Source organism: Vigna angularis, chromosome 2, assembly GCF_016808095.1.
Source record: "Vigna angularis cultivar LongXiaoDou No.4 chromosome 2, ASM1680809v1, whole genome shotgun sequence".
In the NCBI taxonomy this organism is placed as follows: Eukaryota; Viridiplantae; Streptophyta; class Magnoliopsida; order Fabales; family Fabaceae; genus Vigna; species Vigna angularis.
In genome coordinates this window covers 33,625,044-33,697,132 of record NC_068971.1, presented here as the reverse complement: position 1 = coordinate 33,697,132, position 72,089 = coordinate 33,625,044, and the positions used below count along the sequence as shown (strand labels likewise).

The 72,089-nt window shown below is 32.3% G+C and overlaps 5 protein-coding genes across 10 annotated transcripts; all 5 read right to left on the bottom strand.

The window, feature by feature from the left end:
* Positions 1 to 3,747: 3,747 nt before the first annotated feature.
* LOC108329047 (pentatricopeptide repeat-containing protein At5g15010, mitochondrial) lies at positions 3,748 to 10,602 on the bottom strand. Of its 6 annotated transcripts, none has more exons than XM_052872378.1 (3): positions 8,438 to 10,602; positions 7,759 to 8,029; positions 3,748 to 3,887 (listed from the first exon to the last, which is right to left on the bottom strand). In XM_052872378.1, exon 1 carries the CDS (start codon positions 10,429 to 10,431, stop codon positions 8,596 to 8,598), a length of 1,836 nt encoding a protein of 611 aa, XP_052728338.1. In that variant the 5' UTR covers positions 10,432 to 10,602; the 3' UTR covers positions 3,748 to 3,887; positions 7,759 to 8,029; positions 8,438 to 8,595. The 6 variants fall into 6 exon arrangements, with proteins under 6 accessions (XP_052728338.1, XP_052728339.1, XP_017418521.1 ...); XM_052872379.1 differs by lacking the exon at positions 3,748 to 3,887 and having other exon boundaries at positions 5,437 to 8,029; positions 8,438 to 8,668; positions 8,749 to 10,602; XM_017563032.2 differs by lacking the exon at positions 3,748 to 3,887 and having other exon boundaries at positions 5,439 to 8,042.
* A 5,151-nt stretch (positions 10,603 to 15,753) lies between these two features.
* Positions 15,754 to 23,722, bottom strand: LOC108329048 (apyrase 2). The gene is made up of 9 exons (XM_017563034.2): positions 22,872 to 23,722; positions 22,491 to 22,619; positions 22,191 to 22,247; positions 22,000 to 22,092; positions 17,209 to 17,414; positions 16,985 to 17,076; positions 16,610 to 16,827; positions 16,319 to 16,508; positions 15,754 to 16,231 (listed from the first exon to the last, which is right to left on the bottom strand). The coding sequence occupies exons 1-9, from the start codon at positions 23,181 to 23,183 to the stop codon at positions 16,119 to 16,121; spliced, it is 1,410 nt and encodes a 469-aa protein (XP_017418523.1). The 5' UTR covers positions 23,184 to 23,722; the 3' UTR covers positions 15,754 to 16,118.
* A 5,094-nt stretch (positions 23,723 to 28,816) lies between these two features.
* LOC108327024 (probable U3 small nucleolar RNA-associated protein 11) lies at positions 28,817 to 33,229 on the bottom strand. The gene is made up of 9 exons (XM_017560688.2): positions 32,921 to 33,229; positions 32,122 to 32,328; positions 31,946 to 32,036; positions 31,778 to 31,869; positions 31,588 to 31,681; positions 31,404 to 31,483; positions 30,200 to 30,283; positions 29,312 to 29,411; positions 28,817 to 29,224 (listed from the first exon to the last, which is right to left on the bottom strand). The coding sequence occupies exons 2-9, from the start codon at positions 32,175 to 32,177 to the stop codon at positions 29,132 to 29,134; spliced, it is 690 nt and encodes a 229-aa protein (XP_017416177.1). The 5' UTR covers positions 32,178 to 32,328; positions 32,921 to 33,229; the 3' UTR covers positions 28,817 to 29,131.
* A 13,678-nt stretch (positions 33,230 to 46,907) lies between these two features.
* On the bottom strand, positions 46,908 to 49,166 carry LOC108328631 (probable helicase MAGATAMA 3). The gene is made up of 5 exons (XM_052872603.1): positions 49,160 to 49,166; positions 48,858 to 49,034; positions 48,351 to 48,484; positions 48,048 to 48,260; positions 46,908 to 47,227 (listed from the first exon to the last, which is right to left on the bottom strand). The coding sequence occupies exons 1-5, from the start codon at positions 49,164 to 49,166 to the stop codon at positions 46,979 to 46,981; spliced, it is 780 nt and encodes a 259-aa protein (XP_052728563.1). The 3' UTR covers positions 46,908 to 46,978.
* Positions 49,167 to 53,287: 4,121 nt separating this feature from the next.
* On the bottom strand, positions 53,288 to 56,828 carry LOC108326780 (aquaporin SIP1-2). Its single transcript, XM_017560338.2, has 3 exons — positions 56,157 to 56,828; positions 54,855 to 55,127; positions 53,288 to 53,740 (listed from the first exon to the last, which is right to left on the bottom strand). Exons 1-3 carry the CDS (start codon positions 56,469 to 56,471, stop codon positions 53,582 to 53,584), a joined length of 747 nt encoding a protein of 248 aa, XP_017415827.1. The 5' UTR covers positions 56,472 to 56,828; the 3' UTR covers positions 53,288 to 53,581.
* Positions 56,829 to 72,089: the final 15,261 nt, after the last annotated feature.

Below are 72,089 nucleotides of genomic sequence, written 5' to 3'. Positions count from 1 at the left end.
TTATATGACCATCCTTGTCGCATTCATAGCATATGATAGTGTTATTCTTTGAACTCTTCTTTCCTCTTTTTGAATAACCTATATTATCAGTTGCAGTATTTCTCTTCTTCATAAAAATTTTCAACTTTCTTACCATCATGTTCATGATTTCCTTTTCTGGCATTTTTGCATCTGACTCAGCCTTAGATTCAGCTTTCTTGGACGATCTTTTTTTTGTAGCTTTGAGATCAATTGATTGCTTTTGCTCAATTTCTTCTTCCTCTCTCAATCTACCAAGCTCTAGCTCATGCCCCCTAAGCATGCCAAACAAGGTTGTCATATTCATGTTAGTCAAATCTTTAGATTCTGATATAGCAGTTACCTTTGGCTGCCAGCTTTCTTCAGGCTCTTCAAGATTTCGATGTTGATTTCTTCCTTGTCAAACACCTTGCCAAGAGCCATCAAATGGTTTACGATGTGTGTGAATCTTTTCTGCACATCATAGATAGTCTCTCCAGCCTTCATCCTGAATATCTTGTATTCCTGCACTAGAGAATTTTTTTGGCACGTTTTACCTCATTAGTTCCTTCATGTGTTACCTCAAGAACTTCCCACATTTCTTTTGTTGTCTTGCATTGGGAAATCTTGAAAAACTCATCCATTGTTAGAGCATAGGCAATTACATTATGAGTTTTAACGTCATATTGTGCTCTTCGGTTCTCATCTTGAGTCCACTCAGGAAATTTTCTTAAAACAGTTTTTCCATTAACAACATGAGTGGGTTCAAATGGACCATTGAGTGTAGCATCCCATACACCTTTATCCCCTGATTTAAGAAATATTTGCATCCTGATTTTCTAGAAAGCATAATTTTCACCAGCAAATAGAGGTGGTTTATTTGTTAATGCACCTTTACCAAATGTCTGAGAAGCAAAGGCCATTTTCAGGATCAAATTAATTAGACAAAAATAATAATCGATTTGTTTTTCAAATATATTTTGAAAACCAGCTCTGGTGCCAATTGTTAAAAAAGAAGTGCTTTGTTTCTCACACCAAGAGGGGAGTGAATTGGTGATGTGTAAAAATGATTTCTTTTAAAACCTTTTTCGCAAAAACAGGAAGTCTTTAAACTTTTCTTGAATGGCAAGTAAATTTGTATGTAATGAAACAGTAAGCGTATTCGAATACAATGATAGTATAATCGACTTAATGCAGAGAGAAAGGATAAGAAAATTCAAACACTACGGTTTATACTGGTTTGGCCAACCTGCCTACATCTAGTGTCCTTTCACACAACCTGAGATGGAAGCCAATGCACTATATAGATCTGCGTTTTTACACCAAGGGTTGTACAGCAACCTCACGTCAAAATGTAAATCACCTCTCTAACTCACTAGTCTAAGTATAGGCAATACAAAACAGACAAGCAGCAAGAACAATCTTCTTCTGCTGTCAACCCCTTTGAGATACCCCTCAAAGTCAAGAACAACATTCTTCTTCCTGTATACACCATAGGGAAACCAGCAACTCTCAACGTTTGCCAAAGCTTTTCTGATCACGAAGTAAGCACTTCTTGTGCAAAACGATCAGTTTTTTTGTATCATACAATCTTGCTTCACAAGAAATCCTCAAAACTTTACACCATGATAATTCTTGAACTTCGCAAAAGTTAGAGTCTATGAAAATTTTGAAATAGATTTAATGGGATTATTGAAAAAACATTTTAAAAAGTTTTTTTTCAAATCTTCCATAAATTCATAGACAACCTCTTTTAAGCATTCATGAAGGATTTTGATAACTAATAATTATTATAAATATTCTTATTGTCAAGCTAATTTTAACTTACAACAAATATAGAACCATTCATTACTATCCTTTTATCTTTCTATAAAATAAATAATGTATGTGTTCGTTAAGGAATAGACGAATTTAGTGCTATTAAAATGCAAATCTTAGTTTGAAAGTCACTATTCACATTTATCTTTATGAAGCCGCTCGAAGATAAGATGTATATAGCAAAGTCTGGTACACAAGTGTCACATGCATGCAAACATAGTCACATGAAGTGTTATTAAACTAGAAGAGTCTAATAAAAGTGTTAGAAAAAGAACAAGAGCTGGACAAAGAAAAAGTACTAACTGAATAAAAAGTTGTAGAGAATGACAATGGAAATTTAGTAATAAGTCATGTAGATTAGATGTTTTTTTCAAATGCTTAATAAATGAGGTTTCTCTAAGATGTAATGTCGTCCAATAACTACAAAGTTGACAAAGAATACTTCTCGAAGAACATTTTGAAACAAAGTATCATTCATTTGCATGAGTCAGTACGATATTAGCAAAAGTATAAGCACAAAAGAGATAAAGAGTGTGACTTGCATATCTTTTCATACTACAAATGTAGAAGAATCTACATAAAATCATGAACTTTTAAACAAACAAGCTACAACATTCCTTTCTAGACATTCGCTAAAAGGAAGTTTTCCATGCAGAAAAAAGTAAGGATTATATTTACAATAAGTAAACTTTATTTGCACAATCAAAACCTTCAAGTGCTTAATTTATGGCTTGTCTCCTAGATGTAAGAAAGACTGTGCTTGTATTATATCTTTTACTTTTTTGAAGTTAAGTCTTTAAAGCAAGGAGTGTATATTTTATGTCCCCTTTGTTGAGAGTGAACATAGTATTTAAAAAATCTTGTATATCGTCTAAAAGGTTTTATATGTACTCAACTTGCAAATACATTATGTACTTGATGCTTAATCTTAGAAGAAAACTAACATATAATCTAAAGAGACATTTTGTATTCGAATAATCATTAGTGATTTTATATACTCGTTGTAAATAAAAGTGATAGTAATAAATACTTGTAATCTTTGTTGATTAATGAACTTTTTACAATTTACAAATGATATGTGATAATGGGTCATCATTACCATCTTTTATTACATGTTTCATTTTCTTAAGACTATCTCCTTTTGAAATATTTTATAATTCTTATGTAGACCAACATCATATATGTCACAAGATTTAAGAAGAACCTTGTATCCATTAGAGTCTTGGATATGAAGGGATTTAGATAAAGTGTTAAAGAGAGAAGCAATGAAGATGGGTGATGTGTTGATACTTGTCTCTTTAATATGATTGATTACGTTTTCAATTGTATCAAAATGCTTTTAACAACCTTATACTTATAATTCATTATATCTTATAATTTATCATCCATCTACTTATGCTTATCCATGCTTTTGCAATAGAGGAAGCATAATCAAAAATTGTTCCAATTGCATTTCTAGAAAACTTATAACAAAATTATTGGTTAATACTTAATGCAATCGATTAAGTTACGTATAAAATGTTTTCTATAAACTGTTTTATAATTCTTGTAGATAATTATAAATTATTTTCATATCTATTACTTACAAACATATACAAGAAACTCTCCAAAAAGTTGTAATATTTGTTAAAACATCATTCTTGTTATAACATCAAAATCAAGGCTATTTAGTGAAATTTGCTTGCTTAAAATTGATTCTAATCTTTGCGGTCCATCAGAGTCAAGTGATTACTTTCTTAAACTTTGTGATTTCTTAAATACATCATGTTAGCGTAGTGTTTATGTAACACCCTAATAATTTAAAGGGTATTACTAATAGTAAAGACTAAATTAATTTGATATCTTCTATAAACAATCAAACTTTATTTCAATTCTTCTAAAGTACAATACCAAACTTACAAACTTCAAACAAAATAGTCTTCACCACTTAACATAAATTCGAAATTTTACTTATAAGTTTTACACAACATAATTTTCCAATACAAATTTATTCTTTTTACAAAACATCCCTGAAAGTTTTTCCCCGCATCTCTCTCATCTCTAAGCTTTTTCAACCGCATCTGCAACATTATCTATTCACATATAACATGAGTTATATGATCATAGCACAAACAAATAAGGGTAAGCCAACCATATCATATAAATCATTAAACTTGTAATAAAAATATTTCAATCATGTATTTCTGTAATTTATAAAATATCATTATCCCGATGTCATTAATTCATCATTATCAAAATCATCTTCCTCATTTTCATAAACCTTACAAGTGTACCATGCTTACTCACGAAGCCTTATGGTCAGACCGTTCTCTGCCTGCTTCCTTAAGTCTCACCTGTATACTATGTCTTACTTTCTGAAGCCTTACGGTCAGACCTCTCTCTGTCTGCTTCTATAAAACTTATGAACCATATATTCATGTCAAAGCCTTATGGTCAGACCACTTTTTGCCTGCTCTCATAAACCTCAGGTGTTACTTTGCTCATATCAAGCTCTCATGGTATAAACCGAACATACTACTCCTCGTAGTAAACATCATTTCATAAGCAATGATTTCTTATATTCACTCCAACATTTCATCAAATCAACATTTCATACCCTCTTATCCACTCCAATATTTCATCAAATCAACAATTCATAACCTCTTATCCACATAACTCAATCATGTTTATTCTCTAATCATAATTTGACGATAACCTATTTTAGTGTCAATAAATTAAATATATTGTTAGATATCATATTTCATATTATAAACTCATTTTGACCATAACGAGTATAACTCAACATATTTTCACTAATCAAAGATCATAGATCAGCCAAAACACTTCAACATATCTTAGCAACTATATATTAAAGTCTGAGCTCAATGTAACGATAAATGAATTATATATGAAGTTTTTACCATGGTAACTTTATGCATCTACATTCAACTTGTTTTATTTTATTTTCATCCTAGTAGAGATTTTTCTTTACCCCAATTGGTCACCGGAGAGGACCCAGATGTCTGAACGCATCAAACTCACCTTCGACGCCAGCACATATGACTAGTCACAATTGACTGGACCAGGCCAGGGCTGCTCTATGATCAGGGATGTGCCAACTCAGGTTTTTAAGGTTCCTCTATCCTACCAACAAAGGGAGGCCCTCAATAATTAACAATTTATTTATTTAAATTATCTACCTCTTTCTCTTATGCTCTAAATCTAAAATGCCTAATTTTAATATTTTTACTTCCTCTTACAACAACCTCAAATAGTATTTGTACATCTATTTAATACCCATATACAAGCTATTACAGAACCCTTACTCCAGACCTTCCAACAAGATCACTTTCAGCCAAGAAACTCATTCATAATAGAATTCATACAAGATAACTATAAACAATTAACAATAATAAAATATTACTATAAATGGTCATAAAAGAATACAATATTTGACAATCATAAAAATAATCTTAATATAAAAATTCATGGGGAAACAAGAAGTTGAATCTGGCAGAGCCGGTTAGACAACTTCTAATTCATCCAAAAATACAATATAATTAAATAACAAGAACAATACATGTCTGGGGAAATAAGAAGTTGAATCTGGCAGAGCCGGTTAGACAACTTCTAATCCTTCCAAAAATGCAATAAAATAAATAAGTAAAGCAATAAATATTTTGGGGAAACAAGACGTTGAATCTGGCAGAGCCGGTTAGACAACTTCTAATCCTTCCAAAAATGCAATAAAATAAATAAGTAAAGCAATAAAAAGTTTGGGGAAACAAGAAATTGAATCTGGCAGAGCCGGTTAGACAATTTCTAATCCTTCCAAAATACAATAAAAATAAATAAGGAAAACAATAAAATGTTTGGGGAAACAAGAAATTAAATCTGGCAGAGCCGGTTAGACAATTTCTAATCCTTCCAAAATACAAAAATAAACAACTAATAACATACAAATGGCATAACCTAATCAACATCACATTTTACAACTATCACACTTGGATATCAACACAAAAGCATACTCTCATTTAAAATTTAAGATCATACATAAACAAAATACTCCATATTCAAGATTTAAGATCAGACAAAAGCAAAATATAGCATATTCAAGACTCAAGATAATACAAAAGGAAATACTCAAAGTTAGCTCCCCTTACCTCTATTACAGACTTAATCCCCTCGCTCTCTGAAAACTTCCAGAATATCCCCTTTGCAAAATTTGAAATTCTTCCAACTCTCTTCTCTCAAAAATTTTCTAAGTTCTTTGGTGTAAATTTTCAGCCTCCCCCCCTTGGCTATTTATAACAAAAAAATTTACTATTCATTTTTTACTATTCATTTTAACTATTCATTTTTTTATTCATTTTATTATTACAAAAATAATTTTTTATTTGCAATTTGATGAATTCTGATCTCAAAGCTACGTGGAACACTTATCATTTCCAAAAATATTTTTTTTTTACTATTCACAATTTACTATTCACTTTTTTTTTATCTAGTATCTAACTTACAAATATTTTCAAGGATCTTACAGTTTACAAAGTGTTTATACAATTATTAATAATTCTCTTGAGAATTGTTCACAGGATTATAAGTGCATTTTCTTGAGTGTGATTGCATGATATATATGCATGTGCATTATAGTTGTAATCAAGACATACGAAACATTATCAGATTTTGAAAAACTTTTCCTGGCCTTGATCTAAGTTCAAATGGTGGTTCTCTTGTTTTTCTTTGATAGTGCCCCTTAGCTAATCCAAGGTGGAGCTAGAGGTCCTCCTGTCATTTGGCGGTGTTCATTAGCTTTATCCAAGTGGGAGCTAGAGGTTGATCAAAGTTTATCCCAAGCTACATGAACTAGTCGAGTTGGTAAGAACCAATCTTGTCCTGGTTCATTTTCTTTTTCTCTCATTCATTTCTCGTAACCTTTGCAGAACGACATAGTCTCTCTCAACATTCTTCATTTTGATCACCCAAACCTCACCCACAATTAAAGTTACCTATACCACTAAGAACCATTAGACCAGATGCGGCCATAATCCACAATTTAGTAAGAGCCCACGTATCAATCAAAGTTACGGATTCCACACAGTCAGCTCACTCATGCACCTCACTAATACTAACCTTCTTTCGCGAACTCCCTGTTCTACTCTATGGGTGGTGCATTACATGAATAATAGACCATGCATCTAGCAGCGTGGCGTATATTAGATTATAGTACATATGTGGGTCCCACATCCACAAGTCGGTTTTGTGAGATTGAGTTAGACATAAAGTTCATTTCTTAACATAGTATCAGAGTCATTGTTAAAAAATATCCTAACGAGATTTGTTGTTTGTTGAAACCTATGTGGATGTCACATTTACAAGTCGATTTTGTGGGATTGAGTTAGGTTTAAAGTTCACTTCTTAAATAGTATCAGAGTCATTGTTAAAATCTATCCTAACAAGATTTATTGTTTGTGGGATTGAGTTAGGTTTAAAGTTCAATTCTTAACATGGTATTAGAGTCATTATTAAAACATATCCTAACAAGATTTGTTGTTTGTTGAACATATTGTTCCACCTATTATTGGATCGCTATCAAACCATCCATTAATGCCAAGTCTCATGCTCGGGATGTATATATCTCGGCAAGAGGGGTGTGTGTTGGATTATAGTATATATGTGAGTGTAAACCTTACTTTATAAGCCGGTTTTGCAAGATTGAGTTAAGCTTAAAATCTAGTTCTTAACACCCTCCATCGAAAGGTTTAATAGAAAAATGTTAAATCGTGCTATCTGGATGCAAACTGTCATCATGAAAAAACTTCATACAGAGTTGATTAGATAGCACTAGCATTACAAATTTATTCTTATATTACAAGGTCCAAAATAAAAACAATCAGAAAGGGCACCAAAATAACCCTCAACTAAATGGCTTCCACGGTGTATTATGTAATCAACAATCCAGTTTACCTGATTGACAATGACGCTCTTTTGAGACCTGGTTAGGGGTTCAGGTATAGGCTTAAGTTCTAGCAATGAAGCCTCAGTCACTTCAACCCCAGGATCAAATAATCTCCAGTCTCCAGAATAGTTGAATGATGGCTCATGGGAAAATATCATGTTTGAAGGGACTTTAACAACCCGTAAGACAAAAGCGCTAACTACATAAAAACAGAGGCCACAGGAGATCTTAAATCACAGGGCCAAAGGCACGAAATAAAAGATGTTCTGTTACACCCTGCTGCATAACAAAACTAAAGAAAGTTCAAGTCATGATCAATGTTAAAATTTTCGTGCAATTTCATAAAGTAATTAATTACTTTCGTCGATGTGTTAACTTCATTTGTGTTAATTTTACTTCTAAAGTAGATTGTATAATAAACTGACCAATAAGCAACTATCAATTCACATTTTTCTCTGCAATCTAAACAATCACAACAGTAGATTGAGTTTCTAGATGCACTTGCGGAATTAATACCAAACTTATGAAAATACATTCAAGCGCCTTTTGTTCAGCTCTAGTATTAACAACATTCACCAAGGTTAACCGCTAGTAAAGAAGCAATTAAATTTATGACTAAATTTTAACCGAAAAGTCTTAAATCCTATAACAATAAACAAACTTCGGATGTCTTTGCATTGCACTAACCTTGCAGCTCTTGTTTATGATGAGGAAATTGAAGTCTGGCTATACACCCGCATGCCATCCACCTCCTTCGGGTAAATAAAATTGAATTTGAGGTATGCTGACCCATAAGTGTCATCTTCAAAGGTATAGTATTAAAGTGTCATTGGACGGACCTCGTCTTAATCCCACAAAGAAAAACCTCGCTCTCTTGTTACTCTTCTGGTCTCAGCTTGGCGAAGAAAATTTTTTTCCCTATCAAATTTACTGGGTATGTCCTTCACTTTATTTTTAAAACTATCATTTTCAAATCGATTAGGTTCTAAATCTGTCACCTGGCCCTCCGTTGACTGTTTCCCAGAAATCCATGCCTGAAGTATTTCTTCTGTCTTTGGTTCAGGTAGGTAGCCTTTCTCTTGCATCTCTGCATAGTATCTGAATGCATCTTCTAGCTTTCCATTTAGAAACAGCCCATGAATCAGTACTATATATGAACTACGATCATGGCCGATTCCATCTTCCTTCATTGCATCCCATATCTTAAATACATCATCAAGCTGGCGCCAACGGCAAAACTTTCTTATCAACATTATATAAGTCTCATTGGTTGGGTAGCATCCCAGCTCTCTCATTTTGTCCAAGAGCTCAAATACTTCTTCCTTGGTCCTTAACATACGGAAGAAAGCATGGAAAGTTTGAATTGTTGGGGAAAGACTCCGCTTCAACATCTCATCAAAAAGTTGTTTAGCTTCATCAACTTTGCGAGCTTTACAAAGAGGCTTGATCAAGGAGTTGTAAGTAACAACATCCGGAATGATGTTGTTGACCTCCATTTTTCCAATGAGATTGACAGCTTCTTTCACAAGTCTACCCTTTGCTAGAGCATAAATCACAGCATTATAAACCTTCCTATCGGGAGTGATCTTCCTTTTCTTCATCTCGTCAAACATCCTAAGCACCTTGTAAAGTGTAGAAGATTTTGAATAGCAAGATATGATACTTCCATAAGAGACAACATCGTGTTTGAGTCCTCTCTTGCTTATCTCCTTCCATATTCTTTCTGCATGACTAGTGCTAACAATCAAATTACACCATCCATTCAGAATTATGTTAAAGCTTTTAATGTCAAGTGGGAATACATTTTTGTTGCAGAACAGTAAGTTCTCAGCATCCTGCACATTCTTATACCGGCAAAGGGCAGAAAGAAGACTCTGAAATTCCTCTAGCCCGATTTGAAAGCTAAACCGTTTATAAGCATAGAAAGTATTGATAGCCCTTGCAACATCATGTACAGCACAGTATCTCCTGATCATGATCAACAATGTCTGTGGAGTGACAAGAGATGGACCAGTTCTACCTCCTCTCATTTCTTCAATTAAGGTCCAAGCAGTATCAAACTTCCTCATTTTTCCGAGAATGGAGATCATAGAATGATACTCCCGAACCGAATGAGTATACCCAGGCTGCTTGCCAGCCCATAAGAAAAATGTGAAAGCCGCTTCCCAATCATTGCGAGTTTTTGAAAGGACCTCCCCAACCAGCTCTTGTGCTAGCGCGACACTGCAATTCTCAAGCTTTTGCTTAATGTCAGATGGTCCAGAACCCATCTCCTGCATTATATCCAAAATGGTTTTAACATCTGGGGCAAGACCATCATCTCTTAAATGTAACTTATTACAATGGGTATCATTCTTATCTTTATTCTTGCCATGACCATCATCATAATCATCATCCTCATCCCCACCCCCATCATCTTCATCACTCAAGGCCTCGTGTGCGGGGGCATCAGTTGCCTCCCCAGGGCTTCTGGTTGAAGATGAAGTAGAAAAAGACCTGACTGATAAACCAAAATTTGGCAGAGCTAAAAATCTGTCATACTTAAAAGGATTAATGAAATTGAAAGCTTCACTCATAAGGGGCTGTTCTACTACATGACAACGATTAACAATGAGTGAGTTATGGTTGATGCGTAATAGCACAACAGAGAGATGAGATAATCTAGAGCCGATTCTGTTCATGGCTGACGAATAAGCAATGCACACTTCAATCTTTCGAAATTGGACAGAGCGCCAGAATATTATGACCCAAATTTCTTCGGTTAACGTTGAGCGAAAGATGTTTGTGAAAATGACTAAAAGAAACTAAAAGCAAAGGTGAACTACGAATCTAAAGCCGTGTACCGTGGTGTTCACAGGAATCGCGGGTTCTATTTTATAGAATATTTGAGAAAGAAATTTCCTACTCCGTTGAAAAGCTCTTGGGTTAGTGACTTATTGAACCTCTCGTTTTACTCTTCACAACCTTAGTTTCTTTTACTTCTTACAATTCCTAAACCTTCGGTTCAAAGACTCTACCCTGCCTAAAGTACTCTTATCTTAATCACGGATTTATTTTATATTGAAAAATGAAAGTAACATTAGAAAATAATTTTTCACGTAAATAAACGAGCCCAAAATCAAATTATTGGTTAAGTAAACAATTAAGTATAGTTTAATATTTGGATACATTCATAACATAGATATGATTTGACTAAATGACCTCTACTTTCATCTCTCATTCGGAAATATAGATTGTTTTACACCTGCTTCAGTCTTACTTTCAATTTTACTGCACTTTTCATTGAAGTAAGGATGAGTATGGATTGAAGTTTTCATATCCAATCTAGATTTAATTAAATGAATTGAATCCATAAGATCATTTTTAATTCCATTTAAATTGGATAAAATGTATTTAATTATTGGATAATTTATTTTTTCAATTAGATTACTATAGTAAGATCAATAAAATGTATATGACTATTGGATCCATTAGACATGAGATAGGTCAACTTGAGCTAACTTTTAGTAAAGCACTTTGTCAACCTTTAATTGAGGTTGACTTTGTTGACTTTCAATTGGCGCCGACTTGATCAAATTTCGGTTTGGACTGACTTAACCTGACCTTTAACCCAGACCAACTCAATTTGACTTTCAATTGGGACGACTTAGTTTGATATTCGATCTTGGTCAACTTTGCTTGAACTATGGTCCAAGACGATTGGGCTCAACCTTTCGTGTAACAACCAAATTTTTTGCTTCTAAAATCTATAATTAAGTCAAATTAAATAATTTAAAATAAAACTTCATTCTTATTTTGTTGAAAATCTCAATTAAAAAATAAATTGTTTTACAAAACCAACTTTATTGAGAAGGAAAAATATAAGATTAAAAGATTATCTCAAACATTCAACTATATTGACCTCTTTCCTAACTATGTGCTTCTTCCTCAACATTTGTACTATCATAAAATCAACATTAAAAGCCGATTTATAATTATTGCACGCAACTTACCAATACATGAAATACTTAGAAAACACTAGAAAGGGGGAGGGGGGTTGAATATTGTTATAGGAAAACTTTTACAAAGGAGATAATTTAACAACCTTTAGAAAGATTTATATGTAAGTTGTTATCCCCTTAACTTGAAGGTTATATTCAAACTATAGGCTCTTCAAACAAATATTTTTCAATCGTTCAAACAAATTTTCTACAGCATTTTGACAAAGCCAACTCTTAATAAAAATAGTGTTTGGTGATAAGAGTTTTTATAATGATTAAGATAGTGCGCATCTGCAGGGTTTATAAGAGAAATATTTAGTAAGATTAAGGCAATAAACATAGTTATTTTTATATTGGTTCACTCCACCGAGTTACGTTCAGTTCTCCTTTAAGACCTCTTAGAGAGTTCCACTATAATCTTCAACAAGATTACAACTGAGTATTTTTACCACTTCTAGTATCACCTAGTCACTCTAAGTAACTCCTGTTACTTTCACTAGAACTGAGTTTCACCTACTCCTGGTTGTGTAATATTCTTCACCACTTCTGGTATCCCTAGACACTTCTGGTATCTTCTCGATACACTGTCTAGTTGAGTTTCACTCACTCCTAGTTTCCACTAGACAAACCCGTCTAGCTATCGTTTAACCCTAGCGAGTTAAGCGTTAAGGTTTTGAATTCTCTTAAGAATTTTCAATCAAACAGATCACTTACAAGTCATTACACGAATACTCTCGTAGAGAGGATGTATAAACAATACAATTCAATATAATAGACTCTTAGAGTTTTTCTCTCTTCTTACAACAGTAAGCTTATGATTTTGTTAAGCTTGGGAGTATTTTCTTTTTCTTTTGAGCTTTTCTTCACATATATTTTATTTTTGTTCGTGTGCTCTCTTACTCATTTCTTCAACATTCTTCAATTTATAGGCTTCAAGTAAATGTTTGTTAGATAGTATTTTGCTTTGATCTTTGGATCTTCTTAGCCTTATCGTAGGTAGAAACCACTGGTTAAAGTTAACTTGTCAGAGCATACGTTCTTTTTCAGTCCAAATATCAAAAGTAGGTTGTACGAATGTTCTGGCACGACTTTTGATAGAGAGAACATTTTGTGAATGTCTTTTTTGTTTCTAACGTCCACTTCTGATTTGTATAGGATGGAGCCATGGATACTTGACATAGGTAATATGCATAGAGTAGAGTAGATATGTATGCAGGCATATATGTCCTTTTTCTTATCGCTTTTGTTGTTTTTAAACGTTGTGCATTTAATGACATTTAATGCATATTCAGAATAACAAAGTGTTTTTCATATTTTCTATCGTTTAGGCAAGAATTGACAGTTTAACTAAGATACCAAGTATTTTATGAAGATTTCATCGTTGGATAAAAGAAATTGTTTGGCATAAGGTATCGTCTAGCCTATCTAAGGCTTTTATTGAAAACACTTCTTCAAGTTATCTTTGTTCCATTCAAAAACGCGTTTAGCAAGGTGTCTTTCAACACAAGTTTTTGGATCATCGTTTAAGACTTTTATCGTACCTTCCAAAAACATCTTTTTACAGTTTATCTATCAAGACATATTGAGAGCTTGTTTAAGCATTGTTTATAATACGAGTGTATTCAACAAGACTCTCATTAAGGAATTTAAAAGGGGAATCGTTTAGTAGTGTGTTTGTTCATGTATTGGTGTGTTTACTAAAGTTTTTCTCATGGTATTTAGTTTTCACAAAGCTTTTTCATAAACCACTTATCTTTTAGCTACATTGCTATTTCCAAGATAACACTATTTCATATGCTCATTTCGTTTATTGTTGTTTGATCAACCTCAAGACATATGAGGATATTTAGACAGTTCGAACTTATAGATGATCTTGTATTAACAATACAAGTGTCACTTTTTATTACTCTCCTTGGAAACCCCAATTAAGTATACTTGTGTCACTTCCCATTACTCCCTTTGAAATCCCTGGTGAAGTTTAGCTTTGGTACAACTATGCATAGTTACCTTTCATCACTTTTCGTTGAGTCACCATGCACAAACATGCAAGAATATATTAAAATAAAAATGTAAGCTCCCTCTAACTCTTACTGTTCACGTCTTCCTTCTTCCCCTTCAAAACTCAACCATTAAAATTTTCTCCCTTCTTCCTTGACTTTGTCACCAATTCTATTAAAATTCTCACCTTAAACTTTATTCTCCTATATATTTATAATTAATATCTCTAAGGAAAATAGAATACTTTATTATCACTTATTATTATTTAATAATAATATATAATTATATCTAACAATCTCGATGAATATTTTTTCTAATTGAACAATTATCTACCAAATGTTATTTCTTAGAAAATAAATATTTTAAATTAAAATAAATTCTTTAATTTTATAACTAATAAATTGTTTTATCTTTTACTTCATATAATTAGTCATATTTGTATATTTTTTTAATTATTAAAATTTTTAGAATCTTACATTCTTCTAAAAAAAATATTTTCGTTCTTGAAAATGTATTTATTAGTAAACAAAAAATGTATCTTTTTCTCATATTTTTCTTTCAAAACATTTAACAAAAATACTAAAAAATGCAGTCAAACAAATCAACAACACATTCATATTCTAAGAAAAGATACACAACAGACACACAATAAGCTTCATTTCCACAAATCACGTAGGACGACTCTGCTCAACTCACCACCTTAACCAATTTGTTTTTATATTCAACCTAGATTGATTTCTTTCGATATTTGGTCCATATAAACACGTTTCGACTTTCAATCCAAACTAACTCAACTTGATTTTTTAACCCAAATTGACTCGACTCAATTCTTTAGTCTAGGACGACTCTACTTGAGCTTCAACTTGAGCAAACTCTGCTCTACCTAGACCGATTTGACTCGATCTTTGTCTTTGACCAACTATATTCAATGTTCACTCCAAACCATCTATGCTTGACCTTAGATAGACCGACTTGATTTGATCTTCAACTGCTTTAGCTCGACTTAGACAACATTAATTTTAAAATTTCAAAATCTAAAATCTAATTCAATCTAAATCCAATTTAAATCAATTAAGAGGATGAGATTTAAAATCCATAAATATAAATTTAGATTTTGGATATCCATTTAAATAGACTAAATGTAATATAAATTTAGAATATTATAAAATAGACTTCAAAATTTGAACTTTTTGTCCACTAGTTAGAAGATAATGAATAAGAAAAATATGATTCGGTTTTAACTTAAAAAGTAATATCTAGATCAAGTAAAAGCCAAAGGTTTTTAATGGATTTTTTAAAACTATAGACAATTACGTAGTAATGATATTAAGTTAAAAGAAAGTACTAAAGATTAAATCAAAATCCTATATTGTATAACTTCTACTGATTTCTCCACAAATATCTAAAACAGAAATTAACGGAAATAATTTGTACTTAAATTAATTTATATACTTAGCTTATTAAAGAAAGTCTTGAATAGATCGTGACATTCCTGTCTTGGTCTCTTAAGTGCACTTATATAACTCAAAAGCTTCATAAATTAATATCAAATCTAAACTAAGGTATTAATTTATTTCTTATTTAATCTATAATGTATTGCCAGGTCGAAAATAAAAAATATAGAGTAAAATAACGAGTAATATCAAGGAATAAAGGAATGATTTTCTCTATCAAATAATAATAACCAGTATTTACATCTTTCTTAAATTAGATATTAATCCATCAAATTCCTGTTTCAAGCATTGACAGTAGAATCCCATTTAACGATTTGACTGAACCTGTCAAAGTGAATCGATTGAATTCCCATTGCCACCAAAGTGAACTCACCCAAGTTGATTCCTTGATGACCCAAAATTTGCCTATTTAGATATAAATAAATGGAAAAACATAAAACAAAATAAATAATAACGAGAAATACCAAACGTTATGCCATTCACAAATGCGTGACTTGTTTATGGTCGGCATCGAATTAGTTTAACGTGTAACATGATACCAACGCAGGTCTGGGTTTTCAACAAGATGGGATAAAAAGAAAGGATTTAACTATATCATCACGAATGGAACCATTTATAGAAACAAAAATGAAATGGTGTTATAGCATCACCATTTTGTTCGTCTCTTAAGACAACAACGTAGACGCACTTAACGAATCGAATGAATCTTCCAAAATCTTAAATCAGATATGTTTGTAATTAATTACATAGAAAAATAATGAAGATATGATCTCCCATTATTTCTGAATCACAGATCCATATCCAATCTCAATTCAGCCTGAAAGTTAATCTCGGATCATCTTGAACGACACTATTTCACCACAATATCCCAGTGATGAAAATTATGTTTCACTAGATGTCTCTGATGAAGTAATATAAGTGGTGATGCCAGTGACACTACGTAGATGATACAGCTTCAATGGCGCTGCCAAGGGGCCATGCTGCCTCAACGAGGGCATCATCGTATTTAACTTTCTTCACCAATGTAACTTCTTGCCATGGATATATGCCTGCTAACAAATTGAAGTAATGAGGACAGGAAGATAACAATAAGTAGAAACGACATTTTAGGTATTCCGCACTGGAATAAAACATACCAAACCCATCAACAAGCAGTGTATACTGGTATACGAGATCCATGCAAAGATAAGGAAGGTTCCCCTCCTCAACATTTGGATAAGTTGATTTGGCATTCTCAAGTTTTGTTTGACATGCTTGCTTAGCTGCATCCTCAAAATCTGCTGGACGAACTATCGCAACTGGCGAGTTTGGATCAGCAAAACCAGCCTATGAATAAATAATAAATGATTAGAATAGCAATGCAGTACCATTTGAAGCAATGACTATTAACACTCTTCCAAGGTTGGAAAAAATAAAATCATAAATACCTCAGCAGCGCGGTCAAAGAAAAAAGATGCAACAAAAAGATTCTTCTGCCCATCCCCCCCTCCACCATTCCATATCCCACCAAAAGTACACTTCATATGAGTACATGCTATCTCGTTAACTTTGAGAGCCTTGAGAGCAACACTTTTGCATTCATTTATGTTTGCTCCTGATGAGGAAGATGAAGCCTTAAACGACTTTCCCCCATACAGATAGGACCCTGAGAATATTTATTTAAAGAAAATAGCTTCTTATCAGAATTATAAGGCAAGAAGAAAAATAATACAAATTAATTCAAAGCTATTTTTCCTTCATGACCAATTAAGGGTTAAAAAGAACTATCCCGCATACAACATACAAGAAAGGAGTATATTTACCGTCATAGCCAGATAAGATACAAGGGTTTTCAGCATCATCAGAAACCTTTAAAATCTCTGCACGAGCAGCTAGTAAACCATAGCGCAGGTAACTGAAAGTAAGATGTAAGAGTCTATCAGATAAGAAAAAAGTATAGCAGAATACACAATATCAATGAACATGGAATAGGAATTGAGAAAGACTAGCTCCTAGTTAGAGGCTGAAAAATCAGTAAGTAGAAAACCTGTGAACATAGACGTAGTATTTCCTTCCCCTCAGGAACATCTCCCTGACATAAGGATCCTCTCCATCTGCTACTTTCGGAGCCGTGGCAGCTTCTGTCTCTGAGATGGCATAAGCCATTTGAACAGATCCACCACCAAGATCAACAACTCCGACAGTCTTTGAATACTCTTTTCCCAAATTTCCCAATAGATAGTTGATCGTAACCTAAAACAATTCCCAAGGTACAACTTCAGAGAAGAGAATACACAAAGTTCATAATTAATTTACAAGTTGCAGAGTAGCCTATATTCATGCTTGATTACTATATTTTCACAAATAAATGTTTCCTAGCAGCATACGACTTATACCAGACCATATCTTCACCTCATGAACTTCCAAGAAATTATCAGATCTCTAGATTTTGTGTTCTAAAAACAATAATCATTCGCTAAATTTTGAAGTTCAAAATAAATTATATTTGTGTGACACGTCTAAGCATTGCTTTTACACTCTTGAAATTCCAAAATTCAATTATGTAATGAGAAAACTGTATATCAAAGACTTTTATATTGGCAAGGGACCTAGACTTAATCCCACCAAAAATTATAAAGTGGAGAATAATACTCAATTACAGTTGTTGGAAATTCAGAATTAACGGAAGTTTGAATGTAAGTAGGGTGGCAAAACATTCTATGGGGAGAAGTGAGGAAGCAAATTTTATCTACTTCGACAACAAACCTAACTGAATTTTTTAAATGAATTTTATAATTTTATTTTCAAGAAGATATTCGAGAGTTTACAATACATATAAATCAACCAGCAATGTGGATGATCATTCAAACATTTAACAAAGGGTTTTGAAATTCAAACTTCACTAAATTGCCACAAAATTTGTAAGTTGAGTATTCCACACCCACATCTCCCACCAATTTCGCTAATGAACAATAAATAACAAAAGCAATTGTAGCCTAATTGGCCTTGTTTAAGTCTTATTTCTACTTGATACGTATGTGTATTAGGATATGACCAAGACCTGTTTCTTTTGTGAGCCACTGGCCAAAAAGTCTTCCTAAAAGTTTTTATACTTATCACCCCCTTGAGCTAAATAGTGAAAATAGATATTTTATTATGATCTTCTTAGAACCCCAGAAAAAAAAAAGGAAAAATTAACTGTCTCATACCTAAGATTTAAGGAACAATTACTCACAGTAGAATATAATAGAAGGTTCTAAGTTTGGTGTGAGCATGAGAACCCACTAATCATAAACCAATAAAAGAAATACGAGCCAACCAAAGTACACATGAAGTACAATAGGTAATGAGTAAGTGTCCAGGAATTCATTTCCTGAAGGTTATAATGGCTACTCATTTTGAAATTTCTTCTTCCAGAAGTTGTGGAACTGCTGTAATTTCTCTATTGAATTACAAGATTACCCAACGATTGAGAAAAGATTTGTTGACTAGAAATTATCTTTCTAAAAATGCTCAGTTTTCTAGATTAGACTCTTTGTGTGGTTTTGTTTTTGCTTGGGAACAAACAGATTAGAAGTTTGGTATTGCTACAAATGTCAAGTATTGATATCTTTTGATACTTTTTTGGACTCATATTTGAATACTTGTGTTATTTTATGATTTTTTTTAGTAGATTTTATTTCAAATTCAACTTTTGTAAATTTTTATTATGATTTCACTAAGGTACAACCTTCAACTCAGAATGAGAGAAGAAACTACCAAGTCAGTTGTAAGTCCTCTACTTTAAAGTTGGTTGCTTGACAAAATTCAGCAAGGAAGTAGGTTCTCCCTTAAGTAATGTAGATATTTTCTTCATCAAGGAGTTGGGTTAAAATCAATTTTGTGGATCGTTGAATTAACTACATAATTCAACTTGATGGGCTAGGGAAGAAGGTAATTACATGAGAATGCTAACAAAATTAATATCCAAAAACTCTTTCATCATTTTGCATTATCATTATTCTTGAGTCATTTGATTAATCTTTATTCTCTTATCCAAAAACCTTAAAATTCTCATTTGACCCTATTCATTTTATTATACGAAAATGGTATTTATTTTTGCTTGTGAATTCACAAAACCCTACAATTAATTTTCTTTTTGATTAAATAATTACATAGCAAGTTTCTATGAATTCAGTACTTAGACTTTTGTGCATTTACTATTTATCACAAACTGGTATGCTTGCCAAAGAGCTATTATATCTCCTACTCAAGACACTCTATGAAACCAATATTAAAAGTTGTTCACATACTCCAAGTCCACAAAAACAATCATCAGCACCTATTCCCACCCTCCATTACAAGACATGAGTCATTGTTTTTATGTTAAATGGTGAGTCCTCTTCATGAAGTCTTTCACCATCATCACTCAATATATACAATTTTCTAAACTATCATTGGTTGACTGCATCCTATTTGTCATTTATCTCATCCATATCTCTTTACAATTCCAGGAAATATGAATGATGTACTTGATCATCCTAGATGATGACAAGTCATGATTGTTGAAATACAAGCTCTTGAACATAATAGCACATAGGAATGAGTTTCTCTTCGGCTTGGGAAGAAGGCAAATGGATGTCAATGGATTTATACTATTAAAGTTGGGCCAAATAATGAAATTGATCACTTTAAAGCTTATAGGTAGACAAAAGACACACTTAGATATATGGTCTTACTAGTATATATTTTTTCTCATGTGGCAAAAAGGTACTATTGTTTGCCTATTCTTTGACATAGTAGCTATTTTGGCTGCTATAGCCATTGGGTATTAAGAATATTTTTCTTCATGGTGGTTTGAAGGAAGAAATGTACATCGAGAAATCCCTCGTCTCTTGGAAATTATATTTACCTTAATGTGCATGTTGATAAGATAGTCATGACAAGAAATAATAATGCCAAAAAAAATTTTTCTAAAGAAGCATTTTTTATGCAATCACTTTCATACAAAAGATCTTACATGTCTTAAATACTTTGTGGACATTGAAGTGGTTCGAACAAAGGAAGGTATTTAATTACTCAAAGAAAATAGGCCTTAGATATCCTAAAAGAAACAAGCATGATTGAGGAGACTCAAGGATACACCTATAGATCCAAATAAAAAAGCAATGACAAAATAGAATGAACTTTTCTCATACCTAGAGAGATAGAGAAAACTTTTTGAAAATATTATTTCTCTCACTATTATAGACCTGACCTATGTTTTACAGTTGATGTGATTAATCAGTTTAAGTACACTCCTATTATTGATCATTGGAATGTTGTCATTCACACCTCAAATTCCTCAAAAAGGGTCCAAGACAAGTATGTTATACAAAGATAAAGGAAATACCTAAATATCTAGGTATTGTGACACTGACAAGGCAAATTATCTTATAGATAGAGGTTCCACTACTGAAACTTGAGTTGTCATTGGATGGAATATTATTTCTTGGGAAACCAAGAAGCAAAATGGCATTGTCTTGTCAAGTGTTGAAGCTGAATATAAGGCTATAGTTTTACTTGTATGGATAAAACAATTTCTCCAAGAATTAAAATCTAGTGAAATTACACCAATGAGATAAGGTCAGTTTAGGGTGTATAAGTGGATGCAAACCTCCATTTACAAGTTGGTTTTGTGGGGTTGAGTGAGACTTAAAAAGCCACTAATTAACATGGTATCAGAGTCGTAAGTTTTCCTATCCTAACGACATTTGTTGTTTATTATGTTTATTGTGCCATCCACCATCATGGCCGCAATGGACCACCCATTAATGTGTAGTCCCACGCACAAGAGGTATATACCTCAATGTAAAGGAGTGTATTGGAAGTAAACTAGAGATAAGGTCAATTTAAAGTATATAAATAAGTATAAGCCTCATCTTACAAGCTGATTTTGTGGGATTGAGTTAAACTTAAAAGACCACTTTTTAACATTAAAGTTCTATTTTAAGAAAATGGAACTTTTTAGAGCAAATGCATTTTTTACAACTTTTTCTTTTCTTTTCTGATTGTTCTAAGAGAGCCCCTTATCCTCCTCTGTTTCAGACTTCTTGATATATGTTCAGCAACAGAATAAACATGACATATCAATTAATTTCTAGTTCCGTAGTGTAGTCAAATAGTGGGATCACGCTCCACCATTTTAGAAAAATATAATAACAAGTCCTAACTGAAAGTTCAGCAATCAAAATCCAAGCCAAACATAAAGGACTAAAAAATAGTATTTTTCAACTTCTGAAATATAGAAATATATATATATATATATATATATATATATATGAAGATTGTGTTAGCAAGTTGGTCATTATGCAAGTATTTTGCAGCTCAGACTGTTCCTTCTGTGTGTGATAGGAAGCCACTACCTAGTATATGGAAAAACGTAATATAAGAAAAGAATATAAGGGAATGAGTAAGAACACGGAGCTAAACTACTATTGAGCTAACTTGTCAAAAATATCTTCAGCAACATCAAACGCCAAAGGCAGAGGGTTCATTCGATTTGGTCATTCAAACTCATCTCCATCTCACTTAAGAAATGAAAGAGTTAGAAACCACAGCCACCAAAACCTCATTTACATTATTCATACACCACAATCACCATAAGCCATCGAATGATCTATGTTAGTGAGAGATAGTCAATTTTCTTACAGTTCCCGTATGAACTATTCACATTTTTAACAATGTGATATATAACAGAAAACACTTGTGAATCCCTCATAGTCATGATGCATTAGTAACTGGACTAAAGCCAATAGTCAAGCCTTAAAAGATGTAAAGCCGTAGCCAGTTCTAACAACAATAAGTTCATGAATCATACCCATTGATAAGCACCTTCTTGTGTTCCATCCAGCACTGTAACTCCATCAGCTTCAGATCTCAGGCTACTCTTGTCCTTAAGCAAATCCCTTACCTTAAATGAATGCAATTTTAGGCAAGAAAAAGTTAAAACATAACAAATTGCACATAGGTGCTATAACATTGAATTGAGAAAGACAGATAAATAGCCACCGCTTGCAAGATCCTATCTGATGCATCTCCTTCCAATGCCCTCAAACCCGCAGTCGCCTGCAACACAAACTCAACGTAATTAGGACCCAAACGTCAGTTAACACAACCACACACACTGAGTTAGTGTATGTTTGGATGCCGGTTGGAAGAACTAAAGTATTCCTGAAACAATAACCTCTTCTTGACTTTGTGCACTGAAATTCAGGAATGTGAATTAGAATTTTCCAAGAGGACGGTTCCAACTTCTATCTAAACATAGGGTCACTAAATATAAATTTAACAAAAGAAAAAAAGACGCACCCCAACTCGAACTATTGTCTTGGATCGCAATTCACGAGGAACAACACTCTCAGCTTTATCCAGAAGCGGAACCAAAGATTCTGCTGCCTTTTTCGGATCTTGAGCGTACGCACTCAAACCCGGTTTAAGCTGCAAAATAAAAAAAAACAACTGAGACCTAAAACGCAAGCAAATCATAATATAGTAACAATAATAATAATAATTATTATTATTATAATAGATTATAATTATCAGGATTTTATCGCAATCGTTGATAGTATGGTAAATTGAGGACAAACGTGACCACAACTGAAGTAACATGGGCAAAACTTCAACATTATGGCACAAATTGCACGCCGAACCGTTTAAAATAGTAATAATATTAATTTGCTTTGTTTTGACCTGAACGAAAAGCTCGAGATCTTTGCCAATGTGAACGAGATCTAGGTTTTGATCGAAATGGAAGACGTGGACACGGCTGCCGGAGCTGCCGGCGTCAAAGATGACGGCGTAGGAACTTCCGGATTTCTTGTTGGGGGACATTTTGCGGTTGACGAGAGCGTAGTCTCCGGCGGACTCGTTGGAGGAGCTGGACGGCATGACGTAGAGGACGAACACAATGAGAAGAAGTGGGATCGCCACAACAAGCAGAGTCCCTCGGAACCGGTAGATCTTGTCGGAGAGTGACTCCTGGCGGCCGATGCGCTTCAGCATTTTGCTGGACTCGAACTCCTGCGAGTGCTGATCGGCGGCGTGCGAGGGCGGAGAATTGCTGCTGGCCTGGCCGTCAAAGAGCTCAGCCGAGGACGGCGACCTGTAGCGGATCTGACCGTTGGAGGAGGCGGCGGCGGGCGGAGCCTTCAATTGCTTGGGATCTTGTAGCGGCTCCAGCTCTGTGTCTTGGGATTCTCAACCAACTAATTGGAAAAGAGGAAAACGACGTCGGTGATGGATCCAAAAACGAAAGGGACGCGAAAACGGCGTGATGGTGCCCGTTATATTGTGCCAATGCAAAAAGCACGTTGCGTCTCTGCAACTCAACACTGAATCTCTCTCTTTCTCTCTCTAACTAACTCACTCGTGTAGTGAGAGAAGAGGGTGTCAGTGTCTGTGTTGTTTGTGCGGGAAAAATGGTTAAATGCTGTGTAACTGTAAATTGCAAAGGAAGAAAAGGTTTCTGAGTTGGCCTTGCTCGCCCCCCGGGTCGGACTCGGTCTGAGAAAAACCGAGTCGTTATGTTTCTAATCTTTCCGCGTTTTCTCTGTGCCCAATGTATAAGTATTAAGTATTTTGTATGCAAGTGTATAAGGCTACGTGTCCTGTACCATACGTAGGAACGAGAGAAAGAATGAACTTTCCACGTGCACATTCTTCCTTTAAAATCACTATTTTAGTACATCCATTTTCCTTTTCTGTTAATTGACAGCTAATTATAAAATGTTTATTATCGTTATATATTTAATTTTAAATGCGAAAACTGTATACCAAATAAGAGTGCATTTAAAAAAGAGACAAAAACATTTTTACATTAACAATTTCACAAACTACACATTTAAATAATGTGTTATGAATAATAAATAGAGTTAACATAATTTGTAATAAGGAAATACGATTATAGCAAGAAAGTTAAAAATTTTGTATAATAAAAGAAAAAGAAAACAAGTGCAAATTACTAGAAATCCTAAGAAATGTTGTTATATTTTGTTCTAAGCAAAAATTAGCACGTTTGAGGGAGAAATTAAAACTGACAAAAAATAATACAGGCCTTAAAGCCAAAGTGGGTAGATATATAATTACAATAAATATCATCGGTATTATTGTAAAACCTTATTTTTATTATACAGGGTACTAATGATGTATGTATACCAAACTGGGGGCAAAAGCGTATGTAGAATTGTACGTATACAAGAAAAAATAAATAAATAAAAAATAGTTGTTTACACTTAACACCACCGACGCAGTGTGTCATGATAAATGGGGCGAATATAAAATGATAACGAATGAATTATTGTCTAAATCAAGTTTTAAAACTTTACCAAACTTATTGTCCAAAAAAAATAAAACTGCTCTGTACCTTACTAAACTTAGGTTCCGATTCGGATCTGAGTCAACAATTTAGAGCAAAAAACTCGGCTAAAAACACTTATGTTACCAGCAAATAATTCGGCCATAAAGTATTATTATTCCAAAATTATCAAAATTAAAATAGGAGTTTGATCTCTTGCATTTAATATCTACGTTAAGAAATTGGGTTTCTATAAGTTAAAATGCAGAGATAAGTACGATTTAAATTTAATACTTTAACTAATTACAAAAAAAAATATTATATTTTAAAAAATGTTATTTTAAAAATTTATGTCCCAAAAATGTGCTTTAAAATAATTAAAAAAAATTATAGTATACTTTTCTCAAAAAAAAGAAAATTAATAACACGCTTATTTTCTTAGAAACTTGTCAAGTCACCAATTAGTTACAGATTGGGAACAAGTTTCATAACAATTTCAATTTGACAAAATTAACATGCTTTCATTTGCCTTTCTTACCCATATTATTATTTAACTTTTTTTTGTAAAAATAAATAAATAAATAATAAAATAAGTCTGACTTCATTCTGATTTATTTATTTTTGAAGAAATCAACGCATTACCAAACCCATATCATTTATATATAAAACAGTTTCAATACTTTATACTGAAGACAAGTTCACTTACCAATTACGTATACTATACTCTAAACTATTAGAGGTTTCATCCTTAATTGAAAACAAAAAAAAAAAAAAAATCAACGTAAGAGAATAATATCCGTATACTGGAACGAAAATAGATCAAAAGCTTTCTCAATAATATTGATTTAACTCCACCATTATTTTTAGTTTAACCTCAATAATATTGCGAACTCTACATGAACAGAGGGGTTGTGAATCCTATGTGTCATTAAGTTTGTATTGATGCTCTATAATTTAGATTAGTTAAGTTGTACACTATTAGAGGGTAAGGTACACTTCTAGGGTTAAGCTATGCACTTTTACTAATAAGTCACCTTAAGTTTATATAATAAATAATGTTAAGTATGTTTAATCAGTTTGCCAATTTAAATTAACTTAAGTTGTTCTAAATTTAAATATATTTAAGATATTATTTATTAGATGTATTTTGAAAAAAAAAATTATTAAACAATTAAATGCTAGACAACAAATAAATAAAAGAACAACAATATATACATGATTAGTGAGTGTGTTAAGACAAGATCATCTAGAGAGATTAGATTGTCTAGCAACTCCAGTTTTGAAGTTTAAGAACACTCAACGAAATATTGGTTATAGAATGTAAAGTCTAACGATGACGTGTGTTAAAAATTAATAATAAATGGAACAAATGTTTATCAAATACAATAATCTATTTAGAGTAATGAATAAGATAAACATATATAAAGAATATAATACTTGAAATAAAATTTGTCTAAACGGAAATAACATTTGAATTATCCAAACATGTTAAGTCACTAGTGTATGACAGAACAAACCATATCAGATATTTGTATAACGCGCTAAACTCCATCACATGATATATTGAATATTTGATATCTCAAATGCGTTTAAATCATAGAAACAAAGGTGACAAACGCTATAGAACTCCTAACATAATGTCTAATTATTATAGCACTTGAATGAAATGAAAAAGCATTTGAACGTTAACCTTGCTATGCATAACTAAACGATAGATTATAACTTAGACAATGTTATGAAACATGTTTAAAGACTATATCATCTAAAACATCAAAACACTTTGTCTTCCAACAATGCTTTTATCATATAATGCTAACATGTGCCAAAGTGCTTTAAACACATAACATGCTTAATGATCATCAACATTTAAAACATTTAATGTTGTACGAAAAAGTGTTTCTTTGCTTGCATGTTCTGTTCTCGTTATCTGTGTAGGAAATATCAACACTAAACTTTGTTCAAAAGCTGTACACAAATAATAGAAAATGTTAAGAGATAAGAAGACATTCATGAAATGTGATCTTAAAGCTTTTAGCTCTGGAAGGGCATACGAGCTACTCATGAAAGAAAGCGCTGATAAAGCATTGTCACTCTAAAACATAGACCTAATTCTGACCAATTACCTAAAAAGGCTATGAAGTCCATCTAGAAGTTAACTATATGTCCATCGGTCATCTCTTAAGAAGGTGATATAAAAAGGATTCACAGAAGAGATGGTGCTGAAAATTATTGAAAAATAAGATAAGAGAAAATATATACAAAAAATATCATTGAATACTTGCTATGCTCTACCTCAAAGCTCATATTGTCTAAGGCGTTTCATTCCAAGAAAAGAAAAAGATTTTAGATTTCATTGTATTGTATTTATCCTCTATTTCAGAATTATATATTTAGAAATGAATTAAAAGATTTGTATTGTTTAATCCATTAGAGTTAAATGTTTGTTCTACACAGTTGTGTAAAATGCACAATCGTACAAGTTGATAAAAACCCAGATCTCTCAGGTACTTTTGCAAGAGGATAGTTGAACAAATAAGATTGATAGAAAAACTGTTAGGTTTCTGGATTAAAAGGAACCTAAAACGTTTAGTTTTACACCCAAAAACACCAGTGTTATCAACACCCAGCACTGGAAACGTATCTATTATTCCAACGCAAGCAGGTACTAAGATAACAACCAAGGGAAAGTCTCTCTTAATAGATATTCTCTATTAACACAGACTCAGAATCGGACCTTTCATTATGTGCTTAAGAAGAAGATTTATTTGTCAACCATACCTCACTACATTGGTGGACCCTTCTAACTTTAAAACATGAAAAGCAAACCAATTATTATTTAAATTGAAGTGAGAAAGGGAAAACCGCAACTTAGACAGGGCTTTAACAGTCCTCTGGCTAAAACGAAAAAATAGTTGAAATTAAAGATACCATCTTCTTCCTCTTTCTCCTTAATGATCTGGGATTTGGCTTCTTCAAAGATGAGCGGTTCGTAGGTTGCAATATAGTCATCAACTTCTGTATACCCGTTCTTCACCTTCACGAGTGTCGACTTTGCAGTCCCTTTCTTCTGCTCCTGAAAACAGCAAATTCCAAAAGACATTACCAAAGCAAATTAAAAAGAAAAAAACACAAACAAAATAAAAATAGTAAGGAACAAAGTGAATTGCCTTAGATTCCTTGAGGAGAGCAACGTAGTCCCAACTAAGAATAATCTTGTAGAAGCGGCGGATTACGAATTCTTCCTGAAGCTTTTATTTCTCCACTGCCATAACCACCGATGGAGGGAAAAGGGAATCAAAGCTCCAGCTGTAGTGGAAATAGAAGCTCTCACTACTGTGTCCACCTTTTATATACTAATATATCATATACATCTATTTAAACGAAATTGGAAAAAAGTGATTTAAACGGTGATTGAATGAATAATCATTGGTAGAAAGAAGAAAATCACGGTTGAGAACGCTCTTTGTGAGCACGACTGGGAATGGCATTTCGAAGGGGGACATGTTTGATTTTGGATTATCTTCTTCGACTCAGTCTCCTCTGCAAACGATGGACCCATAGTTTCTTTCTGCATTCTACATATTAGATTTTATTCTCATATTATATGATATAGAATATACACTAAATTTTTAAATTCGTAATTTGAAATAAATTTATAGATTATATCATTTTATAGATTGTAAATTGTATAATTTAAAAGGTATTTATAAATTATTTGAAAACAACAGTTTCATGCCACGAATCTTTATTTGAAAATTTACTATAGAAAATGAAATTGGACAGTCAAATTAAAACTTCAAGTGAGAAACTTGTGGATAGAAATAAAGCTTGCGTAGACAAATTATTGGTATACTTTAAAGCCGAAAGAATATATGAAGAACAAGTGAGAATAGAAAAAAAAAACGCGATATTGTGAAAGGTACCATGACGAAAAGAGAAGAAATTAAGGTTCAAGCATTAAAAAAATGTAAAGGAACTGCTATATATACCTTTAAACTTTCAAGTAGTTACTATTAACATAAAAAAATGTAAGGACAAAAATTCAAAACTAAAGGACGTCACGGCTATTCTATTTCCTCACGAAAATCTTCTCTGTTACAAAGATATTAGAAGTAAATTGTTTAAAAAAAATGTAAACCAAAAAGTAGTATTTCCTTTATATATTGGTATGTTCCAGATGTCAGATATAAAAATATCATAGATGTTAGGTAACCTTCCAAAATTAGCTGCTTAACTTCTCTGTAAAATGGAACACCAACGTCTTGTAAATTTTATTTGCATTAGTCCGGGAACCATGTCTAGAGAATTTACAGCAAGGTACTATGACAGTTACATGGAAAAGTTGCACAATAACATGAAAATTTAATATATCTTACTAGACTTACAAAATTTAGTCGCCACAACATCAAAGAAGAATACTCAAAAGAGTAAACAAAATGGTTACATGATAAAGGAATTGTAAACAAGAAAGCGACAGTTATTGGCACCAATAGTGATCCCAATTAATCGTATTAATCTATGACTTTCTATTCTGCGGCTACAAAAGTTGATGCTTCCCCTCTACATGTAAAATCCCCTTCTTCATTGGACTACTCGGACCCAACCCACAAGTATTTAATCATTGTGCTAAATAGTAAAAAGGCCAAAAATAACTCAATTATCGTTTTCTTTCAGCACGCCACTTGTACACTGGTTGACTTGTTGGACAGACAATCTCATCCTCAGTTAGTTTGCGTTTCCTACCACTTTTCTGTTCATAGACGGAATATTCTTTCTGAGAATTCTACCTCAGTAAGAATTAAAAAGGTACACAATAAACTATGCAAAATATCAATACCTGCAGCTCCTTCTTCATTGCCATATCCATGTAGATTTTCTCTAGTTGGCTGAGTCTATCTTTTCTTGCTTCCAACTCTTTATAAGACCGATCTGTTTTCCTGTATAACCAAAGTAACTTATTATCAAGCTCATACGGTAGTAGAAATCAAACAAAGAGAAAAAGGGGAAGTAACCGTAGTAGTACTGTAGACAAGTAGCAATATCTTAAGAAATTGGAATTTGAGCTTAATCCAACATCACAAATCCAGTTTGATAAAATGGAAATTACACCTAGATATATATATTATAATTTAGTCATATCTCTGGTCGATAAAAGATCTTTAATACATTATAAAAGAACTCATGACCTGATTTACAACCTATTTGACCCAACACAAACAATTTAATATAGTCAAATAAGAGAGAACTAATAGCAATCAATCTGACCATAATTGTTATTCATCTCTCTATTTTGGGTTAAATTATGTCAATCATTCCTACCGAAAGACCAATTCTCAATAAAATGGCACTTTAAAAGGCATGCAAATATATAAACAATAAACTTGTCCTTCATGATCGATTCCTCAACCCTAGCACATTACTGCAAAAAACATCTTAATATTGTTGGCATTAAAATACTTGATAAAATTAAGATACTTGATAAAAAATTAACAATCTTAAAGCACATTGAAGAGAACAAATAATAATTTCACACAACATATTCCTGAAAAAGTTTCAGTAGAGACAAATCATTTATCAACTTTTTTTAATCTACCACAAGACATCAAATAAAACAATTCACCAAAGATTGTCAAGTCAAATCATTTAACAAAAGATGTTTAATCTCATACACGATGTCAGAAGAAAAAGGAATTTATTTTTAGTCTTTAAAGCCAGATGTATGTACCTCTTAATGCCAGGAAGAATATTATCGATAGTAAGAGGAATTTCACTTTTTGAATATCTTGATTGTAATTCTTTAGCCTCTTCCCTATACATGGACAAAAAATTAAAAAAGTTAGCGATTCAGAATAAATTTGTGGAATGAGGATGGGATCTACAGTATAAACATATAAAGAGCTCAAGAAAGGGAATGGGAGTAGAGGCAGAGAAGCAGTATGTCAATCAACAAATCAAGAATGGAACCATATGTCAATCAACAAATCAAGAATGGAACCACATAGCTGGAGAAAAATCAACGAGTTTACTACTCAAAAAATATATCTTTAAAACATGACTATGGGACCATTTGAAAAAACTTCTATGAAACTTGTTTGGGTTTATCTTATGATTAATCATAAAAAATAGTTAAAAAATGAAAATGTGAGGTTAGGATCATCTTATAAACTCTATTTAGCTTTATCTGAATTAGCTTTACAGGGAAACTTAACTTATGACATAGCTCTCACATCATAAGCTCTTTTTGAATAAATACTTTGTAATATAAGAGTGTAGCATGGCTAGTATACAAGTAACATATATCATGTAGTTACAACTGAATGTGCTGTGTCAGAAACTCAGTTAGGAAAAGCAGTTAAAAATAGTTACCTTAATCTTTATAAAGACCTTCATAGCACTCTGATAAATGAATAAATTATTTTTTTACCTCTCTTCTCTGTTCTCCACAAGCATAGTTTTACATTAAGCTACTTATCCAAATTTATGATATATATATATATATATATATATATATATATATATATATATATATATATATAAATAACATTTACTCACTCACAAATGGAAATTGCTTACCAAATTTTTTTTATCATAGCCATAATGTCATATTGAACATACTTTACCATATCAGAAGCAAGTAAAAATTTGTGATCAGGGGTTTAATACAGGATAAAAACATCACCCTTTAAATTTTGCATACCAAAGTTTTTTTATCATAACCATAATGTCATGTTGAACATACTTTATCATCTCAGAAACAAGAAGGAAGTTGCAAATTAGGGGCTTTATTCAAGATGAAAACATCACCCTTTAAATTTTGCATAACTAAATAAGAACTTTCAAAACAACTAAGTACACCAATAAAATAAAACATATTAACATTCTAAAAAATTAACATGCTGATCACAGAATGATAGCTCAGAAACTCATACCTGTCCTCAACAAAGAAAACATGTTTGTTTGCAGGTGGATTATCAATAGAGTGTAGCAGGGCAGCTAGCCTTTCAATTTTCTGCAAGGGAGACCAAAACTTTCCCAGTTAAACCTACACTGTCACAATATTTCGCGCAAAAACCCCATTAAAAACAAGATAACAATCCAAAGCAAAGCCCCCACCTTTCTCTCACTCTGAACCTTCTGAAGAATATAACCCATATCCTGCGTCTTCATAAGCATAAGCTCTTCCTGAGTGTACTTATTTGCTTCACTCCTACACAAGTCAATAAGAAAATATAACAATCACGACCACACGAACAACATCAAATCACAAAAAATCGAAAAGGCCATGTAGCAAATCATCAATTACTCTGGTATGTGAACTCCATCAACTATTTTTGTTCTAACCATCTTGAAGTAAAACTCATCTTCATTCCTATTAGCTGCTTTTTCCCTAAGTTTCTGTAAAACAATAAAAATTACAAAATAGTTTAAGTGGAGAGAATGAGAATTCGGTGATGAGAGAGTGAAACTGTACCCGTAAAGTATCCTCTTTCTTGTGGAATGCTTTAGCACGTTGGACATAATCCTTATGCTTTTCGAGCAAGCCGAATTTTTTCCTCGCTGACCTAATGGATGAAAAAAACAAAATTGGAAAAAAGTGATTTAAATGGTGATTGAATGAATAGTCATCGGTAAAAAGAAGAAACTCACGGTTGAGAACGCTCTTTGTGCGCACGACTGGGAATGGCGTTTCGAAGGGAGGACATGTTTGGTTTTGGATTATCTTCGTCGACTCACTCTCCTCTGCAAACGATGGCTTTGTTTAAATGGGTCGGCCTAATCTACAAATTTTTCTTTAGGAGGTTCTTCCTACACCACTACAGTCTTCTTCGTGCGCGTCTCCATTCCCAATTTGCCCTGCCAAAAATTTATATGGTGGTAGTTAAAATAATTTTACTTTTCACCAACGGACGTGGATGTGCGTTTTTCCTGACCTCCCCACCCCAATTCAAAACTGTTAGAATAATTATTAAGTCTACCTATGATTAGTATAGCAGTTGTGTGTTAGGTTATCTATAATGATTGTTCGGACAATCTCTTAATTTTTCATCTATCTATTGTATCAGATTTTTATCTATATAAATAATAGAACCGAGAAGGTTATTCTAACCCTTTAGAACTATTTTTAGATATCAAGTAAAACAATTTCAGTTAAGTATAATTAAGTTAATAATACTTAAATTTAAATAAATAAATCTACAAAAAATTAAATTAATAACCTACAAAATAAAAAATAAAAAGAAGACAACTAACGATATCCGTTTTGGCCTTTGCAATTGTCTTCTTCGTTTTTTCACAGAGGCTCATACAGATTATACATATATATACATATTTAACAAAACATGTTCACAGAAACCTACCTAAATATACGTAGAAAACCTACCTAAATATAAATACAAATCAAACTAAATCAAACAAACATATAAATCAAAAAAAGAGAGAAATTAACCTGGATCGGAGAAAAATCAACTGCGAACAAAGCACCAAACTCCTACACAGTCCTCCACATCACGAACAATGGAAGGAAAGAAAATGGAACCAATGGAGGAAGAGAAGGGAGAAAACGGAAATGGGGAAGAGAATGAAAGGAATGAAGAAGAGAGAAGTCTTTGAGGGTGGGGGAGAGAAGCGGAAGTGGGGAAGAGAAGAAACGAGGAAGAGAAGAAACGGGGAAGAGAAGAAATGAGGGAAGAGAGAAGTCTGTGTGGGGATGGGGTGTGTGTGCCGCAGTCAGATGGTAAGGATGTAGGGTTTTTAGTAAAAGAAAAAGAAGTTAAGGATAGAAGTAATAAAATTATAAAATTTTAACCTAATAGTATTTTTGGAAAATAAAATAAAATAAAATGGGGTGAGGGAGGAAGAAGGGTGCGATGGTGCAGAGAGAATCTCTTTTTTTTTTCTTTCTTCACACATACCTTTTTTTTTCATTCTACTCATTAGATTCTATTCTCATATTATATAATTTAAAAATATACACTAAACTTTTAAATTATATATATATATAGCGAATTTTATTTACATATTTTTCTATATATTTTAATATATAATTAAAATAAATACGTATATTAAATTATAATTTATTAAAATAAAATAGCTTATAGAAAAAAAAGTGTGAACTCATAAGTGCTACAAGTATAATTTTCCACCTACTAAATATATATTATAATTTATATATATATATATAATACATTATAAAAGAACTTGTGACCTGATTTACAACCTATTTGACTCAATACAAACAATTTAATATAGCCAAATAAGAGAGAACTAATAACAATCAATACCATAATTGTTATTCATCTCTCTATTTATAAAATGTCACTTTAAAAGGCATGTAAATATATAAACAATAAACTTCTCACTCATGATCAATTCCTCAACCCTAGCACATTAATACAAAAAGCATATTAGGCATTAAAATACTTAATAAAATTAAGATACTTAATAAAAAATTGACAATCTTAAAGCACATTCAAGAGAACAAATAACAATTTCACACAACATATTCCTGAAAAAGTTTCAGTAGAGACAAATCATTTATCAACTTTTTTTAATCTACCACAAGACATCAAATAAAACAATTCACCAAAGATTGTCAAGTCAAATCATTTAACAAATTATATTTAATCTCATACACGATGTTAGAAGAAAAAGGAATTTATTTTAGTCTTTAAAGCCATATGTATATGTATGTTGTAAGACCCAAGAAAATCTCTATAGTTTATAAATAAAACTTGAGTATATTTTATTAAAATTTGTATGAGTTCACAAGATGTTGTGTAGTTGAGTTGGTATGCAAGTCTTGAGTAAAACATAAAGTTCTATGTTATTTTTTTATTTTGTTGATATAAGTGTAATACATGTTACTGCATGATTGTTAAATTTATGATGTCCTACATTTTCAATGTGATGTGTTGGCTTGTTGGCAGAAACGTGTGTCTAGAATTGAATGAATATGAGTTTAAATATTAGAGAGATCGGTTTATGAGAAACTTTTATTTTATTTTAGTTATATTTTTGTTTAAGGACAATAATGAGATTTTAAAGGTAGCACTATCTAAGCAGTTACTCTTAAGTTATAAAATATTTTAATTTAAAAAGAAGGGAAGGGTAGAAAGAAAGATCCATAACATTTGAGAGAAAAGAAAAGAGACCACAATGAGAAGAGAGATTAAAGAAGAGAAAAATATATTATTGAGAAGATAACAAGTGTATGTCATTGATCGATTTTCATTCTTCAAGATTTATAATAGACTAAGATATGAAAAGCTTATTTTTTCCTTATTGTGTGATGAATGTGAACATTTTATTCTCGTGGTGTAGTGTCGCTCTCGTGGTACAGTGCGTAGAGTGGTGTAGTGTGTGTCGTGCTTCCTCCAGGTGCGTATTCAAATAAACCTTGAAATAAAATCCTAAAATAAAAAACGTAACCTTTAAACGGAGGTGACATCCTTCAATGGATGTCAACATCCATTTAAGGAAAAACGGATGGGTTTGTTTTATTAGGGAACATTCGTTGATGTATACTTCCTTACGCTGGTTGATGCTCTGGACGCTCCTCGATGTTCCTCCACACCACGGCGGCGATGCTCCTTCACACCACGGCGGCAATGGAAGCTTTCAAACCAAAAAAAAACTAGGAAGAAAAATGAATGGAAGTGCGGGAGGTGAAACGGAAATGGGGAAAGGGGAAGAGAGTTCCATGGGTGGGTGCTGGGAAAGTAAAATTAGGGTTTCAAATTATTTAAAATAGGGTAAAAGTAAAAATCTTTTTTAACCTAAGGATATAATTGTATTTAAAATAATGTGGGGAGGTGAAGGAAGTATAGGGTGGTGGTGGAGGGAGCAACACCCTTTTTGTTTTCTCTCACGTTGGACCCACATTAGGGGAGTCAGACCTAGCTTTGAGGGGTCTTTTTCTTCTTTCCTGGTCTCGTGCAAGTCTCGCGTAAGGAGAACTTCCTCCTTCCTCTCCTCTTCTCCTTTTTCGCGAGCAGGATCAACGAGAGTACTGAGTTGGAGGCGAGAGGCCAACAACGGCGACGGTGTGGAGAGGGCGTGTCCAAGCGGTGTCTGTGGTGGCTCACAGCAACGTCTCTTTGTGGCAGTAGGTGTAACCGCAACAGCATCGGGATTGTTGAGGCAGGCTCCTTCAGAGCAAACCGCGATGGTGATTTCGGCGGGTCGAGCGAATCGCGTGGTCCTCTTACAAGCTTAGGGTTTTCGATTTGGGGTTGCAATTAGGGTTTCGTTGGGGATTTTGGGGTTTTCTGTTCTCATTTTTGATTCTGATCTTGGGGGTTTCGATTCGTGTGTGAAGAGCTCACGATTCTGAATGCATGAAGATGGCGAGGGCAGCGGCGCCGTGATTGGCGAAAGCGGCGGCGGCATCGAGCTTTGGGTTTAGGGTTCTGTTGTTCTCTAATTTTGGGATTAGAGTTTGGTGAAATTGGAAAATTAGGGATTTCTGGTGTAATTGGATTTTCATTGATTGAAATTGGGGTTTTGATCTTGTTTTTTTTTTTGCGAGTAGAGATTGTGAAGTTTTCAAATTGGGGTTGGTTCTGATTGCGCGTTTTGGGATCTGAGGTCCCCTGGTTGCTGTTGTTGAAAGCATGTGTGGCGCCAAAGAAGGTGCTGGAGTGTGCTGCCATGGAGTCGCGGTGGCCGGCGTTGGCAACTCCGCTCTGTTCCTGGTTTGGGTTGGGCTGACACATTTGGGTTTTGGGTTTGAATATCTAATTGGGCCATAAAGACCTGCTCGACAGTTTTAAAAAGCTTAATAATAAAGGAAGAGAATTCAAAATAAACCTAGGAAAATTTAAAAGTTTAGAAATAAAATTTAATTAAAAAGAAAATTAAAATTAAAATTTATTAACAGTATAATTAGAAATAATAGTTAGCCGATTTGAAAAAGAAAAATAATATAACTTTAATGAGACTTTAAATTAGTTGAAAGTCAAATTGATTAAAATTAAATTTTGGGATTAGAATTTTATTTACTTCCAAAAAGAGAAGTAACGAGACTTTAATGATTTATTTAAAGCAATAAATAATTTATTATTTTCGGATTGGCATAAAATGATATTTATTTATTTGTAATTTATTGATAGGTGAAATCTACGAAGGGTTTAGTTTGAGCACATTCGACTTGACTTTGAATGAGACTTTAGATAATAATGAATGATGAGGGTTAGGTGGGAAGTGAGAATAGGTGTTGTACTTAGATATATATGTTGGAACAAATGTACTTTGATTTTTGATTGATGTTGGAATGAGTGAGTGTTGAGATGTACTTGAGTGTGTAGTTGATGAGCATAAGAGTGGAAGATAGGTCTATTTGTTGTACCTAGTAAAGGCTGAGACTATCGATCGTTTGATTCGAGATAACGACTCCCTTTGACCTTGTGTGCGAAAAGGGGATGCTCGGGTATTGAGCCTTCTTTGTATGAGGGTGATGGTGTTTGCCTTGTTCTTGTGTGTGGCAGGAAACATGTTCCTTAGCCAGGTAGACGGGACTACTCGAGCAGACCTGTAGGAGAGGTTATAGGGGACTTATGGGGAGGCTACAAGTTTGAGGTAGGGTATAGGAGTGTGACTAATTCTTTTCACTATGGAGTTATGATATTGTGGAGGCTCATGGTTTTATTTCTGATGAAGGATTCATGATGGCATTAGTTTTGATTGAGATACATGTGATGATGATTCGTAGTGACGATGTGTTTGGAGACGAATATGTTTGGAGATGATGTTGATAAGGATGATGTTGATAGTATAATCTTGATGTAGTTGATCAAGATGTTGATGATGATCATGGTGTATAGATGATTTTGTTAGTAAGATAGCACTGTAAATGATTGGTTGTGCTATGATAGCTTACCCATATTTTGTTTGTGTTTGTGATTGTGTGTGCCTTGCGATGATCGTATAACTTTTGGTTATACACGAGCATATGTTGCGGATGCTTTAGATGCATGATAAAAACGTGAGAATGAGAAAATGAGCTGTGTTATTTAAAGTTTTTGTACTAAAAATATTAGAGACAATGTAATCGGGTTTATTTATTTCGTTTTTATTTTACTAATTTTGGTATTATATAAGTGGATTTTCGCGATGGTATTATACTTTTTTAAAGTTTTAAATTTTACTCGTAATCGGGACATCCAAAAATATCGGGATGTTACATATGTACCTCTTAATGCCAATAAGAATATTATCGATGGTAAGAGGAATTTCACTTTTCGAATATCTTGATTGTAACTCTTTAGCCTCTTCCCTATACATGGACAAAAATTAAAAAAGTTAGCGATTCAGAATAAATTTGTGAAATGAGGATGTGATCTAGAGTATAAAGATATAAAGAGCGAGAAAGGGAATGGGAGTAGAGGTAGAGAAGTAGTATGTCAATAAATAAAAATAAAATAGAACCACATAGCTGGAGAAAAGTAAACAAGTTTACTACTCAAATAATATATCTTTAAAACATGACTATGCGACTATTTGAATGAACTTCTATGAAACTTGTCTGGGTTTATCTCATCATTAATTATAAAAAAAAGTTAAAAAATGAAAATGTGAGGTTAGGATCATCTTATAAACTCTATTTAGTTTTATCTGAATTAAGTTTAGAGTAAAACTTAACTTATGACACAGATCTCACACCATAAGCTCTTTTTGAACACGTCTACATTTTTATTATACCATTTGAATAATTATAAATAAGCTTAAATACTAATTTAATCATTGTTTTTGTTGATTTTTTTAGGCTTAATAGCTTATTTCGTCCCCAAGTTAAGAGTTGAATTTTTATTTAGTATCCGGTTTTAAAAATGAAAACATTTGATCCCTATTTTACGAAAATTGTGTATCTTAAGTCATCATCGCTTAACGATGTTAAAATTGAAAACGTTGACTTTAGTGTGGATGTGAGGTGTGCAAGAAATGTGGTTGTGGCAATGAGTTGGGGTAGTTGACGTGGCAGGAAAATGAAAAAATTACTATGTTATGGAAAAATTACATTAGGGAGCTTACAGCCGATGTCGTATACACCACGACCACCATCCACAATCGTCAAATTGCTACCGCAAAACTCACCTTCGTCGGAACACCACGAGTTCATCTCGCCACCACACATCGCTGCCATCAACTCACCGCAGAGAATCACCCAGAACAAAATCCACAACCTCCATCATTAAATCGCGAAAGCAACCCTCAAATCGCCGCGAGTTCAGAGCGCGAGCCTCCTCCTTCGCGAGCCATCATCTTCTCCGCCATGAAACCAGCACAACAGCGCCACCAACAGCTGCAACTACCCCGCCGCGATGCCAATCTCTTCCACCATAGAACGCAATAGCGACTTCTTCATCCAAATCGCGCTCAGAAACCTGCAACCAGATAAATCAATTCACCCAAATCTGAGCTACATTCAAAATCCGTAAGGCAAATCGCGACGGTGAACCCTAGATTAAAGGTTTATTTGGTGTAATTTCTAGGGTTGAGGATTTGGGATGTTTTAATCGGTGCAAAGTCGAAATCAATCGGTGGATTAATGACAAACCTGATGGAAGAGACCGTCCTTGGCTTGGATTTCTGATGAAGTCGAGATTTGATGACGATGGGAAGAGGAGCAGGCGGAGGCTGAGAGGAAGGCGGAGGAGTTGAAGAAGCGGCAGAGTTGCACTGCTGCAGAGGATGAGTACAAGAGAATGGGGAGTAGGATTAAACTGGATCGTTCGTGAATACAAATGAGTGAAGATTGATGAATGAAGATTGAAGAAGAGTTTCTATGTGTATAGGTTCTTAGGTTTTTTGTGTATGGGTTTCTGGGTTCTCTGTGTGTAGGTGGAAAAGATGAACTCTATTGGCAGGAAGAGCATATGAGAGAGAAAAAAATGCTGAAAAAAAATTGAGCCAAGTAAGCGTGAAGTTAACGCGTTATTATCAATTTAACGGACATAATTTTATAATTTTGGGACTCAATGTCTTCATTTTTAAAATCGGATACTAAACGGAAATTCAGCTCTTAACTTGGGGACGAAATAAGCTATTAAGTCTTTTCTTTTAATGTGATTAATTTTTTTTTTCAATCAAGTTTCAAGTTTTATTAATTTTATTCAATTTAACCTTTTTTTCTAACGTCATTTAAATAGCTAATTATATAATTACAATGTAGTACATTAATTAGGATTAAATTAGTATTTAAATCTTATATATATTGTTTAATTTTTTAACTAATAAATATTATTTTACCGACATACTTTCTTTTGTCAATACAATTTCGTTTTATATATAATAATCACATATATTATACACCTTTTAGTGTTAAGAATTACAATTCTGATTTTTTTTATCTAAAAATATGATTTTAGCTGAACATAAGTAAGGAAAAATGATGGAAATTAAAAATTTAATTTGAAATTTCATAATTTTTTATTTAAGTCACTTTTAAAAGAAGTAAGAAAGATAAGTCTTATATTATAAAAAAAAAACATAAAAAATTACTGTCATGTTAAAAATAGAAATAATATGATTATCAATGTAATAAAAGATAGATGGGTGGATACTTTAAAATATTTAAATAAGGTTTTAGTTTTTGCAAATATGACTTTATACATATTTACATAATTTTATTTTACTTTATTGAATTAAAATTTAATTTTTATTATTGTATATATTAATATGTATATTTCTTATAATTTTATTTGAATTTAACTATTATTTAAGATATTTAAACTTAAGTTAAGTTCATTGGAACAAATTTTGACAATGATTTTGAAACAATAGGGGCAAATTAATTTTTGTAATATTAAAAATTAAAATGATTATAGTTTTTTAAAAGATTAATGTGTTAAGTCTTTTATCTTCTATGATAAATGGATTTCATGCTATCTTAAACTTTGAATTATTTTCATTTTTAGACTTTTATTAATGAATGAATATAGTCTTATGGTGACATAGAAACATGCATGTCTGAATGCAAGCATGACAACATCTTTTCCACATCAACAAATTTCTAACATTATTTGTGACGAGAATTACATTACATTCATTCATTTTTAGAGTTTAGGATCAAATTGTATTATGAATAGAATCCAATTTTATATTATAATTTAGAACTAAAATTATATTTAATTCTTTTAAATTTGTAATAGTTTGTAACAATTTTTTTAATTCTTATTTTTAATTATAATTAACTTTACACTGAAAATGTAAAATATTATTCAATATAATCATGATAATAAAAAAGTAATTATATATATATATATATATATATATATATATAATATTTCATATTTTAGAATTACTTGACAAACACAATTTAAAGTTATAGGTATGGTATTATGTGCGAAGAGATACACTCACCACTATCACTATAGGGACTATTGATTCATGAAAGATGGTAATGAAGTTGTTGTTATAAGTTGTATTTGGTACAAGTTTGTTACATTACATTGTATTTATCTAAGTTAGAAGTTATCAGTTCCAAGAATTCTTAATTAATTTTAGACATTACATTATTATGCTTTAAACTAGAACCGTCAAAATGGATCACAACCCACGGGTCAATCCCTAATTCGATAAAATAACAATCTCAATCCCAATTTTGGTTTAAAACTTTCATTTTCTTTTTACTTAAAAAATTGAATTATCCACGTGCTTGAGCTGTCCCTACTTCAGTCAGCCACGTCAGTTAAGAAACTGACTATATCGTGCCACGTCAAACATACACTAACGTCGTTGGAGAAAATTTAACGGAAATGATCCAATTGTTGCAATTTTCATAAATTTGGGACCCAATTGAGATTTCCATAAACAACAGGACTAAATTGAGATTCCATGCGAAAATAGGGACTTCGTGAATGATTAAACCTATTGAGTAATTGAGGGATCGTCGAGATCAATATCCAAACTTATCTAAGATGGCTTGTGACATTCTTAGCATTTCAATCACAACAGTTGCTAGTGAGTCTGCCTTTAGTCTTGGTTCTCGTGTGCTAACCAAATATCGTTCCTCCATTCTTCCAGAGAATGTTGAGGCACTCATTTTAACTCAAAATTGGTTACATGATTTTGAATTAACAAGGTAAAATTATTATTAGTACTACAAAATTTATTTAATTATTTACTATTTTGTGTTTCAATATTATTAGTTAACATTTTTTTATTGAATTGTAGATGGAGATAAAGAAGAAGATGATTCAAGAGAAAATATTGTAGATTTATCTATTCAAGATTTTAATATTGTAAATGGATAAAGAACACAAAAATGATGAATATAAGAAACTTATTTGTATGTTTTTTGTGTTTGTTTTTGGATGACATTTGGATTATATTGTACTTTTTATTATTATTTTGAATTGTCTTCAGTTTAACATCATTTGTTGGGAGTGAAATTTGTTTAAATTTGAATATAGAAAGTTTGTAATTTTTTTTCATTTAAAAAAAATTGTAATTAAATGGGCTAGTGAGCCAACGCGTTTACCCACCAACCCGTAGTGAATCGAGCCGGATTCAAATTTTTCTGACTCGCTAATAAATGAGCCGGGTTAGATTGACTTACTAAGTGACCAACCTGTGGTGGGTCGGGTCGGGTTACCCGTTTTGACAACTCTACTTTAAACGCAACAAATGAGTAGACTGTTTAAAAAAGTGATATACTATAACAAAGTTGAAAATTAGTTTGTTTGATCAATTTTGGAACTTATAACTGATTAAAAACAAAAGTTAATTTTTGAAATCATTTATTGTTATAGTTGTTGAAATCTTAAAAAGAATTATACACATATACATATATATATATATACATATATATATATATATATACATATATATATATATATATATATATATATATATACATATATATATATATATACATATATATATATATATACATATATATATGTATATATATGTATATATATATATATATATATATATATCTTTTTGAACATGAGAAGTAATACTTTTTATATCTCTGAATCTAAATGGGTTTTCCAATTAATGTGAAAAACTGTTTTTATGGTTACGGATGTGATAAAAAAATATACTTACTTTTACAATATACAAATTATTGTTACTAAATTCAATTACTAAGTATCAAAATCACTCAATTTTTTTTATAAAGTTACCAATTTTAAAGGTATTTATAAAATTGAATTGCTAGCGAGATTAAATTTGAAAAAAAAACAATAATAAAGTCTTCCTACTCCTATTAAATATATTGTTCAATCTTTCTTCCTTCACTCTTTCCTCGCGTTATTGTCTAAATAAACCGTTCATAGTTTAAAATTATTTCAATTCTAGGTCATGAAAAAGTAGGTATTCACATTTTGTGCCAAAACTAACTGTTGCAGCATTAAAAAAGATAGTTAAATAAATACGTAATAAACAGTTGTTTGTCCAAAAGAATGAAAAAAAGGTGGTAGAACCTTTTCCCTCACTTTATGTGCATTAAGGACTTTGCTTCTTTTGTAAACTCATGAAAGTTCCTTGTCATGTTGTTACTATTTTGTTCCTTTCTTGCCTCTTACTTTTCCCTCTCCACCATTGATTGCTTGCTTTTATAGCCTTGAACTCTATGAAACTAAAATCATGTGCTAATACTATAAATATTAATTTATTTTTCAACTCTAGTATAACACAATAATTGCCTATGCAATACCTACTTATTATGTACAAATTTCCTATCATGAATCATATTATATTATGTATGGTGGATATTAATTAATGTTTTATTATTAAAGATTTGTATTTTTATTAAGACTTAATCACATGTCAAAGTCCATCATATTTATAATTAAGTCTTTATTAAATTTTGTTGTATATTGAATATTAAAAAAAATCTAATTGAGTTTTTATAATTTAATTTGTGATTATGGTTTTTTTTTGTCATTTTATATTTGTTTTTTATGTTAAGAAATGAGCTTATGTTGTTAATATAAAATAACATCATAATTAATTTGAAATAACAAATGTCTTCTATTTCTTTCATTAAAAATATGTGGATAGTGAGATTATCATATTATCAGCTATAGATAATGATACTTTGACACAAAAAAATGATAAACTTTTGATATTATCACGAAAAAACGAAATGACATGAAAATGAATTAAGATAGGCTTTAAAGTGGCGCCTTTTCACTTTTCCAATTCAAAATCATAAGCTACATTTGGGATTGAAAAAACCCTAGAGAGAGAAGCAGCCTAGGCCACCGAAAATCGCGTGAAGAGGTTTTGGAGTTTGAGAGACTTTCTACCGTTCATCGAAAGCGCTGTCGTTGACCGCTCATCGGAGTACTTTCCGGCATTGTTCCACCGTTTCAAAACTGCCCAGCCCACCAAAAGTCGTGTGAAGAGGTTTTGGAGTTTGAGCGACTTTCCACCGTTCATTGGAAGTGTCGCCGTTGACTATTCACTGGAGCACTTTCCGACGCTGTTCCATTGTTTCGAAACTGCTCAAGCCACCGAAAACATACATCTCAAGTCTTTGAATGGACTTAAAAAACAAAAAGTATAGGTTCAGGACAAGGTTGATAACACAGTTCAAATAAGTAGGAAGTTTAGTTATGACTTCTGCACGTGAATGTAGACTTTGTTCTGAATACATGTCTCCTATTAAAAATATTATTAATAATGTCCAAACAAATTTATTTTCAGCAAGAATGGTATAGCATCAACAAAACATACATCCCAAGTCACAGAATCAACTTAAAAAAATGTGTAGGTTCAGTACAGGGTTGGTAGCATAGTTCAAATAAGTGGAGAGTTTAGTTATTACTTCTGCACATGAAGGTAGACTTTGTTCAAAATACATGTTTCCTATTACAAAAATTATTAATGATGTCTAAACACCATTTTTTTCACCAAGGATGGTGTACCATGAACAAAACATACATCCCAAGTCACTGAATGAACTTAAAAAACAAAAAGTGTATGTTCAGTACAGGGCTGGTAGCACAATTCAAATAAGTGAGGAGTTTAGTTATGACTTCTACACATGAAGGTAGACTTTGTTCTGAATACATGTCTCTTATTAAAAACATTATTAATGATGTCCAAACAAATTTGTTTTCAACAAGGATGGTATAACATCAACAAAACATACATCCCAAGTCACAAAATCAACTTCAAAAATAAAAAATTGGAGGTTCAGTACAGGACTAGCAGCTTAGTTGAAATAACTGGGAGTTTAGTTATGACTTCTGCACATGAAGGTATTCTGAATACATGTTTCCTATTAAAATAATTATTAATGATTTCCAAACACCTTTTTTTTTCAGCAAGGATGGTGTACCATGAACAAAACATACATCCCAAGTCAGTGAATGAACTTAAAAAACAAAAAATGTATACATGATCATATGTTTTGTTCATGGTACACCATCCTTGCTTAAAAAAAAGGTGTTTAGACATCATTAATATTTTTTGTAATAGGAGATATCTATTCAGAACAAAGTCTACCTTCATGTACAAAAGTAATAACTAAACTCCCCACTTACTTGAACTATGCTACAAGCCCTGTACTTAACCTACACATTTTTTTTTAAGTTGATTCATTGACTTGGAATGTATGTTTTGTTGATGCTACACCATCCTTGCTGAAAATAAATTTGTTTTAACATCATTAATAATTTTTTTAATAGGAGACATGTATTCAGAACAAAGTCTACCTTCATGTGCACAAGTCATAACTAAACTCCCCACTTATTTGAACTGTGCAACCAACCTTGTAATGAACCTACACTTTTTGTTGACTTTTAGGGATTTCAGATATACTTCAGACTTTAGACTTAGTCCTCAGTAGCTTGTTTACTCCAAGAGGCAAAAAAATATTTGTATTCCAGCCTCAAAATATTTGAGAACTCATTATAATCTAAAAGTATTTATATCTTTATAATCTAAAATTATTTCTATTTTTTACCTCAGCTTAAGCTTTCCTGATAGTTGGTTCATAGGATACTATCAGTCTCTATGACCATAAGGTCTAGAGTTCAATAATCCTTTCCTCCCCTATTATTTTCTAATGAAAAGTTATAATCTAGCACAATACAGCTGGGTCTGTGCATTATTCACAGCTAAAGCCCAAAGGACTCCGGTGTGGGCAAGTAAGAGATACTAAGATTTAAAACATAAAATCATTTTTATGTCTTCACATGATAGCTTAGGTTTCAGGGATTATTGGTTCATGAAAGTTATTCCAACTGCATACTACAATATAAAAATAAATAAAAATTAGTTGCTGGAATATTTTGAGGTACCCCAGCAACTTCTTAAGATCAAACTTTGTCAAGTTAGTTCATATTATAAGCAATATTAAAAGTGACTCAGCAACTAAGAGGATTTGACACTTACAACCTGTGCTGCTTCATCTATAATCACAACATCAAATCCACGATTTAGTTCACTGAAAACATGGGAACCACTAAAGCTGAGAGTTGAGAAGACCTGCCAAGAAGACAGAAAATACTATGAAAATCAGATTGCTTTTTGCTTATGCATTCAACATAAAGTGTATGAATACATACAATTGTGGCCTCGTCTAAAATTGCAGCTCGGATATTCTAGTGAACAATTAGTTGACATATTTACCAAGTTGCTAAGAGGACCAAGTATATTTGCAAAAAGCTAAGCATATATGATTATATGCTCCAACTTGAAGGGAATGTTATCATTATAGAAATAAGGAACAAATCCTATATTATCAAACATATATAGATTATATATACATATTATTGGAAACCTTTTTATTTATTCAGATATCATATCTTTATTATTAGAGGATGTAAAATCTCTTTTATTTATTGTAATGATTCTTTTTTCTCAATATAAATAAAATATCTATGTTGTATTAGAAACACACAGTTTCAATTCAATCTCAATCTTTCCTATAGTTTAATTGGAAGGATGATTAGAAGCTAAAGTAATCTAAAAAGAAATGAAATATAACCTATTGCACAGGTTCTAGTAACACATTCACCAGCATAATTAATTCTAAAGAATAAATGTTTTGTTAGGAACAAATTTTGGAGCCTTTTCATCTAACTTCATATCACTCATTATATCAAGACTCTTCATTCATTTCAGGAGAATGTCAGCATCCCCTTAGGGTTGAATATTAACATCTAGAAGTGGTGGTAAGTTTTTATTGAAAAAGAAAAAAATCATTGCATTTTATAGTTTTGAACTACAAATGTTTTCTTTATCAGTAAGCGTTGATGTTAATAAAACCGTTAAATTAATAACTAAATTCCACTCCAGACCTGCTGAGGCATAATCATGGCATTATAACAAAAGTTTACAATAGTGATATGAAGGATTATATAATGATGGTGGCAGCATATCTAATTGAAACACATTTGGTCTAATATTCCACGTACAAGTTCATCCAGGGAAAAGCCTTGATAGAATGATGTATATATAAAGGTTACAAAAAGTGGCAACACAAGCTTGGTATGTATATATAAAAGAAATAATAAAATAACATTACATTTCAACACTAACAATGCTAGTATAAAACCCATTTGCGGTTTATTTTAGTTGATCTCGGGACAGAAGTGGTCACCATCCCAAGGTAATTTTGCAAGATATGTACTTTGAAACCTAATATTACACAAGGCTCTTGTTGAACATCATCTAACCAAACTAAATTATTCTTGAATTCTACAAAAAGGGTAAAAGAGCGAGCCAACATGCAAGAGATCCGATAGAGGTTAAAATCAACTTTATCAGTTTGGAAGGGTACTCTGCTATGGACCTGCATTCATAAAATCAGCTAAATAAACTGACTTATGTGACTAATACTCCAATCATCTAGAATTGTACTTTAATTAAAATAACTTCTTGAAAACATCCTCAAGAATATTCTAATCAAAATACTTTATTTGGACCTTGGAGAATTCTAAAGTACAGTTAAGCCAATAGGTTCTTTCTCTCTTATCATACTCCAACAATGCAAATATCAAATAAGTAATCATCCAGAGCACTTACTTCTATAAGCCAAAGTCCAAAAACTGTCATAAGCTTTAAACAATTTTCCCAGCTTCTTACGATGTTGATATAAAATTAAACCATCTAAAGTGAAAGAGAAACCAAGGAAAAGTGCACTTAACTTGAATTACAGCTATTTTCTTTATGATATAATACAAAAATCAAAATTTACCCTTATTGTTGCACTTCTGCTTGATTCACAACATTTGCTTATGAACTACTTGAAGGTAGGCATGTCAAGAGAGCAAACATGCATAACACAAAGCAAGAAGAGACTAACAATGAACATAACAGATAATGTTACGTATCCGAGTAGGAGACGTAACTAAACACGATCCCAATAATATTCACGAGCAACAGTAGATAAGCTGCATTGCTGCATGATTTTCACATTGGATCAACGGCAAAGCTAATTTAAAAGAAAATGCCTTTTGTTAAGAAAAAAAAAATCTGAAAACCTTTATATTTCTATTATAAATTAATAATACTATTATAAATTAATAATACAATTAATCAAGAAAGGCAGCTTTACATACGAAACACACACAATATTGATATCACTAGAAGTACATGATAGAATAGGTTACCTTCATAAAATATAACTGTCTTTCTGTCTCGCATATATGAGATCGCATGTTAAACAGCCTAGGGCAAGATTTTATATCATCTGTTTTATATTTTAAGAACTCCCCAGCAAGATAGAGTCTAACTCGAACAAGTCGGGTATCAAAATATTTCCGGACATGTTCCACCAAAGCAAATGCATAAACAGTAGGTAATCTTTTTCCATCTACAAACTGCTGCGACAAATACAGATAGGCATCAATTCAAATTCGAATAGGCAAAAAATTCAAAACCCAAAACACATAACTTCTCATCACTGGTAGTACCTTATCTCTGGAAAGCAGCAAAAGATCATTCTGTGATATTGATTCTCCCTCGTTAATTTCACACGGAAATTCTATAAAATGAAAATCATCTGCCTCACTCCAACTTTTTACCACCCTCAATTTCCAATCAGTCACTGGTCAGGCAAACAAAAAAAAATTCTTAAGCAAAGAAACCCTTCAAACTTTTATTTTGGTCCCAAAGATTTATGAAGTCTCTCATAGCCGACAACTAAAAAGACTAATCCAAAACTCTATTTAAAGGGAAAGTCTCTCTTAATAGATATTCTCTATTAACACAGACTCAGAATCAGACCTTTCATTATGTGCTTAAGAAGGAGATTTATTTGTCAACCATACCTCACTACATTGGTGGACCCTTCTAACTTTAAAACATGAAAAGCAAACCAATTATTATTTAAATTGAAGTGAGAAAGGGAAAACCGCAACTTAGACAGGGCTTTAACAGTCCTCTGGCTAAAACGAAAAAATAGTTGAAATTAAAGATACCGTCTTCTTCCTCTTTCTCCTTAATGATCTGGGATTTGGCTTCTTCAAAGATGAGCGGTTCGTAGGTTGCAATATAGTCATCAACTTCTGTATACCCGTTCTTCACCTTCACGAGTGTCGACTTTGCAGTCCCTTTCTTCTGCTCTTGAAAACAGCAAATTGGAATCAAGAGGATAGCTTACGAAGAGAATAACTTACGAAGAGAATATAATAAAAAAAGCAATATCGGTCGAGAGAAAAAGCACAAAAAACCAACAACTCAAAGAGAATATCTAAAAAGAAAAAGTTGGGTTTAGAAATACGCTTCATTCTAATATAAGCTTACCATCTGTAGAGAAAAAAAGAGAGAAAAACACCTAACAAGTATGTGGATTGAATTGTACTGAACATAAACAATCAGATTGATTCACATTCTAAAAGGAATTCAAATATTTGTTGATTAACTCTTAGAATTCAAACATTTGTTGATTAACTCAGGAGAGTTAAGGATTATTATGATTGAGTTGTATCAGGATTATCTGGTGAAAACTAAGAACGGGTGAAACTTAATCTATCATGTGGATACAAGAAGTTGTGAAGAATATTGCACAAATAAGAGTGGATGAAACTCAACTATATAATGTATCAGGTTCATACCAGGATTGACTAGGAATACTAAGAGTGTTGAAAATACTCAGTTATAATCTTGTTGAAAATTATAGTGAAACTTTCTAAGGTTAGAAGGGAGTGAACGTAGTTTAGTTGAGGTGAATCAGTATAAAAATATTTGTGCATTTACTATTTATTTGTGCACTTATTGTCTTATAAAAACCTGGAGTTGCATTTTGGTTTCAAATATAAGAACTTCCTCTAAAACTTTGAAGGCTTTCTCTAGATAGATGCAAGCCTATGTTGGATGAAGTTGATGCTTCATTTTCGCTTTGATTTTTCTAGTTGAACGTATTCCTATCATTCATAACTAATCATCAAGGAGTCTAAGATCTCCATGGCGCTTTTCAACATTCAAACATTTGTATATTCAATTTTTGATAAAGCATATGTAACAATGTACTTGGCTTTATTGTTTGACTATATTTGGTTAAACTCTTTTTCTTTCCAATATTCCTTTGGGGATGTGATCCTAATATCACCTCGAGTGATGATTGGCAATAACTGGTAGTGTATGGACTTAACATACATTTCCATGTGATGATCTCTTTAGTAAGGAAAATACCCTCTAGAAATGTTGAAGGCTAGAATGAAGCTTTTTCGGCCATCAATTATGGCTCTATTCCTTTCATTGTTTTGGATCTTTTCCTTTAGCAACTATTAAATAATAAATCCTTAAGAGGTTGAGCTTTCATACCAATTGCCAACATTAGCTAAATATAGAAGATAGAAAAGGTTGAATTGTGTATTACATTTTTTTGCAAATATTCACAATTATTATCTGATGAACATTCATATGATAATTTTTAATTTCATGGATGATTTATAAAAAAAATTGAAAAAACTTATTTTAAGAAAATCCCCTTCTGAAGTTAGTACAAATTTAATAGCATTCAATTTTAATAAGGGAAAACAAACTATACTCCTAAACTTTTATACTAGTTCATCTAATATCACAAACAACATCTAGTTCTCAATCAATTAATTGAGTTTCACTATATAGATTGTTGCTATAAGTTACAAACTCAGTATTATTTCAAAACATATTCATTCCTAAATAACTCATACAGTATTCCTCGAACACTTCACAACTCCTTACCAAAACCCACGTATTCTTTTGGAGCATAGCAAAATTGGCTAACCCAACAAGTATTATTTAAAATGTAACCATTTTTAGCTTAGACAAAGGTTTGTCTAAAATGTGTTTTGAAATGTAAAAAAGGTTTACTCACTAGAGAGGGGAGTGTCTTACTGTGTATTCATGATTTAAGCACTTTATTAGTTTAATAATGAACATAAACAATATTCTTTCAAAGCTTTCTAATACTACCTAAAAATACTTACAACATTAATTTTTTATAGAAAACACTCACAACATTCTTTGTGCAAATATTTTTCTATCAATTTCTCTTTATAGAAAACATGTGATTTTTCTTATGAAAAGTTTATCACAAGAAATATCTTTGTATTTTTTTTTTGAAAAGCTTTGCAGGATGTAAATTTTCTTATATAAAAATATCCCAAAATAAGTATTTGTTAATTACTTTAATCTATATTAATTAGACATTTCCATTAAAAATGAAATTTTGCAGCAAAATTATTAAAAATGTATATTGTATTTTTTAATGATTAAATTAAGTATTCTTATATAATTGTTAGAAAAATAGTTTTGTTATAATTATTGATTTACAATATGTAAGAAACTTCAAATGTTTATTGGACTTACTTAGTCTCACTCTTTCTCATTCATTCTCACTATCATTCCTTCAATCTCACTCTATCTCCCACTTTAAGTTTTCACTCTTACTACGATTTCGGTTCTTGCTCTCATTCTTAGTGTCATTCTAGTTTTCACTCTCACTCTCATTTTCAATATCACTATCTCACTCAAATGTATCATTTCTTCATATTTTCAGCATATATGTAGGTTCTGAATCGTTGAAAGTGGCAATGGTGAACTTGAAGATTGATCAATCTCCAATCTCGACCAACAAGATGTCTAAGTAAAAATTACCAATGCTAAATTCTTTCTATGGTGGCAACAACCTCCTTGGCAAGGAGGCAACCAACCTCGTGATGTGCTACCACTAGAAGATCTATTCTAAACTACACAACCTTCTTAAGAAGCATCACACATCTACGACCTCCCTATAAGGCTAAAGAAAGTTTAGCAATGTTTCAACACCTTACAAATCATAACTCTATTTTTCACCAAATGTCTTCTCTAAGGATCTCTTAATATAAGCCTTGAAGAAAAGAGTTGTTGCACTTTTTATTTATTTATTTTAGTATCTTTAGCTTATTTAAAAGTCTTCCTTTAATCTTATCATCTTGAATGTAGAAGATACACTAAGTGTGCTCTATACATGCGTTGAATGGTCTTTTCCTATTAAAGTAGCATCCTTATAATTAGAAGTACTTATCCATCCTTGGCCAAAGTGTCTTTACTTTAAATTATGTAAAATGCACAACCGTACAAGTTAAATAGTCTTTTTAAAAGAAGACAAAGTGTGTGTCATTGAGTTATTGAAGCATAACAACTTTAGCTCATATCCTAAAGAGATCTTTGGTGTTGAGATACTTTTTACAAATTATCTTGACAAATGGAGGAAAATGTTCCTTACAACATAGAATAAGCATAAATCATGTTTTCAAGAATTACAATGTTACCTTTAGTCTATGTGCTTATTGTTTGAGCAAAACATTTCTTATCAAACAGAAATGAGACTACAAAATGTTATATCATCTTTCAAATAGAACATGTGTCTTATTTGATCTATTGTAAATTCGTCTTAGAGATCAAGTATGAGCATACTTTTATACTTTGTTATTTAATAGTACTTTATCAAAATATAAACTATTGAATTTTTTTTTTCTAAAAAGGCTAAACAATTTCTTCATCCACCTCCGTACTTTTTTCTCTCATCCTATAATATAAAAATGACAAAAATAGACTCTATATTATATATCTTGAATATATCCTAAATTATGTGATAAAAAATATTTATATTACATCTACAATATAATTTTGGATTGTGTAATCCAAAATAGAATCATGTATTTTGAATTGTGAAATTTGAAAAAGTGTTTTAGATTGCATTATCGGGAACATTACACTAGATTGTGTAATGTGAACAAGAAATACATAATTCTAAATTACGTAATCTAGATATAGTTATGTTTATGTTATCCAAAATATGATTAATTCAATACACAGAATATATTCTAGATAGTTCTTGATCCTTAATTCAAAAGTGTCATATTACATGTTCCAGAAAAATCATTTCAATTAGTTCATATATAATCACAATATACAGATGGGAGAAAAAAAGGTTAGAGTGCAGGAAGAAAAGCCGTATTAATCACTCCTTAAAGGGAAGTACGTAACGTGGATCGACCGTCTCATTTTGGTCTACCGTCCGCCAAATTGCTTAATAAGTATGGTCTATCCCACATAATTATAGATTTGCATGCTGGTCCGCATAAATTTACAATAATAAAATATTAAAAAGAAAAAAAAAGAAAAAAGTATACGAGTTGCATTGCAGCCCATACCCTTATACAGGGATAACCCGTCCCACGTTGGGATCCCTAAGCCTAAACAAAATTACCATGCTCTTGTGAACGGTTGAAAACACACTAAAAAGTCAAAAACCACTTCAATTATGCTACAAAATGTTGTGGTTATAAGTACTAGCTTCTTAATAAACATGAAAAATCATACTAAGAAGGTGAAAAGAAACACATTCTTAGTTTAGTTCGACTTGATCCTTCCTCATAGCTTAGAAAAGAAACAAAATATAGCATGTTAAATTAAATTCATGGTACATTATTCACCAAAACATAATTGGTTTTTTTGCTAGAAAGGAATAACATTAATGTTAATTAAATCAGTATCCAGTACAGATACGGAAATTCTACATTATTTTTTCTACGAGGATACTGCATTTACGGACTAAACATAACCCAGTAACAGAAAAGAGAATGAAGAAGGAGATATATAGATTAAAAGGGTAATGCAGCAGTAACATTGTGCTTAACAATTGAAATGAAGAAGCAAATGACCGAATCCTTCTTCATGCTTTCTTTTGTTTGAGTTCTGGCGGTGGTGGTGGGGGAAAGATTGCACGGAACAACCATGCTGCCAATATTGCTCCGGCAAAGGGGCAAATCCAGTATACATACAATTGGTCCCATGTGTTGTGCCAATTGTTTAAGTAAGCCCAACCAAAAGCCTGCAAACAAAATAACCGATCACAGTTTTTCATTGCCATCTCTAAGTTTGCCCCTCCAAAAGATTCAAGAAACAATGCACATAACAAGATATAACCTTCATAGCTAATAATTACAAGTCATCATTTTAAGCCATACACAAGTTAATAGCAAGAGCAAGTAATATGAAAGACAAGAAAAACGAAACTTTAGCAAGGAAGAGCAACATAAAAGGTTTCCTATCTGAACAAAACAAAACAAAAAGTAGAAACATAATAACAATAATAATATAAAACAGAACATAGACCCTTCTTTAACATAAACAGAACACAGCACAATGAGACCACAGAACAGTGTGCCAGAGTTCCATAGATTTAGATTGGCCAGAACATTATCTATTCGGGTTTGATATATTCGGCATATAAAGGAAACACCGTAAATAAGCATGTAATGACAAAGAGATTGTCTTTTTACTGTGAGTAGTTTGTTTCGATTTATAGAACATCAAAATTGTAGAAACTTTGCCGAGATTACAATAGGATTTGACAGTTAAATAACACAATAAAGATCGGACACAGAGGAAAGGAGGATAGCTGCAGCATACATATGACTGACATGTTCCATAGCTGAATAAAGTTGCAAAAACAAAGCATAATATTTTCTTAATTAAAGTCTGGTGCAAGAATTAGATTCCAGAATCCTTAACAACAAATCCTGGGCAGAAATGGTTTAAAAAAAAAGGCAATTTACAATATAATGTTTCAAACTCAATATACATTTATAACAAAATTCTTTGATAAGGTGAATAAGATATGATGATTAGTCTATTAAATTGTATCGGTGAAGCACTTTTTAACACTGACACTTGAGATTTTAAAGACGGATTCACTCACTTTTGTGTATAAATTTGACACCAAAGAATAAAGAACTAAAATGAATATTCTTAAATTTTCATAGACTATAATGTCCTACCAATACAATCTTGAGGTCAAAATTAAGCAGTTTTTCAAAATAATCATTCAAATCACCCTAGAATCAATGCAAAAGACAGCAATTGTAAAGACAGCAGCAAGAAACACATACAATTAAATGTATGAAAAAAATAAAACTGGCAATTGTAAAGAGGTAATCACTCACATTGGCAGGATTCATGGCTGGGCCAGTGTAGGCAGATCCAACCATGACCAAAACTACAGTTGCTGTGGCTAGAAACCAGATCTTCAACAAATCACTACGAGGGCCCTTGAGGAAGATGAAGAGAACGATAAAGGTAATAAAAAAGGTCAACACCCCTTCAACAACAGCCCCAGTATGCAAATCCACTTTCAGAGAAGGACCTCCAATCATATGCCTATACTTTTGAGGAACCACTTCCATAATTGCCATTGCACCACCAGCAGCACCAACTGCCTGTTCACAACTCATCCATCCATCAAAATTTCCTTGCACAATTCATAACAGAAAAAAACATAGAAGCATTTTCTTAGGCCTTTTGGTGATACTTTTTGTTAAAATTGATGTTTTATCTCTATAACGTAAAGGGTCTATACCTCAACCTTTAATCCAAATCCTTATCAGACAGATTACTAAAATGAAACTTCCACTCTAACAAGAGAGTTACAATAATGGTATGTTTGGCGGTATTCTCCAATCAAAATAGAAATTCTGCTCTAGAACCTGTGTTGAACTCTAATGCAAATTCTTACTGGGCAGATTACTAAAACATTTTGATAGAAAAACAATACTAATAGTATGTTCAGATAGAGTGAATAAAGGAAAGAAAAAGAGAAATAGCATGTTTATCTTATTAATTTGCATATAAAAAAGTGATAAAAAAGAATAATTAATTTAAAAACAACAATTCAAGGGCACGTTTACTTTTGCTTTCGTTTCATGTTTTCACCATAAAGGTACAAAAGTAGCAATTGGGTTTTAAATCTTCAAATATTAATAGAAGAACTGTTGAAAATCAGGTTGTCTTGTAAATTAAAAATGAAAACAACATAGCATATAACAAGACCCATATTTAACTCCTCCTCCTCCTTATCTACATCCACGCATTTCCTAGAAAGAGTAGAAAGAAAAAGAAGGCCAAAAGGACAGAAAAAAAAAGGTTAACTTAAAAGCAATTCAACAGAGTAAATGGTCATTTTAATCCTCGTCTCGTGACTGTACGATTCCTAAGTTAAGAAATAACTAAATAATGTCAAATAAACTGCTAAAAAATTCCACTTAAATATACGTTGATATATCAGTTTAATCACAAGGTCTTTAGCTTATTTGATGGTCAATTTACAATGACTTATATCTTCAAAAAATATCCTTCAATTCAGGATCTCATGTCATAGCGCCTATAAATTCAATTGTACTAGCGACGCCATACAGAGAGAAGAGAGAAAAGTTAAAGACCCTATAGGACACAAAAGGAAATCAACGAACCTGGGCAGGGAAACGAAGCGCCATTGAGAGGAGCGTATCAGAGCCGAGACCAACGGCGTAAAAGGAAGCGGTGCCGGTGGGGTTGAAGCTGGCGCCACCGAGGGCATTGCCGATGAGGGTGAAAAGGAAAACAAGTACAAAAACGAGGGTAATGGTGACAATGAGAGAAGGGTAAGGGAACCCGTTGTAGGAGATGTCTTGAAGGTTAAGGGCTTTAGTTACGTACCCAGAAGCAATCCCCAACAGAGAAGAACAAAACACCCACATGAAAGTCAACACCCCGTCTCCAATCGCAGCTTTTATGGCACCAACCATCTTTGATTTTTTCTTCACCCCTTTGGAAAATTGAAGAGAAAACGTAGAATTGGAGAAGCTATGCGTCACTCAACCGGTGATAGTGGCACCGGTGAGTGATGAAGCAGTGGCGATAGCAGAGGGAGAAAGAGAAGAAAAGGTGTTTGTGAGGATGAATGGGAGATAGAGTTAGGGGATAATTAAGAAAGCATGGATCTTTGATGTTGATGGAGAGTATAGAAGAAAATGCGAGTGATTCACCTAATCAGTGGTAGGTGCCGTCCAACATGGAGCGTACCCGAAAACAGATAGGCTCCGCCAAAACAACCTGCGGTAACCGGTACCATCTGGTTTGTTACTGTAAGAAAAGAAGAACACAGTTCAAAATAAATAAAAAAATTACCTTTCCCTAATAATCCCATCATAGATAAAAATGTTACATTATCTTACCATCTAATTTAATATATTAATAGAAATATATACCTTACGTGGACGCCTGTTATTTTTAATAATAAAATTATAGTTATAAACATAAATACAAATCATTTTAATAATAGAAAATAATTGTTATTTATTTTATAATTTATTCTTTTATTATAAATAATTATGTTAATTTAAAATAATATTTAAGTTTAAAAAAATTTAATTTAATTTTAAAAAGATCACTTAAAAATAAAATTGATAAATTAGTTATTTTATTAAAAAAACAGTTACTTATTAAAAACTAAAATTAAAAAATAAAATCTAGAAGGAAGAATCTCTTTATATAATGATTATATAAATAATACTATACATTTAACATTTTAAATTAAAAATGAATAAATATAATCATTTTAAATTATTAATAGATTTTTTTTGTTTAAAGGATTTCAAAATATCATTATCATTATCATTTATTGCATATCTATTTATTATATGTGGCCAGAAATTGTCGCTGGCAAAAAAAAAAATGATTTCCTAGGAATCAAGTAGGTTGGAATTTGATTTTGGGTGAGCCGGTTTCAAGTCTAGATTTTCATAACAAATTTAATGGTGGTAAATTTAAGAATTTATTATTCTTAATGTTATATAAGAAATAACAAATTAATAATTTAATTATTATTAATGGAAAAAATGTGTAACTAACTTTTATTATTAATTTAAAAATTATTGTTAATAATTTATAAATTTAGCATTACACATCTCATTCTTTAAACTCTTTTATATTAGAAAAATAAAAACAAATTTATGAACGTTATTAAAGAATTTATCATTAATCATAATTTTACATTCCAAAAAATACTTTTAAATTTTATAAGTTTTTGTTTTTGTAGATTTAGTATTAACTTTATTTACTATATCTTACTAAATTTGTTTGTAGTTTGAATCGACTCAACATCCTCTTCAGTATTAGAATATTCCTTCTTATCAAGCAAATTAGTGCATTTAGAAACTATTTTTAATTTTTCACAAAACTAATATCTTTAAACATAAAAAAGGATAAGAAATTGTCGCGCTGAAGTACTTAGTTAAATTTAACTAAACCCTATAAACTATTGATAATGAAAGTGACACTAGCATACCACCATCAAGATTATTAACAAGAGAATATTCATTCACAATACAAATATCATCATGATTAACCACCACTAGCTTTGGCTGTACTAAGCAAAAGGTTTTAGCACAATAGGTTGCACTATAAAAAGTTGAACCATAGATTCTACCACAAGCTCTACCATAGGATCTACCACTTGAACAAAAGAGCCTTTAGTCAAATCCTTGCACTGACTACCTTAAGACAATCATGTTGTATTTTTGTGTTAATTGTTTTCTCCTTACTAGAAATAACATTGATATATTGTTTTAACTGTCTATAGTTATGACAATTTATTTTACAATTTGAACAAAATAGAGGAAATTCACATTCTGTATAACTACAATAAATGCAAATCTTGGTCTTTTCCACAAAATTTAATTAGGCAAATAAAAAAAATCAACATTAACCAAGACACTAAGCAAAAAATCCTAGAAACTTATTTATGGTATAATAATCTAAAAGATAAAGGTGTATCAATTTCATGTGTTATTGAAAAATTTTCTTTCGACTATCAATACTCTAAAGAAAGGTCATGAATGTGAATTTAATATTGAATTTTCGTGAGTTTCATAAAAGTTAGGACAAAATCTTTTGTCCAAGAAAAAACACGAAGATTGTCAAGAAATAAATTTCAAGTTTCAATCATCAAACACTTCACGTGTCTTCTAAAGAAGAAAAAATAAAATCATAGAACTCTTTGTGAAGTGAAATTACCATTGACTCAAATATTTCAAAGTCACATAATTCTTTTTACAAAAGTTTAAATGTATAAGCAATTTATCATTTTTTTTGTTAACAAAATACATTCATAAAAATGATTTTTTTTTTTACTTTTGTAAACAACAAGATAAACTTCCATAAACCTGTAGGAAAAGATAATTAAATCAAAGGAATATTACAAACATATGAAGTTTCTGGACAAATATATATTTTTGTACTTACATATTTAAAAAATTTAGAGAAAATAATTTTATGTTATCTTGACCCGTAAGTAACTCTAGAAAAATATGACACCTCGAAAAAAAATAGTCATATTAATAACTCATCGAGGGACAAACCTTCCTCTAATTAACCACCCATACCAAAGGTTCCATGTCTCCACGTATTCCAACAACATAAGCGAACTCTAGCCACCTATAACCACATATGAAGCAACATAAGCAAACTATAGCCACCCTATAGCCACGTATGCAGACCTAGTTGGCTCCGACACACAATCACAAACGAGTATTTTGAGTGATGCACGACTAGTGCTTCACACTTATGGATACCAACTGTAAAACCTACATTTCTACAAACCACCACCGCGGCTAGGGTTAGTGTAGATGGCGGTACACTTTGATCTCATTCTCAATTAAGTTATTTATTTAAAGGTTTAATCATTCCGGAGCTCCTTATTTTCGAGGAGAATCTCAATTTCGTCCTGTTCTTTTTCGGTTTCTCAGTTAGGTCCTAATTTTGTGAAAATTGCAACAATTGGGACCCTCCCGTTAAATTGGACCCAACGGCATTAGTCTATGGTTGACGTGGCACGCTGGACTCAGTTTCTTAATTGACGTGGCTGACTGAAGTAGGGACACCTTAATTGACGTGGATAATTGTATTTTTTTAAAAATAAAGAAAAGGAAAGTATGAATGAAATATTGGGATTGATATTGAATTTTATCGAATTAGGGATTGGGATTGGGAGAAGTTTGTTCTGAAATTGTGGGGTTCTTGTAGGGTTCGTGCAAAGTTTTCTCAATTTCACAAATTGGAGTATGAATTTGGGGATTTAGGGTTTAATCGAAGTTGACGTTGACAGAGAGCGTGCAGTTGTCTCGAGTGTCCAGGTTAGTAAAAGTTTGGTTTTGTATTCATTATTGATTAGAGGGGTCATATGTTGTGTTATTTTTATTGCGATGTTGGGTGGTGGTCCCCGTCGTTGTATTGTGTTCCATTTTTTATTGCGATATTGTGGTCCCCCCATGTTTAAAGTTGTTTTTCTCTGTGTGTTTGAGTGCGTTTTGTTTATGGTTTTAATACATGTTTTGTCGTCATGTGATTGCATTATAGGTGTATAAATACATACATATATATATATATATATATATATATATATATATATATATATATATATATATATATATATATATATATATATATATATATATATATATATATATATATATAGTGTTTTGCGTCATGGACGAGGATATTGAGGTTGTCTTTCACCATGGAGGGAAATTAGTTAATGATGGGAAGCTTAAGTATGAAAGGAGGGAGGGGGGAGGGAGACATCTAGGTTTTTGTTTGACCTAGATGTTTGGAGTTATTTCGTGGTTGTTAGTGTAGTGAAAGGTTTGGGATACAATGGGTTTAAAGATCTGTGGTACTATGTAGGAGGGGCTTCAGTGTTGGATGATAAGTTAAAGTCTTTGTGTGATGGCATTGCTGCCATGCATATGGTTAATTTAGCTAGGCTAAATGGTGAGGTGCAAGTGTTTGTGATACACCCTGTTTTTGAACCCAAAGTCATACATATGTTGGAATATGTTGGTAATGATGAAGGACAAGTTGAAGAGAGGGTTGATGTAGATGGTGAACAACAAGAGATGGGTGAACAACAAGTGGAAGTTGAGGCTGTTATGGAGGAAGAGGTCCATGGACTTGAAGAAGTTGGTGGTGTGTCAGAACATATGGGTGATGTTGATGGACAAATATAAGTTGAGGTTGTTATGGAGGAAGAGGTCCATGGACTTGAAGAAGTTGGTGGTGTGTCAAAACATATGGGTGATGTTGATGGAGAAGGGGAAGTTGAGGCTGTTATGGAAGAAGATGTGCATGGACTTGAAGAAGTTGGTGGTGTGTTAGAACAGATGGGTGATGTTGATGGAGAAGTGCAAGTTGAGGCTGTTATGGGGAAGAGGTGCATGGAGTTGAAGAAGTTGGTGGTGATGGTGAAGATGAAGGTGAAGAAGTGAATGAAGTTGAACAAGATGTGGAAATCTGAAGTTGGAATTCCTCTTGTCATAGTGGTAGTGGTGATGGAAATAGTGAGTGGTTGGAGGGGCTTGTTGATGTCAATGTTGGTTGCGATATAGATGATGGTATACATGCAAATTTGGAGGGAAATGTGGAAGTAGAAGTCTAAAGTGTGTCAAATGACTTTAGTGGACCATATTCCAGTGGGAGTTCTGACAGCATGTTTGATGTTAATGTAAAGGGTGGGAATGATAGAGGTTTGTCAGGTGATGAGTGGGAATCTAAACAATTAATTAGTGGAGTAGATAGTGATGGAAACGATACCGATGTAGAGGGGTTATGGGACTTTTGCAACATTTGTTTTGCCAAAAAGTATGGTTGACTACAAGTGAGAAGTTGGGACATATTTTGCTTAAAAGCAAGACATTTTGGATGGTATAAAAAGTTATGCGTTGGATAATGGAAGAAATATTGAGTTTGTTAAGAATGATAAGCAAAGAATGAGGTTCAAGTGTGTGGGTGCAAAAGGTAAATGCCCATGGAGGTTATATTGTGGTTATATGAAGGCAGTCAAAACATGGAATTGAGAACTATGCTAGACAAGCATACCTGCAACAAGGAGTTCAACCTTAAATTAATTGATGCCAAGTGGTTGAGCAAGAAGTTACAGAAAGCAGTTAGAGAGAATCCAACAGTTAAGGGTGTGGATATAAGGGAAAAAATTCAAAGGAAATGAACATTGGTATTTCAAGGTGTATGGCTTATAGGGACAAAAACATAGCAACAGAGCATATTGATGACTCTTTCAAAGAATAATATAAAAGGTTATATAATTATGCCCATGAGTTGCTGGCCAAAAATCCAGGCTCAACAGTGAAAGTAAAGGTTGAGCATGTGGGGGGTGAAGTCTTGTTCAAGAGATTTTATGTATATCTAAAGGCCTGCAAAAACAGTTTTCTGTCATGCAGGCCAATTATTGGTTTAGATGGAGCATTTTTGAAAGGTAAGTACGGTGGTGAGTTGTTAACAACTCTGGGCCGAGATGGAAATGAGCAGATGTTGCCTATTGCGTACTGTGTTGTTAAAGTTGAGAACAAGGATTCGTGGAGGTGGTTCTTGGAACTATTGGTAGATGACCTTGGAGGGGCTGAAATATGTTCTTCATTTACCTTTATATTAGACCAGCAAAAGTTAATAGTCATCATTATTTGTACTTGTACATTATTACTTTAGGGCCTGAAGTATTGATTGCCTTTATTGATTACTTGTATATTTGTATTGTAGGGTCTACTTCAAGCAATACAGGAATTGCTTCCTGAAGTTGAGCAAAGGTTTTGCGTTAGACATTTGAATGCCAACTTCAGGAAGAAATTCCCTGGCAAAAACCTCAAGTGTTTAATGTGGAGGGCAGCTACAGCCACACACCCACAAACTTGGGAGATGGAAATGAGAAACATAAGAGCAATGAACGAAAATGCTTATAAGCATTTGATTGTCATCCCTCCAAGGTTAGTCTTCAAAACTACAACACAATTTGTTATTCATATAATGTTAATAATTATTTTATTATTTGTTGTAGGTATTGGTCAAGATCAAGACTCACTTCAAGAGCTAAATGTGACACCTTAGTTAACAATATGAGTGAGGGCTTCAATAGTGTCCTCGCAACTACCAGGAGTAAACCCATAATTACCTTGTTGAAGGAGATACAACTATACATCATGCAAAGATGGGCCAAGAACAGGTCCAACATATCATCATTTACTAGATCCATTTGTCCCAAGATCCAATCCAGATTTAGAAAGGAATCTCAGTTAACTAAAAATTGAATTCCTAGGTAAATTCCATTAATGACTTGTTTGTTATGTTAATTTACTATTGTGGTTCATAATTATTGTTGTCTTCTTCTACACAGTTGGTCAGGCAACAAGCTATTTAAAGTTCGTCACATGTCTAATAGTGGAGATAAGTTCGTAGTCAACATAGATGACTCCTCATGCACATGCAGAACTTGGATGATCACTGGAATTCCCTGCTGTCATTCATTGGCAAGAATGAAGTTCCTCAACATTGATGGAGAACAATTGATTGACTCTTGCTACATGAAGTCCAGATATGAGGAAACATATTCATCAATAATATATCCCATAAATGGAGCCAACATGTGGATCATTACTCCAAATCCTGATGTGTCTCCTCCACACAAAAGACTATTTCCTGGACGATCAAAGAGAAAACGAAGACTAGAGCAATGGGAAATGAGGAAGGATGATTCAAGAATGACCAAATCTAGGTTGCGGAAAAGATGTGGCATATGTAGGGAACATGGCCATAATAGAAGTCGTTGCCCATCAGCAACCCAAGCAGGACCTGTGCATTGCGACGAACAAACTCCATCCACTCAACAATCTGAAATAGCACATCAGACTCAACCTCAAGCCTAGTACACTGTAGGAATGAACTTTTTAATAGTTTAAGGCTACAAAACATTGTGTAGGAAAAAACAATACATGTAGGAAAAACATGGAAGATTATGCTTTTGTCATCCAATTAGTGTTATTCTACTTCTGCTTTTGAGAACACATGAAAAATTCTGGTTTAATGGTTATTTTGGTGTGTTTGATATATTTGCCCAACCAGTGTTTACATTATTGTTTAATGCTTTATCAAGTTTATGTAATTTGTACATGTACTTTTAATGATATATTTGCCCAACCATGCTTGTGATTATCAATTCACTATGAAATCACGTCATGTGCTTGTGCTTATCAGTTCAAAGTTCTTTACGAATAGTATTTTGGCCAAAACTTACAAACAATACTTTGAATTACTTCCTTACCAAAAGTTACAAACAATACAAACTTTTCAAGTCAAAATAACTTTGGTTCATTGCATCCTAAGTACATTCCATCATAATTACAATGAAAACACTCCTATGAACGAAAGAACACTAATGTAACTAAAATAATGTTCACCATAAAGAACACAAACAATCCCTAAGAACACGTTAAGCCTATTTTCCAATTTCTTCATTGACAAGTCCAAATCACTTATAATCTTCCATCCACCTTCCATTGCTTCTCTGTTCAAGAAAGACTCAGTCTTGCCTTCACACTTTACACTCGTTTCCCTTTTCACAACCCCATCATTAGCACACCGTCTGAAGTAATTACAACCATCATCTTCACCACCCTTTTGTGAGAAGAAAACACCAATTAGGGCAACCTCCAACTCAAAAAACCAACAACAAAAAAAATCTTACCTTGAACTTAGGGCATCTCCAAAATTGCTTGCTTCTGTTCTTAGGTGTTCTCGCAGTTCTGACAATACATTTCATCCCACAATAGCAAAATGGACCACCACTGCTAGTTCCTCCTCGACCACCACCATAAACCACATTATCGTCTTGCTTCCCCCACCCACTACATGACGAAGACGAACAGGGATGGGCCATCTTCAAGCACAATGAAGTTATCCACCTTCGAAGAAGAAGAACAAGCTGAATGAAAATATAACCTTTTATTAGGGATTCAAGCAGGGATTTATACAAAGTTCTCTCCCTTTAACTTTTCTCCCACATTTTACTAAGTTTTTAATTTTAAAACTATCCAAATGCACATCATTCAGCCACGTGAATTAAAAAACTCAGTCCAGCATGTCACGTCAATTAAGAAATTGAGTCCAGCGTGCCACGTTAACCACATACTAACGTCGTTGGACCCAATTTAATGGAAGGGATCCAATTGTTGCAATTTTCACAAAATTAGGACCCAATTGAGAAACCGAAAAAGAACAGAACGAAATTGAAATTCTTCTAAAAAAATAAGAATCTCCAAAATGATTAAACATTGTTTAAAGATACTTGTATAAATGTAAATAAAAGTACTTAATATAGGGGTGAAATAATTTAAAAATCACTGTACACCCATTGCAATCTTTTTTATGTACAACACAACTAAGACATTAAATTATGAAAGGTGCTATCACATCATATGCATGTTTGAGAATGCTATGTTTAAAATATAAATATATGGTGTTTACACTCATCCAAGAGTCAAAAGAATCTAATAATGGTGATTATAAAAAAAATGCTTTATTATTAGCTCAGAAACTTCTTTTTCTAAATCTTAGTACATTTGTTCGGAGTAGATTATTTAAATACATAATTTTTTTTTAAATAATAAAAGTTCGCTGATTAAGGGAGATATAATTTTGAAAAATAAAATATAGCACGTAGAAGGTATTTCAATAAATTTCGTTATAAATATTCTTTAGAATTTTTATTATCGGTTAAAATGAGTTCATAAATTAAAAATAAAAAATTATACATAAAAAAGAAATTTTATAAATTAGTTTACATACAAATTAATTTTATTTTATAAAAAATTATTTTGTTATTTTCACTTTTCCCTCCAAAAATAAGTTAAGAAAAGCATACAAACATGACGATATAGTTTAAATTTATGGATAAATTTGTACAGGAGAAAGGTACAGCTAGTAACCCAACCAATAAGTTGCAGGTGATGCATCACCACCGTATATCTATTTTTTGTGTAAATTAATGGCTTGAAACTCTTTGAAGTTGGAACAGGCACACTTTACAAAAATACTGAAATATCGAAAATGTTTACCAATGGCAATCAATGTTATCAATATTTAATTATTTTTTTGTGATTTATGGACGGAAAATAGCGAAGATAAACTCAGCAACTACCACCAAATTGATGCACGTGCTCGTTCAACATTTGAGTGGCAATCTACATTTGAATGTCGAATCGCCGTAAGGTCTTTAGGGTTTATTTGATTTAAGAAAACATTGGACCAATTCATCGTAGTTGACTTGTTCGTTTTTTCTTTGCTTATTTTGTTTTTTAATAATTAAGTATTTTAGTTGTTTGAAAACGGCCTCTTGTCTTCCACACACATATATATAATACGAATTCATAATGATGATAATGATAAAATGTAACACTAATTATAGGAAGGTCGAAATTAAAAACTTATGTTATAATAGTTTTATAGCTTATTGTTGTTGAAATGTACAACAACCCACTTTTTAGCAATAATAAGTGCACTAAACATGTTTCTTAGCTAACTTATCAAAACCCATAAATATATTGTTTGTTTGAATATATCTCAATCATCTAAACCGGAATGTATTCGGCCCAAATGAACTTGACGAACTTATTGACATTTACAAATTATAGTTAAGAGTAAATGTTTAAAATAAGCTCAAGCAAGGTAATTGAACTACATGACTTAGGCCCATTTGGATAAGGATCCATGAATAGTAATATTTAGGATGGCGTTTAGGTTGTTTGCACTGTTTTGACATGTTTTAACTCAAATTTCAGCCTACAACACCAATTAACAAGCTTAGAAAAAACTAATGTCATTAGTGAAGTACCTGAAAAACACTAGAAGAGTGTTGAATAATGTTTTTAGAAGACGTTTTTCGCAACCCTTCTAATATAACGCATTATCAAGCGTGCGAAATATTCTTTTGAAAGCTTAAACGCTCGACTTGAAATATATTGATATATTTTGATAAGGTTGTCGTGCTATTCAGAATGTTTCTACTACAGTGTTTTGTAAGAATTTTTTTAAAGAGAAAGGATCGTTTAGCTTGAAAGTTCTTGGATTTTGAAATATAAAGCTCAATTGCAGGTTTTTAAAGAGGATTCATTAGTAAAGAGAAGAGAAAATAGCACAAGAGATTTTATACTGGTTCACTCCGACTAAGCTACGTTTAGTCTCCTCTGTAGAGGGTTCCACTATAATCTTCACACGACTACAAATGAGTATTAGCACCACTCCTAGTACTCAGTTACCTCACCGAGATTTCCTGAGTATTAACACCACTATTGGTACTCAATACCCTACCGAGATTTCCTTTAAGTATTCGAACCACTCCTAGTACTAGACTACCAGGCCTAGATTCCTCAACTCAAAAGAGTTCAATTGTAAGTATTTTAATTCTCTTCAGAATTGCAATCAATGATTGCTTACAAGTAGTTCAGACTAAATCTCTCTACGAGAAGATTTTATTACAATAAAATGTAGTTTAAACACTCACATGTGTTTCTCTATTCTTTCTTACAGTAGTAAGAAATTTGACTCTTAATCTCAAGAGTATCTCTTTCTATTATTCTCTTCTCTTCTCTTCAGCTTAGATGTATTCTTTTCTTTGAGCTCTTTTATCTCTTTTATTTAGGATGGATATGTCGTTGTAAGCTTTTCTTTTTGCTCTTCGGCTATCCTCTATTTTATTCTCTTGATTTTCTTCTTGAGAGATATTCTATTTATAGGCTTCATGAATATTTTCCATTAGATTGAGTTTGAAGTTTGTAGCTTTGATACTTGTGTTTTCTCTTTCTTCTTTTCACAACAGTCGTTGTGTAAGTCAACTTTGTCAAAGCATGCATACTTTTTCAGTCATTTGCTTGAAGTAGGTTGTACGATCTTTTTAGACTTTGCTTCAAGAGTGGAACATTCTATGATTATCTTCTTTGTCTCTAACGTCCACATTATGATATTTGATCTATAGCATTGTGGATGCGTGTAGAATAGCTTATTTGCAAAATTAGAGTAAATTGTGCATGCAACATATATGATTTTTCTTATCACTTTGTTATTTTTGAACGTTGAGTATTTAATGTCATTTAATGTTTGCTCAAAACAACAAAGTGTTTTTTGATTTCCTACCGTTTGGTAACATTTTATAATTAAGTTCTTTAAGTTGAAGATATCAAGCGTATTTAAGTACTTCATCATAGGATGAGGTATTTGTTAAGCTCATGGTATCATTTGGTCAAGCAAAAGCTTCTTTGACTTTTGTCTCTTTTTAGACTGATAGTGTTTAACTTGTTTATGCTTTTCTTATGTTTGTAATCTTTACGTCTTTTAATGTTTTTGTCGAAGACATTGTCTCAACCTGTTTTGGTTTTCGAGAGAAGGCAAATACTTAATCCAACTATTTTAAGCATTGAGCATTTAACTCAATCTCTCTTGGACGCTTTTAGACAAAACATCGTCTAGTCATACGTCTAGGTGTTTTATCCTATATGTTTTTCTAATTCTTAGGACCTAAGTGTTTTCCTATGTTTTTCTATGTTTGGGGTTCAGGTTTTAGTTTTTGTTTGTTTGGGGTTTAAGCTCTAAGTCTTGTGTTTTTATCCTAAGTTATTTTCTGATTATTAATCTGTTTCAATGTTATTTGATTAAATTTCAAAATATGAGATCGTTTGTTCGTATAGACGAATTTTTCTTTAATAATTAGGTCAAAATGACTATATTCATTCATTTCTAAAATTTGGAAACCAAAATGTATTAAAGTTTGAGAGAGAAATGAATTCCAATTTCGCATGTAAGTTTAAGAACGAAAACATAATTAACCCAAAAATATATAAACACATTATGTATTATATAGAACATGTCCGAGCACATCTCGGCCATGCCAATATGAGTATTGTTTATCTAAGAATATCTCGATCATCTAAGCCGACATGTATTCGACCTAAATGAATATGACCAACTTATTGACATTTGCAAATTATAGTTTATTGTAAAGGTTTAAATTAGGATCAAACAAGGTAATTAGACCACATGGCTTAGGCTCATCCAGGTATCCATGAATAGTATTATAAATAACACATTGTATGAGGTAAATTAATTATGTTTATTGATTATCGTTTTTATTACCAATTGTCGCACTTGGATGACTTGAGCCAGAAGGGACGAGTACTATTGGAGAGAATAAGTTGTTAAGATAAGATTGTTTATAAGACTAAACTATCTAAACACCTTCATATGTTTTGAAGTTTAATAAACAATAATAAACAAAATGAGCATGACAATGTTATCATTAGAAAAACAATATAGCTAGGATATAAAAGTAAGAAGATAAATAAGAAAAATTATGTATCTATTATGCAAACACCTATTCTACACTATGTAGGTTATCCACTACAAACATTCACTTACAAGTCAAAAATGAAAGTTAGAAAGAAGAAGAAGATATAAGAAAAAAGTTTCGTTCATCAAAAGCCATGTCACATGAATAGTCTAATCTACTTTTGATAAAGTTTTGAAAAACATGTTTGTTCTAACAATAAGACATCAACCTACTACCATCTATGCTAAAAGATATGAAAAGTCAAAACACAAGGAAAAGCTTCATCCAATAGTGATAATATCACCAAATCTCAAGACAAGCTTCGTATAACAGTTATATAATCAAATATGTATAAATAGAAGCATATAAAAGAAGAAAAGGATGACGATGTGCAGAAAAAGAACATAAAGATAAATCATCATCAAAGTTGAGCGAGGAAGTCTCTTTGAGCTATTAGAGTCAAATCCTTCTACACATGGGTAGAGATAATAAAGAAGAGCTCAAGAAAAGGAAACAATCTCAGGCTTTAGTGTTATAAACTTACTTTGTAAGGAGAGAAAAAGAAAAGAGAGTGATAGAACGAAACACTAAGAAATACTCTTAAGCTTCATTGTAATTAGGGATGCCAACATATCGGGTTGAACACGGATAATGCCTATGCGTAACCAGACCCGAAAAAAAAAACCACCCACTAACCGTGTTCTACCTGCACATATACTCATTTAAAAAATACTCGCGAGTATTTTAAAACTCGCGGATACTCGATAATATTTAAAAATATATATTTTTATAAATTATTAAAATAAAATTACAAAAAATATCTAAAATATAATATAAATTAAATTAAAATTTAATTTTAATTAAATTTAACCTTATAAAATATAAATTAATTTCAGCTTTAATTAAATTTAACTTAATAAAGAATTTTTTTTTTATTTTTTTGCGGGTAGCGAATATTCGCGGGTACAGATAGTTAATACCCGCACCCGACCTGTTTATAAGCGGGTATTAAAATATTTGCTACTCGTAATCTGCGAGTAGTAAATATCCGCGACTACGAACTATCCGTGCCATCCGTAATTGTAATAGTAGCTTACTATTTGTAAGATGAGTGAAAAAAGAGAAACACTTATCGAGTCAGTAGACAATATTGTATTGAACATATATCCTCTCTATGAGAGTAGCCGTCTAAGGACTTGTAAGTAATTAGTTTGATTGCACATTCTGAAGAAAATTAAAACACTTGTTGATTAACTCAGGAGAGTTAAGGATTACTAGGCAGTGTATCAGAGGATATTAGGATTGTCTAGTGGAAACCACGAGTGGGTGAAACTCAACTAGTATAGGGTAATAAGAGTTATTCATTGATTAGGGATACCAGGAGTGGTGAAGAATATTGCGTAACCAAGAGTGGGTGAAACTCAGTCTAGGTCACAATAACAAGTGGTTACTGGGTTGACAAGGACAACTAGGAGTGTGTTAAACTCAATTAGACAACGTATAAGGGGATACCAGGATTGTCTAGGGATACCAAGAGTGGTGAAGAATACTTTACAATTAGGAGTGGGTGAAACTCAGTCAAGGTCACTATAGCAGGTGGCTATTGGTGTACAAGGACAACTAGGAGTGGGTAAACTCAATTAGACAGTGTATCATGTTGATACTAAGAGCATGTAGGAATACCGAGAGTGTTGAAGAATACTACACAACCAGGAGTGGGTGAAGCTCAACTAGACAATGTATTAGGTTTATACCACAAAGTAACCAAATATACCAGCAAATATATTGGGTAATTTTGGAGTATCACAAGTGTCATATTCACAAGGATTTGACAGAAAGCACAATGTTTTAGTTAGTTAAATTGTGAATAAAATAGTAAATGATTTTCATGGAGTATGAAACAAAGTTGATTTATGAAAACATAGCAAAATGTGTTGTAAAACATTTTAGATTTGAAAATGATTGTCGTCTTGTTTATGAAAACATGTTGAAGTTTGACTACAATACTTTATCCCTCTCTGCAAGTAATCATGTCTTGAGAGTTTTCTTTGAATGTAACTCTAGGTCAATCTTGGCACCTAGAGCCTAAGATCACCAAACTTCAGTATGATTCCTTAGTGACTATTTGAATGGATCACCTAGACTAAGATCAGGACTCTAGTTGAGTTCCATTAGCTATTTTCACCGGAAAATACTATTGTGCTTAGGGTGTAAAATTGTATTGAAGGGGACTTTGGAGGGTGAGACTATTCTGACTCAACTAGTATCACACTTACATAGAGTATGATATCTAGGTGGTGTGAGTCAAAGGAGGCTCCATATGGAATATGGTATGATATGAAAGAGAGTCATAGTTAGGAAGCTAGTGGGGTTAACATTGTCATGGCTTAGTTAGAGACATTGGCCTAAGTGGTGGAACAATGGAGCATTTGGGAGCAAGCATGACAAGTGCAAAGTTTCACGAGTTCATTCAATACAGTCTTCCAAAAGTGGGATCCAGATTTATTGTGTTGTTTGAACCACTTTGAGTTGATATTTATTTGATACATGAGGGTTGATATCTAGGTTTTGGTTTGATGAATGTGAATTGTTTACGTTTTTGGGTTGCTTTAATTTTTGTTTGAGCCATTTGAGCTGAGAATTGAATGAGCTAGTTGAATAACTGGTGTTAAAGAATGTGAACCATTCAAATATTTTGATTGGTTTTTTATTTTTTTATGGAAAAATGTTAGCTGATTGAGTAATTGAATGTTAATGAGAAAAAGGAAAAAGACTAAGTTAAGGGTTGAATTTATGTCCTTGTAGTACAATGCATTAACTTTAGTAAACTAATTTTATTTTATTTCAAAGTTTTAATTTGAGAATTTTTGAGAATATATTATCTCTTTCTATTTGAGTTTATTCTTATGAAAAATTAGCTTATCCTTGCATCTGTGTACCTCTTGTTTATTTTCTTATGTCATGATTGTATATTTTATATATATGGGAGTAAATATACAAGCTAATGGGGATGATAACTTTAGAGTTGGAATAAGGAACTGAAGAATTAGTATAAGGGTATTTTAGATCATAGATTTATCTTTTACAAAAATTATATTAAGTCCATAGTTACAAATTGAAGTACTTATGACTTTATTTTGAATGTATTTTGAAAGAAAATATTATTTAACCATGAATTTGTAATATGAATTAGTTTACTTTTAAT

Excerpts from the sequence above, each read along its gene's own strand:
- LOC108328631 (XM_052872603.1), bottom strand. Across the intron at positions 48,261-48,350 it reads TGCTGCTTTCCAGAGATAAG|CAGTTTGTAGATGGAAAAAG; the intron begins GTACTACCAGTG and ends TATTTGTCGCAG. Across the intron at positions 47,228-48,047 it reads GACAGTTATATTTTATGAAG|GTCCATAGCAGAGTACCCTT; the intron begins GTAACCTATTCT and ends TTATGAATGCAG.
- LOC108326780 (XM_017560338.2), bottom strand. The coding sequence starts at position 56,471 with ATGGTTGGTGCCATAAAAGCTGCGATTGGAGACGGGGTGTTGACTTTC. Across the intron at positions 55,128-56,156 it reads CGCTTCGTTTCCCTGCCCAG|GCAGTTGGTGCTGCTGGTGG; the intron begins GTTCGTTGATTT and ends AGTTGTGAACAG. Across the intron at positions 53,741-54,854 it reads CAGCCATGAATCCTGCCAAT|GCTTTTGGTTGGGCTTACTT; the intron begins GTGAGTGATTAC and ends TTTTGTTTGCAG.
- LOC108329047 (XM_052872378.1), bottom strand. The coding sequence starts at position 10,431 with ATGAACAGAATCGGCTCTAGATTATCTCATCTCTCTGTTGTGCTATTA.
- LOC108327024 (XM_017560688.2), bottom strand. The coding sequence starts at position 32,177 with ATGTCCTCCCTTCGAAACGCCATTCCCAGTCGTGCGCACAAAGAGCGT. Across the intron at positions 30,284-31,403 it reads GTTTTCTTTGTTGAGGACAG|GGAAGAGGCTAAAGAATTAC; the intron begins GTATGAGTTTCT and ends GTCCATGTATAG. Across the intron at positions 29,225-29,311 it reads CAATGAAGAAGGAGCTGCAG|AAAAGTGGTAGGAAACGCAA; the intron begins GTATTGATATTT and ends GTCTATGAACAG.
- LOC108329048 (XM_017563034.2), bottom strand. The coding sequence starts at position 23,183 with ATGCTGAAGCGCATCGGCCGCCAGGAGTCACTCTCCGACAAGATCTAC. Across the intron at positions 22,248-22,490 it reads AGACAATAGTTCGAGTTGGG|GCGACTGCGGGTTTGAGGGC; the intron begins GTGCGTCTTTTT and ends TTTGTGTTGCAG. Across the intron at positions 16,509-16,609 it reads TCTTTGACCGCGCTGCTGAG|GCTGGTTTTGCTGATCCAAA; the intron begins GTATTTATGATT and ends ATTTATTCATAG.